The sequence below is a fragment of the Mesoplodon densirostris genome, chromosome 2 (assembly GCF_025265405.1).
Source record: "Mesoplodon densirostris isolate mMesDen1 chromosome 2, mMesDen1 primary haplotype, whole genome shotgun sequence".
NCBI lineage: Eukaryota > Metazoa > Chordata > Mammalia > Artiodactyla > Ziphiidae > Mesoplodon > Mesoplodon densirostris.
This window is the reverse complement of record NC_082662.1, coordinates 16,167,818-16,239,906: the sequence shown is the minus strand read 5'-3', so window position 1 is coordinate 16,239,906 and position 72,089 is coordinate 16,167,818. Positions and strand designations below refer to the sequence as shown.

At 43.6% G+C, this 72,089-nt stretch overlaps 2 protein-coding genes across 3 annotated transcripts; one reads left to right on the top strand and one right to left on the bottom strand.

Annotated features, from left to right (window-relative positions):
• The first annotated feature begins 15,013 nt into the window (after nucleotides 1–15,013).
• LOC132477879 (group IIE secretory phospholipase A2-like) lies at nucleotides 15,014–18,443 on the top strand. The gene is made up of 4 exons (XM_060080364.1): nucleotides 15,014–15,053; nucleotides 15,978–16,116; nucleotides 16,355–16,461; nucleotides 18,301–18,443. The coding sequence occupies exons 1-4, from the start codon at nucleotides 15,014–15,016 to the stop codon at nucleotides 18,441–18,443; spliced, it is 429 nt and encodes a 142-aa protein (XP_059936347.1).
• Nucleotides 18,444–26,865: 8,422 nt separating this feature from the next.
• On the bottom strand, nucleotides 26,866–54,476 carry OTUD3 (OTU deubiquitinase 3). Of its 2 annotated transcripts, none has more exons than XM_060089084.1 (8): nucleotides 54,138–54,476; nucleotides 47,385–47,533; nucleotides 42,302–42,414; nucleotides 38,597–38,719; nucleotides 33,314–33,445; nucleotides 32,666–32,762; nucleotides 31,138–31,322; nucleotides 26,866–30,132 (listed from the first exon to the last, which is right to left on the bottom strand). In XM_060089084.1, exons 1-8 carry the CDS (start codon nucleotides 54,356–54,358, stop codon nucleotides 29,956–29,958), a joined length of 1,197 nt encoding a protein of 398 aa, XP_059945067.1. In that variant the 5' UTR covers nucleotides 54,359–54,476; the 3' UTR covers nucleotides 26,866–29,955. The 2 variants fall into 2 exon arrangements, with proteins under 2 accessions (XP_059945067.1, XP_059945068.1); XM_060089085.1 differs by lacking the exon at nucleotides 54,138–54,476 and adding an exon at nucleotides 53,715–54,048.
• Nucleotides 54,477–72,089: the final 17,613 nt, after the last annotated feature.

The window sequence follows — 72,089 nt, the reverse complement described above, 5'->3', positions numbered from 1 at the left end:
CACAGCTCAAGTGGACCTGTTGATGCAGCCATAGGGGTCAGCCTCCCAGGATGCAGGCAGGGCAGGGAACAGAACTGGAAGGACAAAGTAGTTTGGAGAGAATAACATTTGCTGTGTTTGCATTTTCCTGGCATTTTTAATTCCCTTGTGCCCAATACTTGCAATAGGTGTAAGAGAAAGTATACACTATGACTTAAATGAAAGGAAAGAGACTTTCTTAAATGAAAAATGATGAGGTCATGAGAAATGTTATATGTTTCTATGGGATGAATCTTTCAACCAAATGTTTTTCAAGAACAGAGAGCAAATCAGGCAACAAGAGAAGAGTGCGGTGGCCCTAAACAGAAACAGAGGCCTTCATCCTCTTTCCTCAAACTCTCTCCTCCCTTTTGGACCACATTCTCCTGGTTTTTCCTCATCTCACTGGTCACTCCTCCATCTCTACTGCAGACCTCCTCCTTGACTTGATCAGAGTTCCCCCAGGCTTGGCCCTGGACCCTGTACATGGAACTTGGACACAATGGCTGGCACTCAAGCAACCATGTTTAACCATGAGGTACTACACTTAGAATACCAGAGCAGCAAGACAGAGGATGCTAAACAGTCCTTGATGACTGTGGACTCACTTTTACACTCAAGACTGCCTACTTCTGAACTTCTTTTCTGTGAGAGAGAAGTAAACCTCTATCTTGTTTAAGCCACCATTATTTTGAGTTTTTATCATTCACAGTGAAACCTAATCCTGATACACCACCCCAAAACCAAAGCTGAAAATTCATTTCACATTCTGTTTTCCATTTCATGTTCAGCCTCATTGTCCAGCACAGCCTATTAGAGGTTCTGCAGTGAGCACAAATGACATCAGAAAGATATTGCAATAACAAATTCCAACCGTAAAGTGCCCCTCATTTGAATATGAATCCTCTACCATTATCAAATCCCCAGGAAGAAAGTAAAATCTGAAAACTACCCTAATTCATTTATTCTAAAATGTACACTTGCCCCTCGTTTTAATGCATCCAGATTTAATGCAATTCAGATACATCTTAAAATCAGTATCATTTTACAATTGTCTGACAGGTAGAATTCTTGACCTAGTTATGTAAAAATCTTCCATTGGCCACTTCAGATAAGAAGAACCAACATTAAAGCATATTAGATTAAAAAGGTTATTTTACCTTGCAAGCTAAAATCCAAGGAAATTATGGTGCAAAATTTATCCTCCCCAATTTTTCACTGGCTCAGTCTCAGCTGGAGGACACAAGATTTCATTTTTTCCTTTTATGTCTCTAGGCAGTCTCCTAATATCACAGCCTTTCTCTGAAGGCAGTGGTTCTCCAACTGCAGTGAGCATCAGGATTACCTGGAGGGCTTGTAAAAAAGGGTTCCAGAGCCCTACCCCTAGAGTTTCTGGTTTAGAAGGTCTGCAGTAGGGCCTGAGAATTTGCATTTCTAACAAGTTCCCAGGTGATGCTGATGCTGCTGATAAGAGACCACATTTTGAGAACTACTATTCTAAGGAAATCTCGCCCCTAAATTAACCTGCTTGTCTTCCTTGATTTTGTTTTCCTTCTTTTACTGCTCCTGTTCAGACTAAAAACAAAAAACAAACAAACAAAATCCTTGAGGCATATTTCTCAAATAATTCTGGCTCCTTTTTTAATCTCCTGAGCAATTGGACTCCTAGAGACAGAGTATTACAAATGAAGGCCACTTTAATTGCCTTAACCCTCAAGTTGACAATAAGTTAATTGCATCATTTCTATACCTTAACTACAAGTAGATGCGATGTTATGTTTATAGTAAAAGTATCCATTCCTTTTTAATTTTTTTTCTCTGTTATAAAATCTACCACCTTTCCATGGGTGGGTCTAAAATTTGACCATGGCCTGACTTCTGTCATTGATAAATTCAGAGCTAACTTGAGACTTTGTGTGGGAATGACCACATTGGACAAGCCATCTAAATCCAAGGCTGATCCCTCTACAGCAAGGTTTTCAACCTCAGCACTATTGACGTTTGGGGCTGGGTAGTTCTCTGTTGTGGGGTCTGTCCTGGGCATTGTAGGCTGTTTAACAGCATCCCTGGCCTGCACCAACTGGATCCCAGTAACATCCTCCTAGTTGCAACAACCAAATACCTCTCCAGACTTTGCCACATGTCCCCTGGAGGCCAAATCACCCTTGGTTGAGAATGGTCCTCTACAGTTTAGTGCCTTGGCTCTGAGGCCATGCAAAGCAACATAAAGGGAAAGGAATTTGGGCGATCCATCTATACCGACCACATGAGCCTTTAATGCTAAAAGCTAAAGCCTTCATGCTCTAGAGCAACACTGCTCAAAATGTAACGTGTCTGAAAATCTCCCAGGGAATCTTGTTAAAATGCAGATTCTGGTTTCTGGCCTTACATTTAGGGCCACTCTGGAAAACAGTATGGAGGTTCCTCAAAAAACTAAAAATAGAACTACCATATGATCCAGCAATCCCACTCCTGGGTATAAATCTGAAGAAAACAAAAACACTAATTCAAAAAGATACATACACCCCAATGTTCATAGCAATGTTATTTACAATAGCCAAGATATGGAAGCCACCTAAGTGTCTATCAACAGAGGAATGGATAAAGATGTGAGATATATATACACACAATGGAGACACACACGCACACACACACGCACACACACACACAAGAGTATACTACTCAGCCATAAAAAAGAATGAAAATTTTGCCATTTGCAGCAACATGGATGGACTTAGAGGGCATCATGCTGACTGAAATAAGTCAGACAAAGACAAATACTGTATGATATCACTCATATGTGGAATCTAAAAAATAAAACAAACTAGTGAATATAACAAAAAAGAAACAGACTCATAGATAAAGAAAACAAACTTGTGGTTACTAGTCATGAGAGGTACAAACTACTATGCATAAAATAAATAAGCTACAAGGATATATTGTACAGCACAGGGAATATAGCCAATATTTTATAATAACTTAAATGGAATATAATCTATAAAAATATTGAATCACTATGTTGTACACCTGAAACTCATAAAGTATTGTAAATCAACTATACTTCAATTTCAAAAATAATTTTTTAAAATGCAGATCCTGATTCAGCAGGTCTGGAAGGGGACCTACCTGGGTATTCAAAGTCAAGTCCAACTCAGACTAAGTGAATCAGAATCTGCCTTTTCAGAAAACCCCCAAGGGATTCATATGCACGTTAAGGTTGAGAAGCACTGTCCTGAAAAAACACACTCAAATTTAGCTGAAGCTAAAGTCCTGGCCTGCAAACCTGGCTGAAGAAACACAGGAAATGCAGCAGAAAATCGTTCTGCCCCCAGCGTCTGCAGGACGTGCCTACAGGAAGCCTCGTTCCCCCATCATGAATCCTTGCCTCAGCTGTGCACGCTGCCTAAATCTCCCACAGCCCTCCGGCATCTGCTAAAGACCTCTGCTATCTCATGTACCTGTGCTAAGGCAGGCTCCTAGTTCAAGGTCAAGGTGAAGTTGCTTGGCCCACACTTTTGCTAAGTCCTTCCCCATGAACCTGCCCATATTTGCTTAAGAATATCACCTGAAGCTCCACCTGTATGGAAACAGCAGCTTGCATCAAATGCCACCTGTATTGTGCTTCCCTAGTTCTATTCCCTGTTTATTTCTTACGTTCCTAACAGACATCAGATGTGGGTTTTGGAGGAAGGTCATTAAATAACATTTTTCCCTTCCCATGTAGGTAGCTTTTGTAGTGAACTTTAAAGTCTGTCTCTTATTAACCCAGATCCAGAAGAACATCTTATCTCACCTGACTCAATTTTTTTTTAACATTTTGAAACATTTTAACACAAATACTGTAGAATTTTATCTCTAAGTGTATGGCTCCTACATCACGTATTTCTTTCTACTGGATCAAAGTTATTTCTGCACCTGCTTATCTCCCCTTTGGGACAACAGACCTGCAGGATGGGCTACATATCTGGTTTGTTCTTGGACCAGGACATAACCTTGCACATAAGAGATGCTCAATCAACATTTATGTAATGAATGGTCATGACTATTTTGCCCCTTAAGCCATTGTATTATAAATTAAGTAATTAATTCAACTCCTTCTAGACGTGGCATAGAGCCTAGTTCTGTGGGGTAGCCCTCCCTGATCGGACCCTCTCCCTCATATCGGAACTCTGAAACTGTCTTGCAGATCTTATGCCATGTTGACTAACTCGCTGATAGATTTCTTTTTCCTTGTCTAGTTCTGGGCTTTTGTTAATGTTTGAAGACTCTTATTTGCTTTCATCTGTTCTTGGATCACCTTTGTTCTGTTATCTCAGCAGCTAAGGACTTGATGGACAAATTATTTCAGATCTTGATCTGAAGATGTTCTATGTCTAACATCAAAGTATAACAAGGTGACCCTGGGTGGGAAAAGACTTGAACCTGTTTTAACCCTTGGTGAGGAACAATGAGAAAGGGATGGGGCTAAGCTTGGCTGTTAGTATTTCACACATGGTGTCACTTAACACGGAGCAGCATAGACTTGGGAGATGAGATGATGGGGATGGTGACAGGTGGATGATGATGATGATGATGATAAGGAGGAAGAGGGGGAGTCAACAGTATGATCTCTTCCATGACACTCAAGTACATGAAATGTCACAATTCTTTAACTTTTCAACTCAAATCAATTTAGCTCACCTGACCCAGGTTGGTAGGCAATTTAAGTCATGTTTTGGAGGAATCTCTTCCCCCTCCCTTGAAGTTGTACCATAGTCTTCAGGATTTACCCAGTCCAGGACATTTGGGAAAGGGTCTTGGTACACCATGCTGCACTTCCTGGTGCATTGGCCCATTTGAAAAGCTGAGGCTATTCTCTTTCCAAGCCATGGTTGAGCCCATAGATCTTTGTTGAGGTTTCCAACCTCTGCACCTGGTGTTCAGCCTCACCTCCATGTACCACCCAGATACCCCTCCTGGGGTCTCCTGAGTACAAGTAGAACCAGATTTCTGCTCCCCATAGAAACCTTCTGGGTTAGTCTTGATCCTTCTCAGTTTCAAATGACAGAACCCAAGTCAAACTAGCCTAAGTCACAAAGAGAATCTGTTGGTCTACATAACTTGAAGGTTCGGAGTAGAAACCAAATGATGTTAGATCCAAGAATCTCAACATCTCTCTCTGTCTCTCTGTCTCTGTCTCTCTGTCTACCTCTCTGCCCGCCTCCACCAGCATAGTGGCTTCATTCTATAGGAAGCTTCTCCCATATAGTCAAGAAACATGGTCACTGACAGCTCCAGGCTTGCATAGTCTTTATAGCTCAAGGCCCCAGAGAAAGGGGAGACCCATAAATCAAATCTAAGGAAAGATTCTGATTGGTCCATTTTAAGTGCCAATTCCTGGAAATACCCCTGTAGCCAGGAGAAACAACTTGTGCTTGGACATCTTGGGTCACGAGTCTACCCTAGTGGTGGAAAATGCAGGACACCATAACGAATAATTGTACAGGATCACATAGAATGGAGGGGAGAGATGGTTTTCAAAGTAAAAAGAGGTTATTACCAACAAAATGGAGAGGAGATGTTAAAACAAACCTTCCTCACTACACACACACACACACACACACACACACACACACAAACACACACACTCACATAAACACGTATACACACATAGAATGGCTAGTGGTTGGGCATCCTATCTCCCCACCCCCAGTCCCCACTACACTCCTAGCAAAAAAAAAAAAAAAAAAAAAAATCAAAGGTCTTCTATTTCAAAAAGTTGTCTAACAATAATTAGGGTAACTAATGTGGACTTTCATGCTCAAAATAAAAGAGCACTCCATGCTGCCACAAAGGCGGCTCCCTGCCCATCCATCTGAAAGCGCTGGATGACAGGCCCCACCCACATGCATGGAGATGTTTATTGTCTTGTTTATAAATATCAGCAGAGCATCAAGGACTATCAGAAATGTAAAGAAACATTACAAATGCAGGAGGCCAACATAAACAAGGTGAGGGAGATAACCCAGTAGAAATAGAGATAATTCAGAGAACAGAAGATATATTTTTTAAATCTCTAATTGTTACCCTCAGAAAGATCCAAGAAAATAATGCATTCATAAAGCACCAGGAAGTTATATTAAAACAGTAAGTGGATAATAAGAAAGAAGTTTTAAAAAAAGATACGATTGCTGGAATTTTTTTTTTTTTTTTTTTTTTTTTTTGTGGTATGCGGGCCTCTCACTGTTGTGGCCTCTCCCACTGCAGAGCACAGGCTCCGGACGCGCAGCCTCGGTGGCCATGGCTCACGGGCCCAGCCACTCCGCGGCATGTGGGATCTTCCTGGACCAGGGCACGAACCCGTGTCCCCTGCATCGGCAGGCAGACTCTCAACCACTGCGCTACCAGGGAAGCCCTGATTGCTGGAATTTTTAAAAGCAAAGAAGGGTTGGAAGAAAAAGTCAAAGTAATTCTTAGAAAGTAGAACCAAAAGACTATAAAAGAAAATATATAACAGAAAAGAGACTCAGAGAATCAATCCAAGAAGTCTAACAGTCATCTTATAGGAAATTCAAAAAAGAGAAAACAGAGCAAAAGAAATTCTCAAAGAAACATGAGAATCCCCCAGAGCTGAAGAATAACAGTCCTCAGATTGAACAACCTCACTTGAGTGCTTAGAAAATCAGACGGGGAAAACACTCATGCCTAGCCACATCACTGCAAAATTTTAGAACACTAAAGATGAACAAGGGATCTTATAGCTTCTGAGAAAGAGGGGGAAATAAACAGGTTATCTACAAAGGAATAAGAATTCGGCAAAAGGGCTGGATTTGGTCCATGGGCCATAATTACCAACTGCTGGGATAGAGTTCTACATCCAGAGAAACTGTGAGGTAACCATGATATTTGGGGACATGGAAGGATTTAGAGTTGCTTCTTTTTCCTAGAAAATTATCTGAGGATGCATTCCAACAAAATTAGAATGTAAGTTAAGGTGAAGACGTAAAGTCCAAAAAACAGTGCATCAAACTCACAAAGATAGGGCTTCACTGGTGGCGCAGTGGTTGAGAATCTGCCTGCCAATTCAGGGGACATGGGTTCGAGCCCTGGTCTTGGAAGATCCCACATGCCATGGAGCATCTAGGCCCGTGAGCCACAACTACTGAGCATGCGCGTCTGGAGCTTGTGCTCCGCAACAAGAGAGGCCGCGACAGTGAGAGGCCCACGCACCACAATGAAGAGTGGCCCCCGCTCGCCGCAACTAGAGAAAGCCCTCGCACAGAAACGAAGACCCAACACAGCCAAAAACATTAATTAATTAATTTTAAAAAAACTCACAAAGATAATAATAGGAAGTCCCAGGATGATTGACAGCTGTACCTGATGGAAATCTATGCCAGTCTGAGTCGCCTTCTAATTTAGAAGGGATATCCTGACAGGCTCCTAGACCCTAAGGAACTTCACTGAAGTTGAGATGCTGTATATTCAGTATCCTGTCATTCGGGTGTGTCAATTACTCAAATCAAACCCGATCTCAGTGGGATACCAGCCCATTTCATTTCTGGTGACTCCAAAGTAGATCAGCCCATGCTCTGAGATCTCATCACCTCACCCACCAGCTATTGCCAGGATGACCCTATTCATTCTGCTCCTGATAACTGCCTGCTGCCTCCTAGCTGTGCCACCCTGGGCATCCCTCAACCCCACTGAAATAATTTCACCTGTTTCATTCCTCCCTCTTGTGAAAGGAAAATCAAAATGGAGTTGGTATTGGTAAGAGGACTCTCTAAAATGGAACAGGGAGGGAGGCCATTGAGGAAGGATGACCTAGGTACATCTCAGCCTGGATGGGATCTGACCTTTTGACTGCTTATTATCCTAACAGAGGCATCCAGAACATCTGGCAAAACCTCAAGATACTGATTGGACCTTACCCTAAAACAACCCATGATAGCCACCCCTTAAGGACAAATATGTCCTTTCTTGTATCAGAGTACAGCTTCATGGCTTTTGCCTTTATAAGCCCCTGACTCTTTCTCTTCCCCAGAACACTCTTTCCAGTTTACCAGAATCTGTGTCTCCTGACTTGCAATTCTATTCTTTTTTTTTTTAATTTTCTTTTGGCTGCGTTGGGTCTTTGTTGCTGCGTGCGGGCTTTCTCTAGTTGCAGCAAGTGGGGGCTACTCTTCACTGTGGTGCGCAGGCTTCTCATTGCAGTGGCTTCTCTTGTTGCAGAGCACAGCCTCTAGGCACACGGGCTTCAGTAGTTGTGGCACGAGGGCTCAGTAATTGTGGCTCGCGGGCTCTAGAGCACAGGCTCAGTAGTTGTGGCACACAGCCTTAGTTGCTCTGCGGCATGTGGGATCTTCCCGGACCAGGGCTTGAACCCGTGTCCCCTGCATTGGCAGGAGGATTCTTAACCACTGCTCTACCAGGGAAGCCCCTAAATTGCAGTTCTTAAGATCCCAATACACTCTTTTCTTATTTGCAGCCTTCTGTGGTTTTCTGGTTGATACTCCATGTTAAGACAATGAGTTCTGACTTTCCACATGCTGTGAACCAGCATATGAGTTCGCCAACCCAGGCGACATTAGACTCACAGAGCTGCCCAGATTAGCACAGTGAATTACAGAATCTTGGGCTAGGGCATCCAGAGTAATAAGTTCAACCTGACACAACATTTTACTCTTGGTGGAGGAGCCTCAACATCTTTTCTCACAATTTCTCCCCAGATTTTTTTATCATACGAATTAGCAAGTTCTTTTTATTCTTTCTGGGATAATGCTTCTATTTCTTACTCTAGAAATTCTAAACTAGAGCTTGCTGTTTAGTCACACGTGCATTTGCTCACTTAAGTGCCTACCTTGTGTCAGGCACTGTTCTAGGCACTGGAGGAAGAACAGTGTTCAAGACAAAGTGTCTGCCCTCAAGGAACTCACATTCTATTAGGTGAGAACAGAAGAAATAAACAAATCTGACGTATAATATGTTGCGTGGTTCTGGGTATGATAAATATCTCCCTCTTTAATTAACCAAATGCTGTCAAAACAATCATCCCATCATGAGGTCTTTCTATTCCTCATCCCTCTTAAGTTGTTGTATGTCAGCAAGCACCCAGCACGCCAAGCTTTGCCCTTGTGAGCAGGTGGCTGTTTAATGACTATGGGTACCATGGACCGCTGGCGTTTGAAAATCATGGCCCCGTCTGTGCCCATTAACCTATCCCAGGGCCTATTGCTTACAACCTTCCTTCTGGTGCCAATTTCTATATGAAATAAAAGTTTTTGTTTGCAAGCACATTGAACTGTTACAGAAACCTGCTTGGGTTAACCAAAGCCAAAAAGGAGTTTGGTGAAAGGAAACTGGATGACTCATGAACTAGAAGAGCACAGGGCGGAGTCAAGATGGCATACTAGGAGGACGTGGAATTCGCGCCTCTGCACAGCTAGGGTACCTACCAGGCACCGGTGGGGAACCACGGACACCTAAGGGGTCAGGAGGAACCCCCAGCGACCTGGTAGGATGTGAGCGCTGGGGGGAGGGAGGGGGGAGGAGAAGTGGAGGCAGGAGAGGACGGGCACCCCTCAGGGGTGGCAGGGGGAGGGGAAGGGATCTCAGGCCCGAAGCAGGAAACTGGGAGGGCGGAGGATCAAAAGGGAGCGTGGCCAGGTTTCCCCTGCCCACTTGGGCCCCGGGGAGCCTGCTGAGATCCCGGGCCTGATCCTCTGCCCACCAAGGCCCCCTCCAGCTGCGCGGGTCCTGAGGGAGTGGGAGGGAGGGAAGGGGGAGCACACGTAAAGGCTGGACCTCCAGGATCGGCACCCCTGAGGGGTGGCTGGAGGAGGGGAGGAGTTCCTACATCCAGTTGGACCCACTCATGGCTAGGGGTCCAGCAGGGACGGGGAGACCCTGGGGGGTACCGTGTGGGGCTGGAGGGCGGAGGAACGGAAGGGAAGGTGGTCAGCGCTTTCCCTGTGCACTTAGGCACTGGGGAGCCTGTTGGGCTCCCAGGCCTAATCCTCTGCCCTGGGAGCCTCCCTCTTGCTGTGCAGAGCCCAAGCCCCTCCTCTACACCCCCGCCAGGGCCCACCGCTACACTGGGAGACCCCCTCCAACGCGCTGAGCCTAAACTCCACCCACACCCCCTCACCCAGGGCCTTAGCTCCCAACTCCGGAACTCCGGAGACCCTCCTTTGGAGGTGCGGCCTCTCCCCTTCCACACAGGTGCTAAGCAGGGTCCGGGCCCCACCCCACGCCTGAACGTCACCCCCACCACCGGCTTAGGTCCCGCCCCACCCTAAACCCCACCCCTGCCTAAGTTCCACCCCCCATGGCCAAGGCTTTTTTTTTTTTTTTCTGTTGTGGCTTTATTTTACCTTATTGCAGTTGTTTCAATTATATTTTTATATTTTTTACCTTTCTAATTTTATTTTGTTTTTTATTCTTTGTTATTGTATTGCTCTTTTTTTTTTTTTTTTTTTTTTGCCATGCCACACGGCTTGTGGGATCTTGGTTCCCAGGCCAGAGGTCAGGCCCAAGCTCCTGTGGTGGGAGCTCCAAGTCCAAACCGCTAGACTAACAGAGAACCTCATACCCCAGGGAATATTAATCAGAATGAGGCCTCCCAGACGTCATCACCTCAGCACCAAGACCCAGCTCTATCCAACAACTGCCTACAAACTCCAGTGCTGGATGTCTCAGGCCAAACAACCAGTAAGACAGGAATACAGCTCCACCCATCAAAAAAAAAAAAAAATGTTACAGACAAAGGAGCAAGGTAAAAAGTTACAAGACCAAATAAATGAACATGAAATAGGCAACCTACCTGAAAAAGAATTCCGAGTAATGATAGTAAGGATGATCCAAAATCTCAGAAATAGAATGGAGAAAATAAAAGAAACATCCAACAAGGATCCAGAAGAACTAAAGAGCAAGCAAACAGTGATGAACAACACAATAACTGAAATTAAAAATACTCTAGAAGGAATCAATAGCAGAATAACTGAGGCAGAAAAACAAATAAGTGAGCTGGAAGAGAAAGTGGTAGAAATAACTGCCAGGGAATAGAATAAAGAAAAAAGAATTGAAAAGAATTGAGGACAGTCTCAGAGACCTCTGGGACAACATTAAACACACAACATTCAAATTATAGGGGTCCCAGAAGAAGAAGAGAAAAGAAAGTGTCTGAGAAAATATTTGATGAGATTATAGTCGAAAACTTCCCTAACATGGGAAAGGAAATAGCCACCCAAGTCCAGGAAGTGCAGAGAGTCCCATACAGGATAAACCCTAAGAGAAACACGCCAAGGCACGTATTAATCAAACTATCAAAAAATTAAATACAAAGAAAAAATATTAAAAGCAGCAAGGGAAAAATAACATACAAGGGAATCCCCAGAAGGTTAACAGCTGATCTTTCAGCAGAAACTCTGCAAGCCAGAAGGGAGTGGCAGGACATAGTTAAAGTGATGAAAGGGAAAAACCTACAACCAACATTACTCTACCCAGCAAGGATCTCATTCAGATTCGATGGAGAAATCAAAAGCTTTACAAAGCTACGAGAATTCAGCACCACCAAACCAGCTTTACAACAAATGCTAAAGGAACTTCTCAAAGTGGGAAACACAAGAGAAGAAAAAGACGCACAGAAACAAACCCAAATCGATCAAGAAAATGGTAATAGGAATATACATATCAATAACCACCTTGAATGTAAATGGATTAAATGCTCCAACCAAGAGACACAGACTGGCTGAATGGATACAAAAACAAGACCCTTATATATGCTGTCTACAAGAGACCCACTTCAGACCTAGGGACACATACAGACTGAAAGTGAGGGGATAGAAAAAGATATTCCATGCAAATGGAAATCACAAGAAAGCTGGAGTAGCAGTACTCATATCAGATAAAACAGACTTTAAAATAAAGACTGTTACAAGAGATAAGGAAGGACACTACATAATGATCAAGGGATCAATCCAAGAAGAAAACATAACAATTATAAATATTTATGCACCCAACATAGGAGCACCTCAATACATAAGGCAAATGCTAACAGCCATAAAAGGAGAAATAGACGGTAACACAATAATAGAGAGAGACTTTAACATCCCACTTACACCAATAGACAGATTATCCTGCTTTGGGTAGTATAGTCATTTTCACAATGTTGATTCTTCCAATCCAAGAACATGGTATACCTCTCCATCTGTTTGTATCATCTTTAATTTCCTTCATCAGTGTCTTATAGTTTTCTGCATACAAGTCTTTTGTCTCCTTAGGTAGGTTTATTCCTAGATATTTTATTCTTTCTGTTGCAACGGTAAATGGGAGTGTTTCCTTAATTTCTCTTTCAGATTTTTCATCATTAGTGTATAGGAACGCAAGCAATTTCTGTGCATTAATTTTGTATCCTGCTACTTTACCAAATTCATTGATTAGCTCTAGTAGTTTTCTGGTAGCATCTTTAGGATTCTCTATGTATAGTATCATGTCATCTGCAAACAGTGACAGCTTTACTTCTTCTTTTCTGATTTGGATTCTTTTTATTTCTTTTTCTTCTCTGATTGCTGTGGCTAAAACTTCCAAAACAATGTTGAATAATAGTGATGAGAGTGGACAACCTTGTCTTGTTCCTGATCTTAGTGGAAATGGTTTCAATTTTTCACCATTGAGAACGATGTTGGCTGTGGGTTTGTCATATCTGGCCTTTATTATGTTGAGGTAAGTTCCCTCTATGCATGCTTTCTGGAGGTTTTGTTTGTCTGTTTGTTTGTTTCTGCTTTATAACAAAGTGAATCAGCCATACATATACATCTGCTCCCACATCCCTTCCCTCTTGCATCTCCCTCCCTTCCACCCTCCCCATCCCACCCCTTCAGGCGGTCACAAAGCACCGAGCCGATCCCCCAGTGCCACGTGGCTGCCTCCCACCATCTATCTACCTTACGTTTGGTAGTGTATATATGTCCATGCCTCTCTCTCGCTTTGTCACAGCTTACCCTTCCCCCTCCCCGTATCCTCAAGTCCATTCTCAAGTAGGTCTGTGTCTTTATTCCTGTTTTACCCCTAGGTTCTTCATGACATTTTTTTTTCTTAAATTCCATATATATGTGTTAGCATACAGTATTTGTCTTTCTCTTTCTGACTTACTTCACTCTGTATGACAGACTCTAGGTCTATCCACCTCATTACAAATAGCTCAATTTCATTTCTTTTTATGGCTGAGTAATATTCCATTGTATATACGTGCCACATCTTCTGTATCCATTCATCCGATGATGGACACTTAGGTTGTTTTCATCTCCGGGCTATTGTGAATAGAGCTGCAATGAACATTTTGGTACATGTCTCTTTTTGAATTATGGTTTTCTCAGGGTATATGCCTAGTAGTGGGATTGCTCCTTTTGGACCCACCTCCTAAAGAAATGGAAATAAAAACAAAAATAAACAAATGGGACCTAATGAAACTTAAAAGCTTTTGCACAGCAAAGGAAACCATAAACAAGACCAAAAGACAACCCTCAGAATGGGAGAAAATATTTGCAAATGAAGCAACTGACAAAGGATTCATCTCCAAAATTTATAAGCAGCTCATGCAGCTCAATAGCAAAAAACCAAACAGCCCAATCCAAAAATGGGCAGAAGACCTAAATAGACATTTCTCCAAAGAAGATATACAGACTGCCAACAAACACATGAAAGAATGCTCAACATCATTCATCATTAGAGAAATGCAAATCAAAACTACAATGAGATATCATCTCACACCAGTCAGAATGGCCATCATCAGGAAATCTAGAAACAATAAATGCTGGAGAGGGTGTGGAGAAAAGGGAACACTCTTGCACTGCTGGTGGGAATGTGAATTGGTACAGCCACTGTGGAGAACAGTATGGAGGTTCCTTAAAAAACTACAAATAGAACTACCATATGACCCAGCAATCCCACTACTGGAGGGTTTTTATCATAAATTGGTCTTGCATTTTGTGGGACCTCGACATTTCTGATCACGACAGAGCCAGGTCCTCTCCTCCATCTCACGAACCTCCAGCCAAGCTTTGAAGCCCAGCCTCAATGTTCTGACCCGACGACGGGGACAGCAGCTCTCTCCAGGGGCCAAGTTGGACCAGGAGGTTACTGTCTCCCCGACCCAGGCCCTAAGATGACATCAAAAGGATGGAAGTTTCCAGTTCATGCTGGAATGTGGGCTTTCCAGCTGAGTCAGATGGAGCCTGTTTCTATGGCAGCCATGCTCCACCCCTGCTCAAGGGTTTGGGTAGACAGAATTCTTAACTGAGAGTATTTTCGCTACCTGTCAAACAAGCAGGAGCCTGCCCAGGAAAGAGCAATAAAGAAAAACCCCTAAGCCCAGCTGGCTGAGCGCCCAGCCTTTGGATTCTAGGTTCTTGGACAAATGGCCCCCTGCTATGTAGTCAAGTTGCCATCACCACTCTCCATCTGGGTAACACAGGAGCTGGTTGAGGAGCAGGGAGGGGAGTCGGGGCCATGCTGAAGTAGCTAGCGTCATGGAAACAGGACAGACTTGCCCTTGGTGCTCCCTGGCCAAGGGAGCTGAGAACTTAAGTTTCTCAGCCTCTCTAGGCTGCATCAGTAAAATGGGAATGAGAAAAAGACACCAAGAATGAAGAGCACCTGGCACAGCCAAGACATACAGCTCCTCGGTGGGACCAAGCACAGTGATGTGGGGAAAGGAGGAGGGGAGGGGAAGGGCAGAGAGAAGAAAGCCCACAGATCGACCCCACCTTCCCCAAACTGCCTGGAAGCAGAGCCCACAGGCCCCAGGCTGGCCCCTCCCCTGGAGACTTGGCCAAAGTGTCAGACCAGGAAGTATCATTACGTCACTGGGCATTCAGGGGTTAATGATGGGGAGTGGACAGGACCCCGATATTTAACTAATGCAGAGACGCCTTGAGATCAGAGGCACCCCTGCTGACTTTCTTCTCCTGCAGCCCAGCTCCTCTACTCCCTGCACCCCTCCCCTCCCCCCAGAATGAAGCTTCCCCCTCTTCTGACCTTACTTTGCCTCATGGGTAAGTAACCTTCCTGCCTTTACCCCTCCCCCGCCCCAGCTAGGAATCCCCAACTCCCTGGAGGCCCCTGAGCTGGGCCCTGAGGACGGTGTGATTGGACATCCTGAGGAAGCCTTCCCTGGTGGCGCAGTGGTTGAGAGTCCGCCTGCCGATGCAGGGGACACGGGTTCATGCCCCGGTCCGGGAAGATCCCACATGCCGCGGAGCGGCTGGGCCCGTGAGCCATGGCCGCTGAGCCTGCGCGTCCGGAGCCTGTGCTCCGCAGCGGGAGAGGCCACAACAGTGAGAGGCCCACGTACCGCAAAGCCATCACTAGTCAGTGGAGAGGGGGGAGAGGGGAAGACTGCAGCCTGGATGGCCCGGTGGGGCGGGGGAGAGGGGCTGGCAGGGATCCCAGACAGCACACGAGCTCCTGCCACCCCCGCTCCATCCCTCACTTAAGTTTCCATTTTGGGCTCTAACCTGCCCGGGTCAGCAGCCCCGCATTGCTGCATCATCAGGACCTAGAGGAATTTGGGGAAGTCCAGGTGGTTCGGAAGCTTATCCAGTGACATCTGATGGGACTTGACAGGGACAGAGTTCCTGCGGGGATGGGGCTGACACCTGGGGAGGTGATCAGGAAGGGTTGGGACCCGGGAGGATGAGTGGGCGGTATTCTGGGAGCTGGTGGAAGGAGAGCAGGAGGGGGGTCACGTGTGCTGACACGACGCGGGTGAGGGCTAGGGGATCGAGGTGCGATGATGTCGTGGGGATATTATTACTGCTTAGCATTGTTATTATTGGGAATGAGGTGCTTAGGGAGGTGAGGTTACCTAGACAATCAGAGAGATGTCTGGACTCAGATTTGGGGGCACATCAGGGGCAGCTGGCTGCAGAGGGTGGGGCCCTGGGGGATCTGACCTCCTCCACCCTCCCTCCCAGCAGTGGCCCTGGCTGTCGGGAACCTGGTCCAGTTCGGGGTGATGATTGAGAGAATGAAGGGGCGGCCTGCACTGCAGTACAATGATTATGGCTGCTACTGTGGTTTCGGCGGCTCCCACTGGCCAGTGGACCAGACAGACTGGTGAGCAGGCGGCCCAGCAGGTGGAGCACCCCGCTGGAGGATGCAGAGGCTGGGGGAGCATCCTGGGGGATGGAGGAGCTGGAGGAAGCATCCTGCGAGGAGGGAGGGGCTGGGGGCACCTAGAAAGTTGGGGCCGACCTCCACTTTGGGCCCCTTTGGGCACTGAGCCCCCCAGGCAGCCCCTGGTCCTGCCCAGCCTGGTTCACAGGCCCCTCCAAGCCAACCATGACCCTTACAGGTGCTGCCACGCCCATGACTGCTGCTATGGGAGTCTGGAGAAGCTAGGCTGTGAACCCAAATTGGAAAGGTATCTTCTCTCTGCCAGCAGGCACAGCATCTTCTGTGGTAAGTGAACAGCCCTAGACTCCCCCAGATACAAGGTTGGGGGACAGCTTCAGCTAGGAACCCTCTCCTGATGGAGACCCTTGAGCCTGGTCACCTGGGCTGGGGCGGGGGTGGGATCTTCCATCATCACTGAAGTGGGGAGAGACCTGTCCATCTACCCAGATGCTCCTGTGGCACCCAGGCTAGAGAGCACGTGACCCATCAGCTCCTGCCCTGACCCCAAGCACTTTCCCCAGCCAGAGCCCTCCCAGCTCCAGCCTCTGGGGAGAGGAGCAAAGGGGGTAGAGCTGAGCCAGGCCCCAGAGCAGCTGTACCCACACAGCCCTCCCCAGGGCCTGGGTGGCAGCTAGAGGCAAGGTTCCCAGGACAGAGCCTTGAGGGCAGAGCCCCAGACAGAGAGAGCTGGAGCTTGGATTTGGGACAGCAGACCCTGCTCCCAAAGGCTGACTGCACCGGTGCTCATCTTTGCCAGGCCCAGTGCCCACTTGGACCAAGTAGCTTTCCTCTGGTCCCCGGCCTGGGGAAGCAGCCTGCTCCGAGTCAGAGTGCAGAGGGCTCCACGCAGCCCAGCCCCGTGGAGGGAGCTCAGATCAGAGAACCAAACCTTCTTCCTGCCTCAAAGCCAGGAGCAGCCTGGAAGGAGGGCAGGCCCAGTGTGGGGCACAGCAGGAGCGTCTAGGAGGGTCAAAGAAGACTCAGCTCAGATCTCTAAGGTCTGTCCTGGGGGAGACGCAGAACGAGGACCAGAACCACTGGAGGCAGATTTGGTTCAGAGTTGCCTGTTCCCAGCAAGGCAGCTTTGACAGGTAGTAAGCTCCCCATCCCTGGGGGTTCATGCAAGGCTAGGAAGCCACCTGTTAGGGACGGCACTGAGAGGGGAGGTGTTAGGTGAAGAGGGACACCGGGTCAGGGAGTCACCTACCCATCGTATGTCTTTGGGCAAGTGACGTAACCCCTCAAAAGCCTCTACTTCCTCATCTATAAAATGGAGACAATCACTCACTTCCCTGGCTTAGTCCAGCTTCTGGTAAGAACCCCCCAAAGGAGCTGACATGGCTGTTAAGCCCCCTCCAACTCTGATTTCTGCTGAAAGAGCCGGTGAGAGCAGAACCCGGATGGGGAATGAGGCTGACCTTTGCGAAGGACAGTGAGGAACCTGGACACTTCTGAGCTGGGGGATGTCTTTGTGGGGACAAAAAGGAGCCAGAACCACTCAGGGCAGACAGAGGCAGTGGAGGGAAGAGGAGGCTTTGGGGCCCCTGGTGCCTGCAGAGCTGACGCCAGTTCTGCTCCCCAGGCAGGGTGTGGCCACGTGTGGAGGGGGAGCCCTAAAGTTAACGCTAGGAAAATGGGCTCCGTCCACTCTGAGGGAGATAGGCACGGCCGAGCAGGCCCCAGTTGCAATCCCTCTGGGGCACGCTGAGGCCATCTGGGGTTGAGCTGCTGTAAACTTCCCAGTTTTCCTCTCTGGTTGATGGCCGCCTCACTATAAGTAACGCATTACATGGGAGAAGGAGTTGCCTGGAAATGCCCTCTCCCTGGGCTGAGGCGGACGACAGTTAGTGAACCAGATGGTCATCCCATGGGGGAAAGGGCTAAGGGCAATGGACTGGGCTTGGGAAAGAACAGGAGAACAAACTTCCAGGCTTCCCAGCATCCTGGGCCCCAGCAGGCCCTCCAGTACTCTGCCCTTTCTCTCACCCATCCCTGGAACATCCCCCATGAGAATGGGCTTCCAGCAGAATGGGGCTGAGAACAGGGACCCCAGAACAGTCCCCTGCATGTCTGAGAGTGGCAGGACCGAGGCGCCCAGGCCCTGACTCACCTCGTCCCATCCAGCTGGCAGAACCACCTGCCAACAGCAGACCTGCGAGTGTGACAAGAGGGCTGCTCTCTGCTTTCGTGACAACCTGGGCAGCTACAACTGCAAATATGCCCATTACCCCAACAAGCTGTGCACCGGACCTACCCCGCCCTGCTAAGGCTGTGCTCCACTTCTCCCCTGCGGCCCCCTGCCCTCCAGCTGCTGGAGCCCCAGACCTCCAGAACATTGGCACCAGAGCCCCTTCCTCTGGAAAATTCCTTTGCTGCAAACCCATCCCTTCCTGAGAGCTCCCAGATGAGGAAGAGCCATGCCTGGGGGCCCTTTAGCACCCAGAAGATTCTATAACCCACCCCCTGGGATCTCAGTTCCCTCTTCGGAATATGTGAATGATATTTTCCCATAATTCTAATACTGATCCTCAGATTCTATCATTGTAGGGCTTAATTAGTCTGCAGTTTCATTCATTCATTCATTTTTTGAGCACCCACCATGTGCCAACAATGTGCTAAGTACTGGGACACAGCGTGGGTCTGACATGGGTGGCCCCTGTGCACGGTTCTGACATTCTGTCCTTTTAATTTCCCATTACAGTGAGTTTTTGTGATTCTCTTTTTCTAGCATTCCACCATCTTATCCAAGATAATAATGGCAACCTCTAGAAGGAATGTTTCTGGCCATATGGCATAATGTGAGAAGCACACAAAATACCAACCTAAAAATATTGTCCCCACCATGTCATCAGGCTTCAAATCCCTCCCATTAGAAGACTGGCTCAAAGTGAAAAGAAGCTCTCAAATCACCTTTTTCGAAGCCCTCCTTTGACAGATGGGCATCCGGGGCTCAGAGAGGGAAAGTTCTACCTGAAGGGGTGTCCTCACTCCCATGCCAGTGTGCCTTCGTTTCTTCATGAGTGGGTATCAGTCACTGACACTCTACCCCTCTGGTTGTCATCTTGGACAGCCTAGGGTGCCCAGGGAAGGTCAGCTGTGAGGATGCCCAGGTCAGGTCAGGCTCCTGATACAGGGAGGGGAAGAGGAAAGGTTTCAACCTCCAACACTCTAGGGCCAACTCTGGAGCCAATTTAAAGCACCAAAGGATTCCCATCAAATGGAATGCAGCCTATCTGTGAAGCAATGAACTTCAGCAGATTCTACTCCTAAATATAGATATATCTCCTCTATCTATAATATGCTAATAAAATCTTCCAGGATTGGGATGAGCCTATTCAATGAGATAAAGCATGTAAAAAAGCATTGCACAAGTGGTTGAGAGTCCACCTGCCGATGCAGGGTACACAGGTTCGTGCCCCGGTCTGGGAAGATCCCACGTGCTGTGGGGTGGCTGGGCCCGTGAGCCATGGCCGCTGACCCTGCGCATCCGGAGCCTGTGCTCCGCAACGGGAGAGGCCACAACAGTGAGAGGCCCGCGTACAGCAAAAAAAAAAAAAAAAAGCATTGCACAGGCAACGCTCTCAGCGGCCAGGTAATAAACATCCACTCCCTTTGTCCATTTCATGGCACACGTGCAACTTTCAGGACTTTGAGGGCAGGAAAGAGCCTGAAACCATCAAAACGATGATCATCATACATTTTAAAAGGTGAAGAAGTTCTGTGCTAGCAAAACAAACACAAACAAACAAAACACGAGAGGGGCAGATGTGCGTGCTTTGTTGCTGTGACTTGACTCAAATCCTTGGTGAATAATCACCAGGAGACCAGGTCTTAAAGCACAGGATGTGTGGGTGGGGAAGAGAGCACAGTTTTTGTTGGGAAGAGTGGTCCTGAGGCGCCCTCTGTTGTCCATTTTGTTCAGGCTAATAGGTGGAAACAAATTTGGCTTAAACCTGAATTTCCCTTCATCGTGGGGGCAAAGTACGTTTCTGGGCTAGTGAAACCGGTCCCTTCGCACTTTCAGTAATCATATGCTCAGAAATAATCAATAAGTCCTTACAGACATCTTAGAATGATGGTACGACTGCATACACGAGAAACACAGGAAGAAGGAACTGACCTGGGGGAGATGGAGAGAGGTGGTGCTCTGGGCATTATGGATTCAAGGCAGCGATGGAAGGAGTACCTTGTGATGTTACAGTTGCTTAACCATCTGACAGGGTGAAAATTGGAACTTAAGAACAAGCCCCGGTGCAGCCTGTTTTTCGAAGAATCAATAAATATTTGGCGAATGCAACAATGATTCTGTCTAAATCCTGTTTGTGTGTGTCTACAGTACACACGCTTGATTTCCAGCGCAGACTTGGTGGAAAAGGCTGAAAAAAGGAAAGGAGAGCCCTGAACTTGATGTCGGAGCTTCCAGGTAGAGCCCTCTGCTTTGCCAGTTAGCAGCGGTGCATGTGTTCTAGACCTCGCTGCTCAGGGAGCTTATTAGAAATGCAGAATCTTGGACCTGACCCCAGACCCCCCAGTTAACAAGACCCCCAGGTGACTCGTGTGCACACTGAAATCCAAAAAGCGCTGATATATGGCCACAGACAGCCTCAGTGTCTGCACTTGTAAAATAGAACAATGACATTTCCCTGGTAGGTCGATTGTAGCAAGATTTCAATAAATTAGCATGTGTGAATGTACACAAAATAATGCCTAGCCCATTATAAGCATCCCATAAATGAATGAATGATAGTCATAATAACAAAAAATACCTAACATTTATTAAGCATTTGGCATTCACCAGGCACTGTTTTAAATGCTTTATGTTTATTCATTTATCGAATGAATGAATGAGTGAATGAATTAATGGATGAATGAGGCATGGGGACTAAATCAAGGCTGGGGAGGGGACTTTGTTACCTGAATGTTTCATAGCTTGCGTCTCTAATTTTTTTTTTTTTTTTTTTTTGCTGTATGTGGGCCTCTCACTGTTGTGGCCTCTCCCGTTGCGGAGCACAGGCTCCGGACGCACAGGCCCAGCAGCCATGGCTCACGGGCCCAGCCGCTCCGCGGCATGTGGGATCTTCCCAGACCGGGGCACAAACCCATTTCCCCTGCATCGGCAGGCGGACTCTCGACCACTGCGCCACGACGGAAGCCCTGCGTCTCTAATTTTGATGATAGGATTTGGATGGGTTTTGCTTTTGTTCCCACTTAGCCCCTAACGAAAGCTATGAACCAAGTGTTCGATTAAATAACTTGCTGAGTAAGCGATTAGAAATCAAATCACGTTGGAATTCCAGAGTTAAGTCCAATTATTATTTCATGGACATTCGTCCACTTCTTTAGGGTTCTTCGCAGTGTCACTGCTGGAGCACTGAATACTGTATTAAATTCCATTCTTTCTCTCAATATGCTTTCATTTAAACCATGCTCCTGGCCCCTTGCTGAAACCTGGTGACGGAGCCAAATCTGATGTGGCCAACCTACAGACAGACAACACCAATTACTCTACACTAGTAAGTGTCGTAATAGAGCTAAGATCAGGCTCTCAGGACCTAAGGTTCTTCAGCCCTCCGTTCTCCATCCAGTCTCCATCCTGTCCACAATGCCAGCTTCATTTTCCCAGAGATTGATTTCCATCATATCACTCTCCTGCCCCCGAACCATCAGTGGCTCCCCATTGTCCACCAAGCCCTGGCATTCAAGCTTGGTATCATCTGCTTTTCCAGCCGCATATATTTCTCTATGCTCCTCACCACTGCCAGAACCTGCCCACCTGTTTTCACACCTCTGTGCAATAGCTTCCTTCAACCCGGAAGCCCCCCTCTCACAGGCTCCTTATCACCACATTCACATCCATGTGCTTTGAAGGCACATCTCAAATGCCACCTTTCCCATGATGCTTTTCCACTTGGAGAAGATTTCACCCTCCTCTGAACAGCCAAGCAATGTGTTTATACTTTTCTTAGGGATACTTACCGCAGCTATTTGGGCTCTTGTTTTGGGTTCCTATATGGTGAAGGCAGACTGCCCTGGGTTCAAATCTATGATCTTGGACCCATTATTTATTTCCTCATGTGTAAAACTGGGATGGGACCATCAGCCTCACTGGGTGGTTTTAAGGTTTAAATGAGATAACTTATTCAAAGTGCCTGGAGCATCATAGATGCTCCATCTGTGCTAGGTCACTTTGCTTTTTTTTTGCGGTACGCGGGCCTTCACTGCTGTGGCCTCTCCCGTTGTGGAGCACAGGCTCCGGACGCACAGGCTCAGCGGCCATGGCTCATGGGCCCAGCCGCTCCGCGGCATGTGGGATCTTCCTGGACCAGGGCACGAACCCGTGTCCCCTGCATCGGCAGGCGGACTCTCAACCACTGCGCTACCAGGGAAGCCCCACTTTGCATTTTTGTCTCCCCTATTGAATCCATCACATGGTGGATGCTAAATAAATATCTGCTTAATTGAATCCACAGATACATGATAATTGCGATTATTTTACAGAAGTAGCATCATACACATGATAGATACTAATTTATTTGAATAGCCCCTTGGCCCACTACTCTGAGTGCCATTTTTTATCTTAAATGGACAAGTGTTTGGAAATCATTAACCTTCAGTGCCCTGATCTGTTGTCCCACAGAGGCAATGAGGTAAAATTGGCTGGAGAGACGGTACATAGCACTCTTCCTGGAGGGCTGTTACCTGTGATGTGTTCCAAGGTCAAAATGCACATACAGGCTGACTCGTGACACTGTAAGAAGAGGTCAGGAGGAACCAGGTATTCCTGATCTTGGAAATTCATTCAGTATGCACAGCATTAGTCTTCCAGTAGCAAAAGGCATGCGACAAGTGTTTGAAGAAAGGAGTTCCCAGTCCTTCTCCACACGAATTGTTTACCCTGAATAAACTGTCCCAAACACGTGGGACATCCCACTCTCCCACTGGAGGGGTTTGCTTATGCTGGTCCTTCAGTCCCAAATCTTAGCTTCCTATTTCCACCTCCTATCTTCCCTTTCATACCTCATCTAAATGTCACTTCCTCCACCGAGCCTTCCTTGATTTCCCTTCTGAACACACAGCCCTCCTATCAGTACCTCCTTTTATGGCCTGTGTTCTCTTGGGTCAGAGTTACATATCCGCTTTCACTGCTGGGCTGAAAGGTTTTCGAGGACAAGGCCCATGTCTGATTCAATGCCCAGAAATAAAGACTCCAGCACAGCACAGGTTCAGTAAATGATGGATGGATTCTTGGATGTTTGGATTGGTGAATAAATTGAACAAAAACTGAGCATCTTGAGATATCTAAATCCCTCTATCATAGGGAAATTCAGACAAGCTTCTCCCAGGTGGAGAATTTTTCCTTCTGCCAAGCCAGAATCCATGAATCAGCAGGATTGTTCTTGATCCTATTCAACCCAGAAAGTTCTAAATCGCTGCATGACTATGGTCTGAGGGCCCGCCCTGTCCAGCAGTCCAGTCAAAATCATATTGGAGCAGACATTTTATGACAAATTTTGGTTTTATCTCAAGGCCAACATGCACTTTCTGTGCATGGCAAACAGGTAACTTTAAACCTGGGGGTTTCAACCCTGTTTTCTCCTAGACAACCATAAGCAGTTAACAAGAGGGGACACAGGAGCAGCCACTTTCCCTCATTGTATCTCCATCTTTGGCACCATAAATTGTCACTCACCCAGAGTAAGCAAGGCTATAGCCTGGAGGAAAATGTAAATAATAAACTGTGTTCTCTAATTATCCCCTACGTGGCCTGAGGACACTTCCGCCCTTACAGACTCATCCAATCTCACGGGTCACCGAGACCCAGGCAGGAAGCCCCAGGGCCACCACCCGGCCCAGCAGGCGGCCCCCGGCCACAGCTGAACCACTGTGGGATGGAATTCAGGAGGCCACAGAAGTCTTCCAACTGGGGGAGGGGACACTTACATCGGGACAGCACTCTGGTCCTAGCAGATCTTTCAGAAAGATTCTCAGCTGGGTTAACAGAGTCCAGAGTCTGGGCCTCGTGGGCTCAGGAACTGGATAGCATTGGTGCACCCAGAAGTCTCTCGGTCACGGAATGAGGCAAAAATCACACAGGGAGGACAGTGACCAAGGGGGATCGGCCTTGCCAGAAGCTGGAGAATTCTTCCACCCAGGGTGGTACTGGACACTGTTCAGTGCCAAGATTCTGCAGAAACAATCCAAAGGCTGCTTGATGAGCACAAACAGAGAACAAGAGCGAGCAGGGGCCTCGAGGCCAAAATCATGAGGCCGCAGCGAGGCTGGTGAGATGGCAACAACCTTGACCTGTGACTGGCCCTGGAGCCCTGGAGCCCGGCGCGAGCAGCGCCCTGCTGCACGTGCCCAAGGGTCCCCTCCCTCTGGGTTTCTGTGGCCACCCTTCCCCCTCCTGAGGACATCTTCCAGGTGAATCCGTGCAGTCACCGCTGCCCACGTGCGCCTGGGGGAAGGTGCTCCCTCCTGGAATGGGATCAAACCAAGCCCCCGGGTTCTAGGGAAACCCCAAGGTGGCAGCCAAAAGACAGCTGCTCTGTATTTAGACAACTACGAACTATCAGAGACGTTCTTAGATACCAGGCAGAAATCTGAGGGATGGCCCTGCCAGTGTGTGCGGCGGCCATACTCCCCTGGACGGAAGCTACAATCGGCTGCTTAAGCTCAGTGAGATCCCAGACGACCATACACTGGAAGAACGTGCACATCTTCTGTGCCAAGGTCTCTAAGGAGGACATTTCCCAGCATGCTCTCCGTCTCATGCAAACGGCGGTCAGACAGTGACAAAAACAACTTGAAACTTTCTCTTTAAACTAGAATTTATTGGTATACAAAACTCCATTTCATAGATAAAGTGGCACATCTTTGCAGCTTCTATTGCACCAAGTATTGAAGATTAAAAACACAAAAAAAGAAACATTTGGTTTTGAAAACACTGCAAATAGCCAAGTACAGTACTTTGGTAAATAAAAAACAAAATGGTTCAGAGTAACAGAATCTGAGGAAAGAAACATCCTGGAGGAAATGAACTATGGACATCAGACAATGGTCACATTCCCCCCGTCCAGCTCCACAGATAAGGCAAGACTTGCTAAGTCTATGGATCATGACCCCACAGAGGTCTTAAATATCTCCGGACTGCAGTGAGGACAAGTATAGTGCAATTAGAAAAAGGAGAAGGTGGCTGAGCCTGTGAAGGGCCCTGTGTTCTCCACAGACCCATCTGCCCTCCTTCATAAAGGGGATTAACACCCACCAGCACTGCTGCATCAGCAAGAGGAACACGGAGGTTTGACGTCCGACTCCTGGCCCTTTTCTTCTTCTCACGGAGCTCAGTGCTAGTGGCGGACGCTGGAAGGGTAGCCAGGGAGGCCGAGGGCCCATCTCCCCAAGGAAAATGAACCATGAGAGGAGCCCACCCCCGCATTCCTCAAGTTCTGGTTGAGGGACCTGCCAGGGGATCAAACCACAGGCTGAGGTCTGTGACTGTGCTCGAACAACTGCCACAGACGGCTGGCAACAGTGAGCTGCTGGATGTCGAGATGCAGAGGATGAGGGGCAGACCACCGGGGTTTCGCCCAGCGGTCATCACCTTCCAGGGCTACAGCACAGCGAGCAGGGGTAGTTCCGGGACCAGGGGCACGCCCTGCTTAAACCAAAGTCACCACGCAGAAGTCCGCGCTCTTACAGAAATTATTCTTTACTGGTACCAGCCCCTTCTCAAGTCACTTTGCGAGGATGCTAAACATTTTAATCAAGCTACAAAGTAGTCTGAACTAGGAGAGCGAGGCTCTAGAAGGTAATTCCTCAGAGGAAATGGTTAAGAGCCTGAGGTTTTTACAAGGAACGTTACCTTGGACGGACGCAGCCAAGCAGTCAACGAGGCCCAGCTCCTCCCCGGAGCCGGGCCCTGTGGGCACCTTCTGAGTTCCGTACTGTGCAATGCACTTCGTGACTGGTGCTCAATGTCTCCACTTCAATCCAATTATCCGTTCCCCTTCTTGCATGTGACAGCAGAAGATCTGCTATCATTTACATATACCGTCGAGATCTTCAACTTAACAACATCAATGGAAAAATACAATTTGTTTTAGAGTCAGAAAAACACATCTTGTAGAAAGTGCCATTATTAAATCACCTCAGAACAACCGTCGGAAGGCCCCCAAGTTTGAGCAACGCCTGTTCTGAAAGCTGAGATGAACGAAACAGTGAATAATGAAAATGTCAAAACACAAAAACTGCATCAGACTCTGAGTCTAAAGGTTTGCTCTAGATAGAGCCTTGAGGTAAAAAAAAGGTGAAGAGATACGCATCTACCCAAAATGGGAGTCAGAGAGGGCCACAGATGTGACATTGAAAGTACAAAGCTCCACTGTCACCCCATCCACACAGACCCTTCTGGTCAGGGTGAGAGTTAGTCAGCTCCGACTGGGAACCCAAGTTTCCTTCAACTGACTGCACATTCGAGTTGAACATCTCACAGAGGTAAACTGACAGCATTCTATGTGGACACAATAAAACCCAGGCAGTCCAGAGTTTCTCAGAATGACAGAAACTGCACACTGATGACAGGGACTCACTATGAGCACAGTTCAATGCCAAGTCCATCTGATATCCACCTATTTAACATGGGAGCAGCTCTCCCCCCTCAGCATGGCCCTCCCCCCACCCCAGGACCCTATCATTTCCCACCGTCAAAGCTCCCCAGGGAAGCAGGCAGCACCATGAGAAATGACCTACACAAAGGCCCACTCTAGCTGCCCCACAACGGAGCTCCCACTTCACAAGCCCTCAGAATCACAATAGGTAGGGAAGTGTTTTCAGAGCTTATAAAAGAAACTATAGACAAGCTCAACTAACACTTAAGATTCTTCTTTTCTGCCACAATGCTTCAACCAGACTTCACTCCTGAAAGCATTTGTTCCTATTATTGAAAAATTAAATATACATATACATTCTCTAATATCTCCTGGTGGCAACTATATTAATTCAGAAGTTGTGATTCTATGTTGTTTCAATACATCTACCTCTCTAGTACAAAGCTGATGCTACTAAAATTTTATTTCGTATTTTGACCTTTAAAAAATCTTTTTTTAAAATCCATAAAACCTTTATATACAGTTTATAAGACTAGTAAGCAGCTATGGACCACAGCCTCATCCCCCTTCTCCTGACCAAAGCTACCGAGACAATCCCACATAACAAACCTCTAACAGCCACAGAGGTTAAGACAGAGTCGCCTCCTACTATGCAGTGCACCTGAGTAACTATACCCGGTAACCGTCACTGACCACAGTCATCCCAGGACTAAACATGCTGGGCCTCCATTCTGGCTGCCAATAAAGTAGTTCTCAAGTGCCTACCAAGGCAACCAAGTACGACATGGATTCCATCTACCTCGTACTTTGCTGGGACTGAGGCAGTGAAGGCTAAATTTAAACCCTTAGCTAGAAGTTATCACTAAAGTTGGATACATGTTCCCCATTCCTAATAATTAACATACTAAACACAGACCAATTATAACTGGAAAACTATGAAATGGTAATAAAAGAAAACTACTGAAGCCATTTGATTAGCTTTTAAAACCACTGTTATTTTACCCAAGAAATGCTGAAGCCTATTATCAGAATTAGGTAATTTATAAATAAATGTGTCCAATATTCTTTAGCAACTTTTTAGCAACTTCTAAAACCCAATAGGAAAAAAACAAAAACCCAATAGGGCCCAAGGCCACCTTCATTAACCAAGTAAATAAAGCGCTCCTACTACTTCTGACAATGGGTCTCCCTTAAGCTATTTCTGACTCCTAATTCCGCTGAATTTCTGGTACACAATCAGTCTTTCTGAGAGGATCTGGTCTCTTGTACTCTCACAGTACAAAACAGACAAGAAAGAGTGCTCACTCAGAAATGCTCAGCCAGAGTCAGGAACGTGCCCAGAGGTAAAAGCCAAGAGAACAGATCCTAAAGCACTGGACCTCACTCCCTTGGAGACAGTGAGACAACGGAGACCCCTCACTTGTCTGGACTGAGTACTAGAGGCTCTAACTCAGGACTCCGCAATGTGCAAAGAAAAAATGCTGCGCAGTTTCTAAATCTGCTACATATTACGATGTACTGTACCAGGATGTTCTGGGAGCACTTCCAAGAGACCACTGATGCTCCAACCACAAAAAGTCACCAAAGTCAAACAAACAAAAAATTAAAATACATCACCAAAACCACAGAAAGCAAATCACCTGCTGATAAAGACAATCCAATGAATCCAAGGCCAGCCCACACAATGATATGTCTATATGTGTCAAAACCTTTTTATAGTTTTTCTCTTTGCCTCGGAACTCTGATAATTTTGAAATCTGAGATGGGGGAGGTAACTAATAATTTACCTTTTGATTCAGCATATATTATTTCTCCAAATATTAGGTCCCCCAAAGGCAAAGACAGTCCAAGATTGGCCGCTTCATACATTCCAGTTTTAAAGTTCACATCCACCTAATTCGGTTTGAGGAATGAAATCTCTCCACCGCCCAAATCTATTTCAGCACTGTGGAGTCATCTGAAGGCCTCAGCCAAAGTAAGTTCTATGTCCTGCTAGTCTAATCTAAGTCACTGACAACTTCTGGAGGGTGCTGGAGAGTGTTTTGAACAGCAAAATCCCCAAACAGGGCTTAACTAAAAAGAAGTTAAGTGCAGCATTTTATGGGATTTCATTTTCACAATACTAAGAAAATTCAGCAATGGGTCAAGTTACCTTTTATTTCTCTGAAGGCAACTTTCTAAATCCAGAATAGTAAGGAAGAAAAGACAGTTACTTACTTAAAATGTGAACATGAAAAGCCTTAGAAATTCTTCCAGACACCCCCAACCCCCCACCCCAAATCAATTACCTCTTCAGACTTCTTCCTGAGCAAAAACTCAGGACTCTCTTGACTTCTGCCTTTATAACTATGGCTTCTGCGCTCCACTCTATCAGAATCCCAGAACTGTACCATAAGCACTGATGATACACTGTCTTCTCGTTGTCAAGAAACAAGTACCAACTACTCAGCAACACTACAGATTTTCCAGCAAAGCCCAGGCCTAATTAACAGTCTGGCCTATTTATCATATGGCTTGAGGGCAAACGAACCAACAGCACCTGCATCCCATCTGAGCATCAGAATCAGGAAGAAGAGAAACGTAGCTGTTTAATTTCCACCCTGACTACAGGCCACAACCTTCACATCCTATTACTTTGGGAAAACACTTCCTGAATTATTTTCTGATTAACTTGCATTAGAAGAAAGTTAATTCTAAACATGTACCTGAGTTGGACATCATTTATAAACTATCCTGCATATGAATGTCTGTTTGAAAATGAAAGAGAAACAAAGGAAACTTGTCATTCTGAATTTCTAGCAATTAATCTAAACTACTTCACGAACAATTACAGTGAAACCCCGAGTGTTAAGGAAAGATCCCAGCGTCACCGAACTCTGATTTGCAGGGCAAATAAAACCACGCTTAAAAAGTGTTTTTTGACCTAACTATCCACCCCTAAAAGTTGATATTTTAATTATGGAACATGAATGGCTTCACTGCACTTTCATTAAATAAGACACATGACTGACAAAACTGTGAACAAAAAAGGAGGCAGCTTGAAGGAAACTAACTCAGTGTGTGATTCTGTGGGTTGAGTTTCGTTTTGTAAAAGGATGGCCTCGCTGGAAAGCCTGGCACACGGCCCTCCGCTTTCCATTCCCTTCTCACAACTCCCAGGAGGCCAGAGTCAGATGTTGAGAGCCGCGAAGGTCTTCACCAAGGTGACCTGGGTGCTCGCGTCTGCTTCACTTCTGTTGTTGTCCCTGTGGCTACTCCTGCTCTCCAGGGCTTTGTGACGGTGCCTCTCCTCCTGTCGTTTCTTCTTCTCTAGTCGCTGCTGTTCTCGCCTCTGTTTGTTTGTGACCTGAAAGAGAAGACTGCCGCCTGGGTCGCCTGCACGGGGACACAGGCTGCACCAGTGGACGGGAAATGCAGGGCTGACAGATGCCAAGGGCACAGACTGCCTTTCAACAGGAACAGAGAAAACCCACCTAACAGACCAAAAATGATTTATTTCCCATTACTGCTCAAATTTACATTTAAATTTATACCCTCTTGCTGAGCTAGCAAACAAAATCAATTCCATTCTCCTCATAAACCAATTCAAAATGACCTAAAGGAACATTAACCCTAGTCCAGCAGGAGGTAACACTCAAACATGCCACAGGTTGCCTTCCTGTACATAATTTATTGCCCCAGGGGATCCTAACAAAATCCTCAGAAGCTTATCACATCTTAGCCTCTGCCTGTGACCTTTTACATTAGGTTGCATTTTGAGCTCAGAATTTCCTGGTGAAAGTCTTTACGATAAGTTCCAAATTTAGTAAAATTAATCGTGTCATATTACTACTTGTGGGAGTGGGGTTGGGAAGGGAGCAGTACAACCCTTTGGGGAAGCATTTGACAATTTACCAAAAGACCTTAAAAAGATTCAAATATCCATGCCCTTTAACCTGTTAATTCCTCTTCTGGGATTCTAGCCAAGCAAATAATGCAAAATACTAAGACTTATACACAAAGATGTTCACTGAAAGGTGATGGTATTTACAAAAACTGGGATTCAATCACATGGGTTAGCATGGAAAGCACCCACGCACGCAGTAATGTTAGGCGGGAAATGGAGCTGATCCGCGTGTATGAGTATGAATTCAGGGTATACTTCCTTCTAGCCATCACTGCAAAGTCCAGGCAGGACAAGTGAGGTCTTCCTTCCGCTTCATGATAGACCCTCATGCACTCCCCGTATTTCCTACAATAACCACTTTCATAGATCAAGAGAAAATCACACACTAAATTGAGCTCCAAGTTCCCTCCACGCCACCAAATTACAGCAGCCCACCATTTGCCCTTGCAGCCCCATCTTTCCTACCTTTGGGAGGTGATTTTTATTTGCCTTGTTTTCTTCACTAGGGCTGGCCCGAGACTTATCGTTTTCAGTTCTGCCTTCATTTAAGCCCTGATTTCCAAAGATTCTGGTGCCACTGCCACCTTCCTCCCATAAAGGGTCACACTGCTTCAGCACTCGGCCACTGGGCTCAAGGTTCTCCTCTGCATCTTCCAAAGAAAGATCTTTTGTTATATTGAAAACCTAAGGTAGTTACACAATGCGATTATTATTAAATGACTCCAAAATTACCCGGGTCCCTAAATCACTGGCATTTGGAGAGCAAGTTTCCTTGAGGCAAAATTCTAGTATCAAGTCAATACAGTGGGGAACATAAGGAAAAAATAATCGGTAAAAATCGGAAGATACATTTTAAAATAACCTGTTGACCACCAGTCTTATCATCAGCTTCCTACCAGCTGAGTGCTTTGTTTTGTTAGATTAAACCACTTTTTAACATGAACTTTTAGGGGGAAATCTTTCATTTGTATCCAAAAACCAGAAAGGAAACAAGCTCTAAAGCTGTGCTCTCCAATACAGTAGCTACGAGCCACACGTAGCTATTTAAATTAAAATGAAATAAAGTTAAAAAGAATTTTAAACTTAGCTCCTCAGTCAGCCTCGCTTAGCCACATGTCAAGTACATACCACATGGGACAGCACAGACACTGCAGAGTGTTAGTTTAAAATCACAAAGACCAAGTTACTTACAGCTTCCTAAGAAGGCACAGCAAATGTGTAAGGAGGATAATAAAATACCCAATCAGAAAACTATAATGCCAGGAGCAGTATGTGGCACATAATGTCTGGCAATAAATATTGAAATCATTGTAAATAAATAACTTGAGAAAACAGTTCGATGTTAACATCTTTTTTCCTTCCTCTGAATCACAGAATTAAACTCAGTTCAAGCAAAAAGAAATTCTGAATTATCACCAGTTGACAGATGCCAGTAATTTAAATATTTCCATTAGAAAAATAATTTTTCTCTCCATTCCACTTCAATGATCATTTTGGTATTATAACGGGATCTTACTTCTAAAAGGCTAAAGTCGGGACGGGATATGGGAACAGATGTATATGTATAACTGATTCACTTTGTTATAAAGCAGAAACTAACACACCATTGTGAAGCAATTATACTCCAATAAAGTTGTAAAAAAAATAAAATAAAATAAAAAATAAAAGGCTAAAGTCTTCCCTGACATTTTCCATTCCTCCAAAACTGAGCTAGGTGGCCTTTTCATGCATTCCCCTAGCAGCCTGTACCCACACTTCATTATGTCTTATTAAACCAATTTACTTATCTCTCTCCACCAAGCCCCTCCCCACCCCAGACTATACTCTCCCTGACACAGGGCTGGCACCTAGTAAAAAAACACCTGCATATACAAAGCTGCTGAATGAATAAATAACAATATAATTATTACCTGTCACTTGATTAAAAATAAGTATTTGGAAAATCACCAACATAATCATTTTGAAACCTTATAAATATCAATCATGGACTTACTATTTCTTTTCCCCTGGTTCATCTGGAGCATGGCAATTATTGCAGATTCAATATTATAATTTTCAGCTTCCAGGTTCTGGACTATCAAATTAAAATCCTATGAAAGAAACAAAGGAACACATCAAGACTCTGGGTATACTTTTCTACCTATCTCTACATCAATAATCTGACAAACAATTTTATAAATTTTTAGCATGTAAAAGTGTAAGTGGACTCAAGCAATGTGCAGTCTATTCCTTAGAATGTTAATAAAAACAACCTATTCTAAAAATAAACAAAAGGATGTCATTGAGGCAAGGTTTCAGACCTTCCATTTAGAAAATGTCTTAATTTTCAGTAAGGTTAATCACCTGAAATAACCATTTAATAAAATGCATTCTTATAAAACTGCACTAGTCAGAAAATAATAAACCCACATACTTCCTTAGGATTTTGAACAGTATTGGATAAAGTCTAGCAAACAAAAGAGAAATGAATGAACATCTCTCATTAAACTGTATCACATAAGCTAATTAAACTACAAATATTATGGGCCTATTTTGGCCCATCAGGTGTTAGCATGCTAGAGTGATGCCACAAAACCAGCAGATAAACTAGGCACAGCAATGCCTGTCTATAAACCACTGTTACTGCATGACAAATACTAACTGAACATCCAGTTGCATTGCAAACTTTCTGGACAGCATCTTCTACTTCATCTCTCAGGTCATCTTCAAAGTCAACTCCCTTTGTTTTGATCTTCTCTCTTTTATTCGATTCATCCTGATGAAGCATCTGAAACTAAAGTACACAGAAAGAGTAATAATCATGAACTCTAGCAAACTATGTTCAGAATCTGCAATACAGGAAGACCCTCTAATCTCAAAAACATTTAAATATATGCGAAAAGATTCCAGCGACAGTCTTAAAGGAAGAGCAATCACTAGGCTAAATTTTATCCAGACACTGAGATTCCAGGCCACAACTGAAGTATTAAAAAGAAAGGCCCAAGATATGGGATAAACTGTTCAGTAAAAATGGCATTAGAGTGCCTACAGCTTCTACAGACCAACATTTTGGCAATGACTGCCGACTCAGACAGCACGTATCTGTCTCAGCTGGTTTCCAGAGCTGGGAGCTTAGTAACAGAATCGATCCTCTACACTAGCACCAATGAGCTTTTTCATCAGGACAACTCATCGTGAAGAAACACACATACAACTCTCATCTGGTTCCCTAGGCCCTATTTGATCATCAGCAAGCTGCAATGTGCTGGAGCTCCTGTCCCAACCAGATTATCACAGGTGAGCGTGACTCATTTAACCTCACGTGCTACCACCACACTCAAGGGTACCTGTCAAATTCTAAAAACTTGAAGAGCCACTCACTTGGTATCCACAGGCCTTTACAACCTAAACCCATTTCAGAAAAGCTAAAATCATCCCTCTGTGGCTCCCAATCACTTTCTCCCCCTGCTTGCTATTAATGCAGGGAGATAGGAAATGAGCAAAGATATTTCTACTTTTTGCATGTAAAAGTGTAAGTGGACTCCAGCAATGTCAGTCTATTCCTTAGAATGTTAATAAAAAGCAACCTATTCTAAAAATTTACCCTAACCATTTGGCTATGTGTAGCAAGTCTTTGAAATTCATCCAAAGGAAATAATGTCAACTATAGCAAGGATTTTTGTTAAAGCGCTCCTCACAGTGCCACTAAGAGTGGTGAATAACTGGAAACACCTAAAGGTTTCATAGTGTGAGTATGGTTAAATAACCACGGTAAATCCACAGAATGATGCTTCATTCCCATTCAAGTAAGGTACACAACAAGGATTTTCACCACCACCATGATTATTTAACCGTGTCTTGGAGGTAACAGCAATGCAATTAGCGCCCCCCCCAAAAAAAGAAAAATTAGAAGTATAGAACTGAAAAGGAAGAAGAAAAGTTATCGCTATCTGCAGATAATATAATTCTATACCTTAAAAGAAAAAAGAGAAAGAGAGAGAATCAACAAAAAAACTACTCCAAACAAAAAGAATGCTGGAAAATCCTATGTTTATAAGGAATGTAAATTGATAAAGCCACTATGGTAAACAGTATGGAGGTTCCTTAAAAAACTAAAAATAGAATTACCATATGACCCAGCAATCCCACTACTGGGCAGGTACCCAGAGAAAACCATAATTCAAAAAGACACAGGCACTCCAATGTGCACTGCAGCACTATTTACAATAGCCAGGTCATGGAAGCAACTTAACTGCCCATCAACAGATGAATGGATAAAGAAGACGTGGCACATATATACAATGGAATATTACTCAGCCATAAAAAAGAACGAAATTGGGTCATTTGTAGAGACATGGATGGACCTAAAGACTGTCATACAGAGTGAAGTAAGTCAGAAAAACAAATACAGTATATTAACACATATATGTGGAGTCTAGAAAAATGGTACAGATGAACCAGTTTGCAAGGCAGAAATAGACACAGATGTAGAGAATAAACATATAGACACCAAGGGGGGAAAGCATTGCGGGGGGGCAGGTGGTGGGATGAATTGGGAGATTGGGATTGACATGTATACACTAATCTTTTAAAGTACATGTATCTTTTAAAAAGAAATAAAAATAACAAGTGCTGGTGAGGACGTGGAGAAAGCAGATCCCTCAATACGCTGCTGGTGGGAATGTAAAATGGTGCGGCTACACACTGTGGAAAACAGTGTGGCAGTTTCTCAAAAAGTTAAAGATACAATTACCATATGATCCAGCAATTTCACTCCTAGATATACAGTTGGCGGATTTGGGCTACACGTTCCACTTATACAGATTTTTGTCAGTAGTAAATACTACAGTACTACACAATTCACGATTGGTCGAATCCAAAGATGCAGAACTGCAGATACGGAAGCTCAGATACAGAGAGTCAACTATAAGTTATGCTCGGATTTTCAACTGCACATAATTGGCACCCTGACCCCTGTGTTGTTCACAGGTCAACTGTATATCCAGAGGGTTGAGAACAGGTACTCAAACAAATACTATACACACATATTCACAGCAGCACTATTCACAACAGCCAAAGAGTAGAAACAACCCAAATGCCCGTCAACAGATGAAAGGATAAACAAAATGTGGTATATCATACAATGGAATATTATTCAACCTTGAAAAGAGTGAAGTACTGATAAGTGCTATGACATGGATGAACCTTGAAAACATTATGCTAAGGAAAGCCAGACACAAAAAGTCACATAGTGTGTGACTCCATTTATAAGAAATGTCCAGGATAAGTAAGTCCATAGAGACAGAAAGTAGCCTGGTGGTGGCTGGGATAGAAAAGGAATGGGGAATGACTGCTTAATGGGCACCAAGTTTTCTTTGCGGTGATGAAAATGTTTTGGAACTGGATGGAGGAAGTGGTTACACAGCTTTATAGGTGTTTTCAGTGCCGCTGAATCATATACTTTAAAATGGTGAATTTTCTGTTATGTGAATTTTACCTCAATTAAAAAGTAAGAAAATTCTGTAGCATAGCTGGGTATGTACATAATTAACATTTTGTTAACAAATCTCATACATACAAATATAAAGGGGAAAAAGATCCTTTCCTAACAACAGGAACAGAGAACATAAAACATCTAAGAATAACTCAGTAAAAAATGGGGAAGAGCTATATGAAAAAAGTGCTCCCGCAGATTGCCAGAAAGTCAACGAAACAAATAAAAAGCTTATCAGGTTTCTGGCTAGGAAGATTCAACATCATAAAGATGTCAATTTTTGCTTGTTAATCTATTAGTTTAATGAGATCCAATAAAAGCAAATTATCAACAGGACTTCTTTTTAACTAGACAAACATATTCTAACACTCATATATAAAACAAAAAAAGCAAGAATATACAGGAAATCAAAAAAAAAAAAAAGAAAGTAACAATGAGCAAAGAGTTCTACTAGATTTTAAAATACACTATTTCTTAACTAAAACAATGAACACATTAACATATGGAGAGTAAAACCAGTGGAATAGAACCAATGTCTAGAAATAGACCCAACTACATACGGGAATTTATTATATGAAAAAAGCGGCATTTTAAATCAGTGGACAAAAGGCATGTAATTAATAAACAGTTTGGGTTCAACTAGGTAACCACAAGGAAAAATATAAAGTTGGATCCATACCTCACACCTGTATATCAATATAAATCCCAAATAGAGACAAGATCTAATTTCTTTTAAAAAATGAAAGTACAGAAGGACTAAAGTAAACTATGGGAGAATTCTTTTTAACCTCAGAGTGGGAAGAGCTTCCTAATCATGACCCAAAACCCAGAAGACATTTATATGTTGTCTTGAAAACTTGATAAATTTAGCCACATAAAAATTTAAAATTCCTTCAGAGCAAAGACAATATGGGAAAGAATAAAAAGACAAATGACAGACTGTGAAAAATTTGCAACTCATACCACAAATAGAGGCTAATTTCCCTAATACATAATGATCTCCTAAAGATCATTAAGAAAACTGAACAGGAAAAAAATGGACAAAAAACATGAATACAGTTCACACAAAAAAGTACAAAAGTAGGTTTTAAACACAAGAAAAGATGCATAAGCTCATTAATAAGAAAAATACAAATTAAAACTATGTTAAGAAAACTATTTTTTCCCTAACAGTGACACAGATTTAAAAACTTGATAACACACTGTGCTGGCAAAGGTGCAGAAGAGACACATATTGCAAGTGGGAGTGTAAACTGATTAAGACTTCGACAGAGGGCAACTTGGCAATATCTACCAAAATTATAAATGCACACATCCTCTGATGTAGTAAGAACCTTCTAGGAATTTATTCCACAAATACACTCGCACATGTGTGAAAAGATATACATGTAAGGCACTGCATGTTGTTTGTAAAAGCAAAGTTTGAAAGCCATCTAAAAGTCCATCAAAGGGACTATTCAAGCACATTATAATGCATCCATACACTAGAATGCTATGGAACCATTTGAAAAGATTTAGGAAGTTCCTTATGTACTGCTATGAATTAAACTCCGAGATATGTTCCACTCGAAAAGCATGGTGCAGAACAGTATATAGAGGATGCTACAATTGTGGATAGGAAGAATGTACTCCAGCAAAAGTGAAATACATGCACATACTCACATATTTGCTTGATATGTAAAATATCTCTAGGTAATTTTATGATATGCTAATAACATTGGTTGCATCCAGGGAGGTAAACAAGAGTGAGAGAGTGACTTTTACTTTATTTTTTTAATTACAAAGAAAGTGTCTAATAATGTGAGGAAAGGCTTGTGAAATAATGTTAATGGCAAAAAAGCAGGAAACAAAGCTATACAAATACGAAAACAATAACAAAAATTGTTGATTCTGTGCATTTTGTATTTTCTTCTTTACTTTTTCTATAGTTTCCGAATTTTAGATACAAAGCATGGATTAATTTTAAAACATACAAGTTATTTTAAATGTTTATATAAATTATATTCATGCAATCATAGCCGTCAGCTGTTAGGGAAAGCAAAAGAACAATAATTTTATCTGCTGCTCTCACCTGAACTAACAAAATTAAAAAAAAAAAAATCAAGCCCAGAGATTCTTTTTTTTGGGGGGGACGGGTATGCAAGCCTCTCACTGTTGTGGCCTCTCCCATTGCGGAGCACAGGCTCCGGATGCGCAGGCTCAGCGGCCATGGCTCACGGGCCCAGCCACTCCGCGGCATGTGGGATCCTCCCGGACCAGGGCACGAACCCGTGTCCCCCGCATCGGCAGGCGGACTTTCAACCACTGCGCCACCAGGGAAGCCCCAAGCCCACAGATTCTTAAAGGCAACTTTCTATTAAAACATCACTGGTTTTTAGCTCCAGGGCACACAGCTCTCGACCTGGTTCCTGCAGGGCTGAGAACAGAGAAGAAAACGGAGGCTTCACTCACATCAGTCTGGAGGTGTGCGGGCGCTTCTGAGTTGTCATTGACCCTCCGAACGCTGTCATAGTGCTCTCCGTACCGGTACGCGATGTGTAACTCCTGCACGTTGCTCTTATCCGTACCACGAATCTGCGGGCAAAGGAAGGGGAGATGCCAGCGCGGATCTGCACAGTGTCCACTTCAGAAGAGAAACGCCACCTGCTTGCCCAGGAAGCCCAGTCAACAGGCTCTATATAGAAGGAATTGGGAATACGACTGCGATACGTCCTAAGCAATTTTTGAATTATCTTTCTTCCGCTCATGTATATATGATTCATTGTGCTTTAATATGCAACTATATGGCTGGAAATCCATACAAAAATGCATATTCAAAAACCAGGGGCAGATTTCCCATGAAGTTAAATAAGCTTCAGTTTCAGGAGTGTTAGTACCTCTCAGCCCCTCAAATGCACGGGTCCCTTCCAAGAGGGAAGGCCCAGGGGCAGATGCAGCTTTGTTGGGCTTGAAACTCCAACGATGTGGGACCCTCTTTGAGAAAAAGAATATAAAAGTACATGTATAAAATTGCTAGGACTCCTCCCAAGGCCTTGAAGGGGGGCCCATAAAAAGGAAGGACCTGACACTTATGCTTCACTAGCTTCACAGTAAATCCACACTGTTCTTAAAACAAAAATAGCATTTTTCATCAAACACATACTGAGAAACATTAACAACAAACTCAAAACATCCCACTTGTATCAATTTCAAAATAAAATTGTACACAGTCAGGCAGTACTACTGCACTGCACAACCTGGAAGCACTACTCGCAAGGTGTTTTGTGTGACTGGTGCCCCGGCAGCACAATCCAACCAGAATGGTGCTCCCTGGAGTCATGCAATACAGACGCCCCGAAGTGGAGCCTGGGCATCCCCCCCAAACCACCAACTCCACAGAAACTCTACAGTAATTCTGAATCTGTCCTTTAGAAAGCCCAGTAACTGTCTACTTGTTACCCAAAATATCAGCACCTCCTTCTTGTTTTTGCTGCAAGTCACAGGCAGTAAGATACTATTATTAATTTAAACAATATCTGTGGTCTAAAAACACAGCAAAACCATGGAACAAACAGGAACTACACAGGTCTAGAAGTCAGAATCAAGCCAAGTTTTCTCCAGGTAGAATATCTAGGTCTCAAAGGGCAGAGGGTCTGGTTTTGACACATGCAAAATAGAGAGAGCACCATTCATCTCCCAGGAAGACTACTGGAAAGGAAATTAGTTGATCAGAATCTCTGAATGACATAATCCCTAAAGCACTTATATATTTAAATAATAATAACACTATATATGCATTATGAATAAGAAAAAATAACTTGAGGAACAGTCACCAAATTGTGATGCTCATGGAGAGGGAGATCACAGAGGACTTTCATTTTCTAAGTCACACGTGTCTGTATTGTTTACAGAAGCATATATTTCATTTGTAGCCAGAAAAAAAAATGTACGTTGTGAGTATAAACCTCCTCATTATTAATGTAAGAGCTCTTACCCATGACAGTAGCAATCAATTCAGTTTCGATTCTCAAATTTTATAAGGTGCTTCACTGGGGTGGGGAGAGATGGGGAAAACCTAGTAGACAATTCCAGTATACAGGAAATGTATTTATTTTAAAAACATATCCTCTGAATGTTTAGCAAGAGGACCCTACAGAAATAAACGTATTTGAAAAAAAAATCTAGTTATGCAGAATTATCTTCCACAACTACTTAGATAATTAAGAAACTTTAAAAACGGTTATCAAAGGAGGAAGAGGCAAGCTACAGTTACTGAGTTGGCCCTGGGTATATTCCTTCAAGAAGAGGATCATTATGCTGTATATTCCAATGATTTTGATGACTTCTGCTAAGCAGTAAAGATTTCAAGACAAAAAATTGGGACAACGAGAGAGGTAACCAGTCTTCTTGGCTCAAAGACATCCTTAGAAAGAGAGAGGCTCACGAAAAACACGATAGCTCTCCCCGGTGTCAGTACACGTGACAACACTACCCCAGAGAACAGCACGTACAGATATTGTTTCCCATCCTGCTCACTGTATCCCTGTAACGTAAAGTCCTTACCAACCCATGGAGTATCTGATTTATTTTGCTGTAATGTAATTTTTGTTAAAAGGACATTATGCCAGACACAAAAAGCTATATACTGCCATCTATATGACATTCTGCAAAGGCAAAAACTGTAAGAGACAAATCAGATTAGTGGTTACAAGAATCTGGGAGTCGGGGGAGGGGACCAGTGACTGCAAAGGGGCAGGAGGTAACTTTTTGGGGTGGTGGAAATATACTGTATATTGATAGTGGTGGTATTTACATGACTATGTTTGTCAAAACACATAGAACTATACACCAGAGAATGGTGAATTTTGCTACATGTAAATTATATCTCTATAAATGACTTTATTTTTAATGAGCAAAGGCTAAGCAAAGGAATAAGCAACTTACAAAGAAATATATATGCAGGTGGTACAGGAAACCAAGGAGGAAAAAAGGCCATTGTTGCCTTGATAATAATATAATATATAGGGATACACAGTGTGTGTATACATACACGTATGGATGTGTCTATGTGTGAGTAGACTTGCTTAAAATGTGTGACATTGTGACAGTCTTCCCAGTCATACATGAATGATTTTATAGTTAAGAGTGTGTGTGAATAACAGGGATACACACTAAAATGTTAATAGTCATTATCTCTGGGAGAGTATGATGACTCCTAGTGATTTTTATTTGCCTTTTTTTATTTGCCTTCAATGGGCTTTTCTGAATTTTGAAACTGTTCTATAATCATTATGTTTTACTTTCTAATTAAAAAAACAAAGTTAGAAATGGGGGAGTAGTGGAGCAGGGGAGAGAGGAAGACTGATAGGAATCACCTGACCAGCCTCCAGGAGCTGAGCCACAAAGTGAAAAGGGCTCTGAGTGCAAGGAGGACGAGTAAGGGGTGGTAGCCTGTGTACAGTTTCACCCCGACCTCTGACCTTCCGTACTCCAGAATGTTTGGTTTGATGGACTGTTTGGGAGACTAGGGTACTTTAGAATAGAATACCAAAGGTAAAGGAGGGGAAGGAAGGCCTAAGCGACTCAGCAGCAGCGTGCTCTGCCATCCCACAGCACAAACGCAACATTTGTTGTAAAATCTTACTTGCTGTAGAAAAACCATTGGAACCGCTATGTATAGCCGGGCAGGGCACAGAAATAGAGCTTGACACCCTAGGCCATGAAATAAATTTTGTTGTTCAGAAATTCTTTTTAGCAACAGCTATTATAGTGAATTTGGTCTTTGTTTTCCTCCATCTAAAAAACAAAAACATATACATGGAACAGGTATATTTCAAACTAGAATATGTATGCAAATCCTTTAAATTCTCATTGAGATATTTTTACAAAATTATCTAAGTTATTTCCACAGGAGGCTCTCCACCCCAAACTACCCAATTAACTGACTGCTGAGTAACATTTCTGGCATTTTAAAGGTTTTTGAATTATACTTCAGACTCCATTTGTAATGCAGGGTTTAATTCCAAGCCACCACAAGCTTCCCATCTTGGGTTAGGCTCACAGTCCAAGTTACCCTGCATAGTTCAATATCATAAGTCAAGTCCCATCATCTGAGGACATCCCCAAAGCTAATTTATAAACAAGAGCTTAACATAAATTCCTGAATAGGTGACCCACCTGCCACAAAGGGGCATTAAGTTGATGAATCACCACATTCAACTGATGATTTCTTGCGAAGGCTACAATTGCATCATTGCCAGCGAATGTTCCAGGCTTTGCCAAACTGGCCACTGCATGGAAAGAGAGAAAGAAAAATGAAGTCTTTATCACAGAAAAATCCAAATGCAAACATGCTTTGGTATAATTTAGTTCTAAATAATGAGAAACGGTGAACATACCTGAAAAAGTCCATTAGCTTTGTCAGTCTACGAATTGAAGCTGGTTAAACAGTACATAGACTGCTACTCAGAAGGGTACCAATCACTCATAAAGAAAGGATTCATTTATTCACTCCTTCAATAGATATTTTCTGAATGCTTCCTAAATGCCTAACTCTATGAGAGACATTGGAAATGTGACAATAACCATAACAGTTTGCATTAATGATGCTTATTATGTGTCAAGCACCGCTTACTCACGTCTCATATTCTTTCAGATTTTATTAATTTCTTCTCACAAATCACTTTTTTTCACATTTTTATTGGAGTATAACTGCTTTACAATGGTGTGTTAGTTTCAGTTATACATATACATATGTTCCCACATCTCTTCCCTCTTGCGTCTCCCTCCCTCCCACCCTCCCTAGGTAGTCACAAAGCACAGAGCTGATCTCCCTGTGCTATGCGACTGCTTCCCACTAGCTATCTATTTTACATTTGGTAGTGTATATATGTTCCTTTATACACTACCACTCTCTCACTTTTTCCCAGCTTACCCTTCCCACTCCCCATGTCCTCAAGTCCATTCTCTAGTAGGTCTGTGTCTTTATTCCCATCTTGCCCCTAGGTTCTTCATGACATTTTTTTTTTAGATTCCATACATATGTGTTAGCATACGGCTTTTGTTTTTCTCTTTCCAACTTACTTCACTCTGTATGACAGACTCTAGGTCCATCCACCTCACTACAAATAACTCAATTTCGTTTCTTTTTATGGCTGAGTAATATTCCATTGTATATATGTGCCACATCTTCTTTATCCATTCATCTGTCGATGGACACTTATGTGGCTTCCATGTCCTGGCTATTGTAAATACAGCTGCAATGAACACTGTGGTACATGACTCTTTTTGAATTATGGTTTCCTCAGGGTATATGCCCAGTAGTGGGATTGTTGGGTCGTATGGTAGTTCTATTTTTAGTTTTTTGTTTTTTGGTTTTTTTGCGGTACGCGGGCCTCTCACTGCTGTGGCCTCTCCCATTGTGGAGCACAGGCTCCGGACGCGCAGGCTCAGTGGCCATGGCTCACGGGCCCAGCCGCTCCGCGGCATGTGGGATCTTCCCAGACCGGGGCACAAACCCGTGTCCCCTGCACCAGCAGACGGATTCTCAACCACTGCGCCACAAGGGAAGCCCTATTTTTAGTTTTTTAAGGAACCTCCATACTGTTCTCCATAGTGGCTGTAACAATTTACATTCCCACCAACTCACAAATCACTTTTAATCCTCAAAACAATCTCCTGAAAAAGGTATTATCATGTACACTATCTTATAGATGAGGAAACCAAGGCACAGAGTAGTTTGCAACTGTGTCCAAGGTCACGAGCCGAGCTGAGCTTCACCCCAGGCATCCTGACTCCAAGACCTTGGCTCCTGGCCACTCCATTATACAGCCTGTCAGTTTGCCCTCAAGGAGTTTATAACCAGTGGGGAACAAACAACAAGAAAATGGACACTGCTGATGTGTAGGTGCTTTAAGAAAGAAACATGTAGTAAAGAACGTGGCCTTACCCAAAGAGAGGTCTGGCCTTTATCCCCTGCTCCTGGGAGAGAACCCCTAAACCCCTGGGATTTCCCAAGCGATAGGGGTGTCTTTGTTATTCACAGTAGGCCCCTCAGCCTCAGCTGACAGCTGATGCTAAGTTTATGCACGAGGTGACTCATGGTGGACCTCTCTGGCCGTGTGATATTAGAAAGACCTGGGGGACTGGGGAGCTGGAGACTGAGTTGAACCACTTAGGCAATCAATCAATAACATCTACATAATGAAGCCCTAATAAAAATTCTGGACACTGAAGTTTGGGTGAGGGTCCCTGGTTGCCAATATTCTTCGTATAATGTGTAACCTTCCCAGATTCTACCATTTGGCTAATTTTGATCTGTATTCTTTCCTGGTAACACACTACAACTGTGAGTGTAACAGCCTTCAGTGAGTTCTCTGAGTCTTTCTAGCAAATTATCAAACCTGAGAGTGGTTCTGGGAAACCACAAACTTGCAGCTGGTGTCAGAAGTCAGGGAAGTCTTGTGTAAGACTGTGTCCTTAAACCTTGCAGGTTGGCTAACTCCAGGTGGGGAACATAAGCTAGTCTGACCAGTGGGGAGGGGAGGTAAGGTGTACCAGATAAGCTTCTCAGCTGAGACAACTACGCTGCTTCCCAAAGGGCAGGTAAAAGACAGACAGACAGAAGAGGAATGGATGAGGTTCCAAGCAGAAGTGAGAAAGAGAGCATGATGAGCGTGTGGAGTACACAGTATTGGCAGGGACTCAGAATGCTGAGATGGAAGGGTGGGGAAGCAAGAAAATATACTGGGAAATGACAAGAGAAGAGGGTAGGGAAAGAAGAAAATCACAGATCATAAAGGGCTAAAGAGTTGGTCCTTTCCTGAGGTCAACGGGGAGCTGCCAACAGGTGTTAGACAGGGGAAGACCTATTCAATGTCCATTTAGATCACCACTCTGGCTGCAATGTGGAAAACAAACTGAAGGGGTCAGGAGGCAAAGAGTATTGAAGAAATCTAGGCAAATGGCCAAAGAGGCCTGATTCTATGAGACAGTAGAATGAGAAAAAAAACACTGAGGTAAAAGTGACAAGACTTAATGAATGACTGGGTATGAGGAGGGAGGGAGAGAAGCCATTTAGAACATTCAGGTTTCTGATCTGGGTATCTGTTTAGCTAGGGAAAAGATGATGCCGATTCTCCAAAGCCACGGTCTAAAGGAAAGAAAGAATCCTAAAGACACAGCCAGATGCAAGGGTAACCAGGTCCTGAAGAGTTAAGTGAGCCATTCAATGATTCAGTCAACAAATATGAGTGCCTACCACGTGCCAGCCATTGCCACAGTGGGGAAAAGACACGGTCCCTGCCCTCAAGAATCTCACAGTATAACAAGGTAGACATTAAAAACATAACTATAAGAGTGATAAATGTAACAAGTCTAGTCTTCAACTGACACACAAGTAGAAATGTGCAGACTTCTAGGTTTCTTTTCCCTTCTGCTATGGCAGTCAGAGTCACTTCCCACTTCTATGATACTCAAACTCTTATAAAGCACCAACCAACCATCAGGCATGCACAGCAACATTTCATGAAAACACCTTCCCACCATACGCCTAGGGTCCTGCCATACCCCAAATCTACCACATGAACACCACTGAAGATGTTCAAAGTGGAATTTCAAGTCACAAACTAAAAACTCTCTTCACCTAAAATATTTAATTGGATCAATGACACAACTCATTTTATATGGCATTAAACGCCCAAACTTGCTCCATATACCCACATTTAATTTGTAAACTGCTGACCATCTGATGAACTGGTGTCTGCTAGACAAAAAGTGATCCAGGAAGAGGACCATCAGAACTCTGTGACTATGACCAGAATAAACTAATCGCTAGGAGTTTTGCTACTGTTTCTCTTTTGCTGCTTGTGCCTAATGAATGAGTTCTTTCCCAGTAAGGAAAGAGAAAGGCTTTGGGATCACAGATAGCTTCCCTCCCAAATGTCTTCCTCCTGCTGCCCTCTAGCTTATTCACAGTACAGCAACTTGGTCTTTCCCCAGGCAGAAACTTCAGAATCTCCTTTGTCTCCCCCACCCCTCCCCTCCCCCCATCACCTCCCCAGTCCTGTCAATTATACTGCCAAACTGTGTCCCGGTCTGGAGGCCACTCATCATCCCCAGTAGCTGCCTTGGTGGAGACACTCTTATGCTTTCATCTGGCCAACGTGCAGAGCTCTCTAACTCATCTCCCTTCTCAGTCTCTCTCCCCATCCTCTCCTGACATGGTTCCCAGAGTTAGCGCTCTAAAACGCAGAATGATTCTCTTTCCTGGTAAGAGACAGACAAGACTGTGAGACCTGTAATGAAAATGTTATTTGTAAAACATAAATATATCAGCACCCAGCACAGCAGATTCTCACTAAATATCTGTCAAAAATCAAAGCTTAAAAGCTAGTATTTTCTTACTAGCTTTGAGCCTATTAAGGAACTAATTTAAGTCACTAACTGACTTGCCTCAAAGAAACCAGGTTGTGTTTGGGTTTGGGGGGAAAAATTTAAATGACTTTATTGATTTTTCTGATTATAAAAGTAATGCATGATGATTTAAAAATCAGAAAAATCTACAGAAGATAATTTAAATACTCATAGTCCCATCATCCCCAGATGGCTGACACTTATTAAGAACTTATTTTAATTGTATTAACTAATTTAACCTTTACCAAAAACCCCTATAAATTAGGTCCTATTATTATCTCTCCTTAACAAAAGTTGTTGAAAGAGTGAGTGGTTTCTGAAAAATAAACGGAGCCAGGAATTAACCATAAAATGTTAGTATCTTTCCAGACTTCTGTGTGCATACACCTTTTAAAAATAGGATCAATCTATACACACTAGTTTATAACCTGCTTCCCCCCTCCCTCCCCACCACTAAATAAGAAGTCACGAATAGCTTTTCAGGTTAATTAACATCAACATTTTCTTTTTCAGACTTTACTTATTTATTTATTTGTTATTGGGGCCACACCACACAGCTTGGGGGATCTTAGTTCCCCAACCAGGGATCGAACCCGCACCCTCGGCAGTGAAAGCATGGAGCCCTAACCGTTGGACCACCAGGGAATTCCCAACATCAACATTTTTATTAATGGCATCTACATCTAAACCTAATGATTCCCAACTGCCTAGCATGCTGCCTATTATGGAGCAGACAAATAAATACTTGTTGAATAAATGAATGCCATAATTTATGTAATCAATGCTGATGGATTTAATTACCCAATGCATTACTCCTGGAGGATCCAGTGTCCCACGGTGAACCTACCATGTTTCTCAAAAGGAATGTCATCTTCTACAAAGGGTTCAAAATCTTCTCGCTGCTTTATCATGTAGTCCACTGTCTCTTGTCGGTGCTTGAGGTGATTTCGTGAGTGTCCCTCCAACTGATCACCAAGAGCTCTGAATAGGCAATTGCTATCAAAACAAAACGCTGGTCAAGACCTTTCAAAAATGAACTTAGTTCATCTACAACAATGATGCTTCATGCTAGGCCATCCATGGAAATCTTTCACACAGAAAAGAGATAAAGCCTCAACTCTGACTGTCCAGGTTCCTCCCAGATACCAGACGGGAGAGCACTAGGGAAGATATTCAATCACATTACCTTTTTGAGAGGCATCAAATAAGAATCCTATTCCCCACTTACCAGCTGGCTGACTCAGGAGAGATACTGAACTTCTCTGTACCTTCGCTGCTTCAACAAGTGAAGTTTGGGGATACACTAAGCACCTGAAGACAGGGTCCAGACACTACAGGCCATTCCACACCTAAGGGCCATGACTCCCAGATCCTCTTCCAAAAGAATAAATCACATCTACTGCCTCTTTTCTGAAACCCTTTCACTATGGCTGCCCAGCTATTCACCTAACAAGTACCAAAAAGATAGCAATTTGTCAAGCTCCCAGTAGGAACAACTGAACTGAACATCCTGTTTGAGTCCTAAGGACACAGTGGGGAAAGCTGTGGGAAGAAGAGCACCTGGACAACACACAGGCATAGTTCAAGGACACTCTCCCTCCTGGGCTCATCACCTCTCACCCAAGGAGCCACGATGCTGTTCTTATTCCTGCCAAATGAAAACTCTCCAAGTTTTCTTTCTGTTTTGTTTCTAAAATTAAAATGCTGGTAATAAATTGTAAGAGTTATCTTTACTTTCAAACTCCTTAAAGGCTTCTAAAATTCCAAACTATACCACAAACACAGAGCCCAGATACACAGAGACTGAAACAAGACAAACACAATCTGGTATCTTCAAAACTAAGGAAATAGCCATGCCGAAGCCAAACAGTTGTCCACTTTCACACCAAACTGTTTACTCTTCCAAATGAAAACCTACGATATTCTAATTCCAAAATATAAACTCATCACACTTCTGGAAGGACTTCAAACCTAAATGTATAGGTGACGGAGGTTTTCTGTTTTTCAACTCAGGAAAGTGAGTTTTCAACAGCAAGATATAGAGAGGTAGGAATCTCTTCAAACATATAAGGAGATATATATTTTTGTTTGTTTGTTTGTTTTGGTGGGGTGAAGGGGAGGATTTAGAGAACAGATTCTACAAACCAGAATCCAAGAAACCCTGCATCAATCTGGGGCAACATTCTAGAAGGGACTGGAACATAACAGTTCTATACACTAGAATGAGGGGTCTGTTGCTAAAATCTAACAATGGCGGTCTTTTTCCAACCACAGGAATAAAGTAAGCTAATGGATAAGATGTTCTCAATTTTAAGCTTCTCTCTCAAACTTTTCTTAAAACTTTAACATCTGCCACCACTAGTTTATTCTTGAATCCAGTTTAAAAGAAGGCATGATTTGGTGCGAAATTACATATTTAGTTGCTTTACATTTGATATCTCAAAATTCATGGTGTTCTACGGAAAATAACATGCGTTCCATGAACTTTCAGCAACAGAGGCAAATGTTCTCCACATAAGCCAAAAAAGTAGGTATCAAACTGTATATACTGCATGAGTGCAAGCATGTTCATCTGTATACTATATACACAGATGTAGAAACACATACAAATGTATGCAAAGAAAAAGCACTGAAACCATCACTTAAACAGCTCTTACAATGTGCCAGGGACTGTTCCAAACACTTTATATGTATTAAATGTGTTTAGTCCTTACAACTCTATGAGATGGGCACTATTACTATCCCCCTAAGGTAACTTGCCCAAGGTCACAAAATCAGTAGGTGGTGGACCCAGGATTCAATCCCAGGCACCAAAATGTTAGTAACAGTTATCCCTGGGGAGTGGAATTAGGATTATTTGTTAAACTTAGTTTGATATACTTTTCTATATTTACCAAACTTTCCTTGAGCTCACTAAAAACAAGTAGTCAAAATGAAAAATCAAGATAGACAAATCACTTCCTTTTCTGACAGAGTTACAGGATAGTAGCACATGAAATGTGAACAAACTCTACAAAACAACCTAGGTTCCCTTAGGGAGCCCAGCAAGAGCACTCACGATCCTCATGAGAACAGTGCAGCCAGTGCCCAAAGGGCCTCTAGGAGATCCCAGCTGTCTCCTGAGTCCACACCCTCACCCAATACACTACAGCAGGGCTTCTCACCGCCCCCACACACTGCTGACATTCTGGAATAATCCTTTGTCCTGTGCACTGGAAGATGTTTAGGAGCATCCCTGGCCTCTACCCACTAGATGCCAGTAACACCACTACCACCACGTTCCCGCCAGTTGTAACAGCCAAAAATATCTCCAGCCATTGTCAAATGTTCCCTTGGGGGAAAAATCATGCCCACTTCAGAACCACTGCACTATAGGGATATATGTAAAGTCTTGCATTTGAGTTCACAAAAATAACCAATTACATTAATTAAGGGTTTTGGGTGGTCAGTAATTTAGCATGAGACAATACTGCAATGTTAGACATTTAAAAAAAATGAATGGGCTCTTAGGCTGCAGTAATGGCAGTAAGTATGCAGAAAAGTCAGGGGAGAGGGGGTCAGATTTTCTTCTGTTCTTTGAGGTGAGACCCCAGCTAAAGTACTGTATATGATGCTAGTTACTACATTTTAAGATAGGTTCAGATGAGTTGATGTGGCTTTAAACTAAATAATATGAGGAACATAAACAACGAGTGACTTCTAGCCTAAAGAAAGCTCAGGGGGACATGATAGCTGCCTCCAACTATTCGTCATGGTGAAAGGGATGTTATCCTTGTACAATAAAACTAAACTAAAACAAGGAAGCTACAGACACATAGATTTTGACAAATAAAAGGTAATTTTATTTTAGGTCTATAGAGACAGACTGCACAGACTAAGGATTTTGTACATTTCTATTGACAAGCCTCAGGAATTGCCTACAATATGGTTACCACTAACCACAGGTGATTACTAAGCACTTGAAATGTGGTTAATACAAATTGAGGTGTGCTGTAATTGTAAAAGACTTACACTTTTGAACATTATTTTTAAAACTTGTTTCATTTGACCTTTTTAATGTGGCTAACAGAAAAATGTTTAATTATTGTACATATGTGGTTCCCATTTTATTTCTATCAGGAAGTGCTGGTCTCAATCACTGATTCTCAAAGTGTGACCCCTGACTAGCAACATCAGCATCACCTGAGAACTTGTTCAAAATGAAAATTCTGAGCCCCCTAGCCCAACCCCAGCCCTACTGAGTCAGACACTCTGGGGTTGGGAACCCAGCAATCTCTTCCCTCTGAGGGTTTAATTAGCCCTCCAGGTGATTCTGTTGTATGTTAAAGTTTTAGAAACACTAGTCTAGGATCTAGACTCTAAATCAAAAGTTCTCAATTATACTGCACATTAGAATCACATGTGGACATTTTAAAAACTTATCCCTAACCAGGCCCCACTGCCTGAGATTCTGGTGTGGCTGATCTAAGGGAGTGCCCAGGCGCCATATTTCTTCCAAAGTTCCCCAAGTGATTCTATTGTGCCACCAAGGTTGAAAACCACTGAGCCAGACACAAAAGATGAGGCTGCTGTACAGGTGATGCAGGTACTAATGGATAATCAGACAAGATGACAAAGTGTGAACGCCCTTCTAGCACTAAGATCCTACGATTATAAAAATAAGGTAAAACTTTCAAAATAAAACAACCTGAGACAGAGACAAATGGCTAAAATTAGTGATTCTTTAATGCTTTAATATTGGAACACTACTAATTAGCAATGTACTTTGAGGCTACATTTAGGAAGATACGACTGGATATAGTTCAGAGACATGTTAATATTGTACTGCCTAATCCAATTAGCGATTCTTTTCATGCTACATCCAATCATGTTTTTAAGGACAACACCAAGGTTAAAATATTTCTTGTTTTGAAACTGAATCCAATTTATGTCCACCCTCCAGATAACACAACAAATATGAAGGCGGGCCATGATGCATTACAAAAATCCATAAGTAGCTCCCTGATTAATCTATGCTACATTGATTCGTTTCACATAAAGGCTACCTTAGAGAACACCAGCTACTGTCTTCCCAAGTACCCGAAGGTTCCAGAATGCTACAAGTACCATACTGCCAACAATGAATACACCTATATAGTGTGAGATGCTATCTCAGGCTACTCAATATTGTAATCAGACCAGAATGGAAAGACAGAAGAGTGGAGATTGTCAACTATTTTTTTATTACCATAACTTTATGTTTCACCAAGAGTACTCAATAATGTTAACAAATAAAAGAATCTGTTGATGCCCACTAACCTGTAACATACACAGGAAGCACCATCCACTGCACAGTGATAAAGCCTGTCATCACCATATCCAAAAGTACCACAATACTAAAGAGGGCTGAACAGTCCATGGCACCCATGGGAAGAATTTGTGAACAGAAAGGGGTTAGCTTCATGGAGCCCCCAAAGGAGAAATTATCATTATCATTTTATCTATCTAACATTGTCCAAAGAATAGGGACGTCAGAAGTGAGAGACATGAGCGTTGCAGTCAAGCTGGCCTCTGCCTAGCCTCACTGCCACTGACTTCTACCCTTGTACCCTATACTCCTGTCATCCTAAACAACTTGTAGATGTCTCAAAAATAATGTGCTCCTGTGCCTTTACATGTATTACTCCTCAGCCTGGAATGGTCTCTTGGCATATTTTTATTGGATTTTTATTGGTCCTTCATGACCCAGTCTGAGTACGACCTCCTCTGAAAGGCATCTAGCACACGGTAGGTTTTGATGAACATTTGATGAATGAACAAGGTTTCCCTGACCACTTCTGGGAGTGTTGGCAACTTCCTTCTCAATAGTACCACTATAATCGGTCACTGTTAAGAATATATCAACTTGCATTTTAATTATTTATATCATCGATTCTTAAAGTGTGGCCCAGTTTGGGAAGGGAGGGTATCTCTGAGAACCTTTCAGGGTATCCATGAGTCCAAAACTAAGATGTTATTTATCTTTTTCACTCTCATTCTCTCACAAGTGTACCGTGGAGTTTTCCAGAGGCTACCTGATATATGATATTCGATGTTATCACTCTGAAAGTTAATATAATGTGTGTTTGTGTATTATGTTTTTAATTTTTATTTTACTTTCTAATATAGTAAATATTGATACCTATAACCCACATAAACAAAAGCTCTTTGGAGTTCTCAGTAATTTTTAAGAGTGTAAAGGGATCCTAAGACCAAAATGTTTGAGACCTGCTGTTATGTCTCTCTCTTTCTAAGCTTGGACATTATCTTAGTCATCAATGTGTTCCCAGCATCTCTGTGCTGCCATTCCTGCTCATAAGCAATCTTCTGTTGAGTATTTCAGTTTCCTGGATACACTGCCAGTGGGAAGCCCATGCCCAGTACAGCAGACACAAGCAAACCAGTCATTTGCAAGGAAGAAGCAGACCCCAGCCCAATCCCACTGTAAAGTACTCAACTGGTATTTCGGTTTATAGAGCAACGTCTTGTGCTTGTGAGTTTGCTTAGGATAAATAAGGCCCTGAATATTTATTAACTATATTTGACAAAAATCAAGGTACTAGGCTAAAGGCAAGACCCAGCAAAGCAAGCTTTAAACTGTAGCGACTCCACTAAGAAAATGCCTCTTTGAGGGGCCCTGCTGAGGGTCTAGTTGGCCTCCCTCTATATTTTTATCATTCATTCATTCATTCAACAAAAATGCCCAAATGAAGGAACAAAAACAACCAGGCTGTTATTAATACTATCTCTTCAAGAGTGCCACACTCTGGCATCCAGACTCGCTTTTACCTACCCCTGCAATGGGGATGCTAACTGATCTCCTGCCCTCTCCCCTACCCTTTTTCTTCTTCCCTCCATGCTCCTGGATCCATATGCCCCTTCCTGAGGCCATTTTTCCTTCCCTTCGCCCATTCCCTCCCTCCCACCCCGTTTATTTATCCCGTGTTCCCTAAAAAAGCTGTACACAGACTCCAGTCTAAACCCCAAGCAAACTTGGGTAAGCGCCATTGCTTACAGAGAAACTGAAGCCCATATAAGTAAGAATTAGAGAAGCTGCCTTCAGCTCAGTAAACAACAGGCCCTCACAGACCTAATTTCCCAAGCGTAAAAGGAGGGCAATATCCGACAGTAAGGACTCAAAGGAGGCCAAGCGTTATACCAAGTGGGGCTTACGCCTCTTTCTATTCGTCTGATGGTCATTACGACCGCTCTCCGTGCGGTCCTGCTCTTCGGCTGACTGGCTCCATCTCATTCGTTCAGGTCTCAGCTTAAATGTCACCTTCCAGGGGGGCCTTCCTGAGCACCGATCTAAAGGAGACCTGCTCCAGTATTCTCTCTCAGGACCCCTTTACAGTTTGCTTGGAGCCTTTGCCACGATTAGGGCAACTGGGGGATTACTCGAGCGTCTCGAGGGGAGGGGCCTGGCCGCCTCGCTCGCCGCCGTACCCCCTGCATTAGGAAACGGCTGGCTCGCAGCTGGCGCTCGGGGCCGCCCGATGAATGGATGGGCGAGAACCGGCGACGGTCGCCAAGCCCGGCGGGTCCCCCGGCGCCGCCCCCCGCGCTCCCGGGCCCGCCTCACCCGTCCCCCGGCACCTCCCGCAGCTTCAGCCCCAGGGCCTGCAGCTGATTGGCGAAGCTGACGAACTCCTCCTCGCAGCCGCCGCCGCCGCCGGGCTCCGGCCGGTTCCGCCGCTCCTTGGCCAGGGCCCGACGCGCCGCCCGCTCGTCCCGCTTGCGCTCAGCCTCGGCTTTCCGGCTGCCGCTGCCCGGCCGGCTCTTCGCCGCCTGCTTCCGGGACATGGCCTTGGCCCCGCGGCCCGCAGCGGCAGGAGGGAGAGCCGCAGGACCGCCGGGCGGCCGCCTCAAGTGCCCAGGAGGCGAAGCGGCGCAGGCTACGGAGCCCGGCAACGGTTACACTGCCACCCCGCCTGCGCCGGCGCAGGGGACCCAGGTCATGTGATGGAACCCCGCCTCTCCGCCCGGCTAGGCTGACAGGCGCCATAGAGAGCTCGCCTGGGAGAGCTAGAGGGGAACCCATCTTTGTTTATTTCGCTCCTCCCCCTATCGGTGGGTGGTACTCCAAGTGAGCAGCCGGTGGGACCAGAGAGAAAAAAGCAGGAAAAGGTCAAGGAGAGCCGGTGTACTAAAGCGCATACATTTTATTTAATCCTGGCTTTCTGTGCTTCTCTACCTTCCCTCATAACTCAGGGAGAGGTAGCCCTTGTCCAAAACTGGCTCCTCTTGTAATCTTGATTCCGCCGTAAGGTGACCAGCCCAGGTTTACCTGGACTAAGGGTTTTCCAAGGGTGCAGGACTTTCAGTTTTTAAACGGGGACAGCCCCAGGTAAACCAGGGTAGTTGGTAACCCTAATCCACGTCCACGTACCCTGGAAGCTAACTCCATCAATAATCCCCTCTCTCCTGCTGTAATCCCCTCTTCTCCCTCATCCTGGACCCTCTTTCTTAACTCTCTCTTCCCACAGTGATGCCACTGTCTCCTCCACATCTTGACCCTCTAACCAGTCTCTTTCACCATTTCTGGGAATGTTCCTAATGTTTCTGCCCTTAATGATGTTATTTTCTCTACCTACAAGTTCCCCTTTTGGAATAGCCTCCCTTTCCTCAGTTTCAACTAATGTCTGTACTTATCTTCAGTGTGTAAGTAACTCTCACTTCAGCCCCTGTGGTAGATGCCAGATGTAACACTGAATCAAAGAGACATGGCGATTGCCCTCAGGGAGCCCAGATTCCAATGAGACATAGAGGCAAGGGCACAGCAGTTTCCATACTGCATGACAAATTCTATCAGGGGTGCAGTGGGGCAAAAAGTGGAGTGAAAAATGCAAAAAGGCTTCCCAGAAGAGCTGGGTTCTAGGCTGAAGCTTAAAGGATGAGTAGGACTTGGCCAGACTAAGACAGTTAAGAGAGAGGGGATTGTGTGTGCAATACCAGAGCTCCATTTTGAGGAACTGAAGAAAGTTCAATCTGACAGGAGCCCAGGACTTGAACTATGAGACAGGAAATGAAAGGAAGGCCCAGATCTAGACCAGTCTTGTAGGCCCTATGAAAAGGTTTAGTCCCAGTCCTTAGAGCCATGGGGAGCCACTGAAACATTTTAATCAGGAACTAACCTGAGCAGGCTTATGTTTAAAAAATGTCTTCGGCTCTAGTTAGGAGAATGGGTTGAAGGAGGGATGACAGGTAGGAAGTCCCTGTAGCTATCCAAGGACAGGTGATGGGGATGGGGATGGGGATTGGGATGGGATGCTGAGTCTGGGATGGAAGGAAAGAGAAGTAGATCGGAAAGATAAATTCACATGCTAGTAAAAGTTCATGAAATGGAACTGGACTGAATTGTTGTAGAATGTTTCACATGCTTCTCAGAAGTTGCTGAAATTCCTCCTCTACAGATCCCTCTTTTAGTCTCAGAAAGAAAGAATGTGAGTCATGCCTGGCCCCGCCTTTTCTTACACAGACATCCCAAGGCCAGCAACAACCCCTCTGCTTGTATTTAGTTAAGGTGGGAGGCAGTGCTAGGAGTGGAAAAAACACTGGACAGGACGGCAGAGCCCCAGGTTCCGGTTCAGGTCTATCGCTAACTCATTCCATGATCGTGGGTGAGTTGCTTAACATCCGTTTCCTCATCTGTAAAACAGGAATAACAGTGAAGACCACATACAATCATAATGATAATAATGACAAACTTTTATGGTATTGACCGTGTTCAAGCCACTATTCTAATTGCTTTACAAATACTACCTTATTTAATCATTACAACAACCTAGTGAAATGTGTGGGGTTTTTTTGAAAGTGGACTTTAAAAAAATTTTTATTGGAATATAGCTGATTTACAATGTTGTTTTAGTTTCAGGTGTACAGCAAAGTGAATTTGTTATACATATATCATATATCCACTCTTTTTTAGATTCTTTTCCTGTATAGGTCATTACAAAGTACTGAGCAGAGTTCCCTGTGCTATATGGTAGGTCCTTATTAGTTCTATTTTATATATAGTAGTGTGTATATGTCAATCCCAGTCTTCCAATTTATTCCTCCCCCCGCTCTTACCCTCTGGTAACCATAAGTTTTTTTTCTACATCTGTAACTCTATTTCTATTTTGTAGATAAGTTCATTTGTACCCTTTTATAAGATTCCACATATAAGCAATACCATATTATATTTGTCTTTCTCTGTCTGACTTACTGAAATCAGTGTTATTTTTAATTCCCACCATCTAGGTGAGAAAACTGAGGCACAGAGAGGTTAAGTAGCTTGTCCAAAGTCACAGCTAGTAAGTGGCAGAGCCAGGATTTGAAGCCAGGCCACCTGGCTCCAGAGCATATGCTCTTAACCACCGTGTTATAGGACGCATATAACTTTTTCATAAACTACTCTATGAAAAGTCCTCTACAAAATACCTGAATTTATTTCATTATTAACTCCCTTACACTGCCCGTAATTGTTGCCAATAGAGTCTTTCTACTGTATCTGTTGTCAGATATCACTATTGTCTGATTTTCTAGTTAACTTTCTCTGCATTAAGGCAGATCACAAAGATTTAGAGCCTGATAGGCCTGGGTTTCTATCCTGGTTTCATTTTAGATGAGTTATTTGACTTCTGAACATCATTTTTCTATTCTATACAATGACTAAGATAACATAAGAATGGGAAGGAGGGTTGTAAAGATTACATAAAAATGTAAAGCTCTAGGCCAACAGTAAGTACCAGCTCAGTGAAGTTGTTTGAATCATTCTTCTGACTGTGGAAAACTCCTGGGCTCAGGGCAAAGAGTGACATTGCGAACTTCAGACACCAGGGAAGAAGGTTTTGTCACCACAAAACATGTGGGAAGGTGGGTGGAACATGTGGAAATATTGACAGAAATGCAAAGACTTGCCCTGTTACCGAACGCAAGTTCATGTGCCCGACGCACAGTGGAGCCAAACAAACCGAAATGTTGGAGTTCGGAGCAGAAAGGTTTATTGCAGGGCCATGTGAGGAGACGGGTGACTCATGCCCAGAAAACTGAACTCCCCAAGGTTTCAGCAAAGCAGTTTTAAAGGCAAGCTGAGGGAGAGGCATGGTTGGTTTTCGCAAACTTCTTGGTGTAAGAACCCTTTGTTCTTGCAGCTGTCCATGTAGGTCAGGTCATGTTGTAAACCTCCAACAAGATAAATATTATTCTCTGTTCTACAACTTTTTATCACTGTATGAATGGAAAAGTGTTATACCCTTAAAAGTCAGAGCCTTGAGAATGGGCTATCCTGTATATTTCAGGCTATAGGCAACATTCTTAACTGGAAGCAAAAGCAATAGAACACAAAGGTTAAAGTAAAAGAAACAGATCTAATATGGAGTCAGGTTTGTTCTTCCCTATTACAGTCCTTCTTGTAAAATCTTTTCTTACATAAGCCCTTGACCTGTCAGGCCATGCCTAGAATTTTGAATGAGCTCATTTCTCTTCTGTCATCAGAGGCCTGTATTAAACAATGTCTCCCTTTGAGGGCAAATCAATACTGCCTATAAATTATATCTAAAGGCCAAAGGGAGGGAGGACTTGTGAATTAAACGAATTAATTAAAAGAATCATCAGGGCTTCCCTGGTGGCGCAGTGGTTGAGAGTCCGCCTGCCGATGCAGGGGACACGGGTTCGTGCCCCGATCCCGGAAGATCCCACATGCCGCGGAGCGGCTGGGCCCGCGAGCCATGGCCGCGGAGCCTGTGTGTCCGGAGCCTGTGCTCCGCAACGGGAGAGGCCACAGCAGTGAGAAGCCCGCGTACAGCAAAAAAAAAAAAAAAAAAAAAAAAAATCATCAAACCTCATTGAGTGGCATTTAGTTCAAATTAGTTTTTTTTTTTTTTAAGTGTGACTAGTAGAATTTTAGTGAAGAAATGCAGCTTTAAGGCTTGCAAGAACATAGTATCAAGGGTATGGGGAAATGAGAAATCTCACACACTGCTGTTGGGAGCTAAACTAGTCTGGCCACTGGGAGGGCTGTTTGGGCAGTCTCTGGTAACATTTTAAATGCCCAGTGACCCAGAAATACCACATCTCATTAACTGTCCTAAAACAAATCTTGCACACATGCATTAGGAAGTCTGTCCAAGGATATTTAAGGCATAATGGTGAGTAAAAGTAAATCATTATAGTGTAAATATCCACCAATAGGAAAATGGCTTCTTCAGTTATGAAACAGCCATTTATGAAATACTCTGCAATCATTTTAAAAAATGGTGAAGGGAAAAAGAGGTAGGTCTAGATGAGTTCAAATGGATAGCTCTCCTGGATGTGTGTTGGAATGAAATAGCACCTGGTAAAGTGATCCACTCCATGTAGCCTTTATGTAAGACAGAACAACAAAACAGAAGAACTCTATGTTTTCTACAGGTACACATGTGTACGGTCACCCCTCAGTATCTGTGGAAGATGGCTCCAGGACTCCTGCAGTACCAAACCCACGGGTGCTTAAGTCCCTATATAAAATGGCTGTAGTACAGTTGGTCCTCCGTAACCATGGGTTCCCCATCTGTGGATTCAACCAACCTTGGATCCACCATTAGCTGAATCCATGGGTGTGGAACCCCCAGATACAGAGGGCTGACTCTTCTAAATATGTAGAAAATGGTCTAGAAAGATAAATACCAAATTGATAAAAAAGAGTGAAAGTGAACTTATATGTATTTTTTTAATGAGTGCAATATGATCGTGTATTACGTATATAACAAAAGTAATAAAATTATTTTTACTAGACTAATAAAATCTATTCTTTCCTTCAAACTGAAGCCCAATAGACTTCTTTGGGGGACCTCTTTATCAGCTAAGCCAAATTTGTAATAAGCATATTGCTTTTCCCAAGAAGTGGGTATTTCTTAAGTCTTTAAGTGTTCTCAGGGGCTTCCCTGGTGGTGCAGTGGTTAAGAATCCGCCTGCCAATGCAGGGGACACAGGTTCAAGCCCCGGTCCGGGAAGATCCCACATGCTGTGGAGCAACGAAGCCCGTGCACCACAACTACTGAGCCTGAGCTCTAGAGCCCCAGAGCCACAACTACTGAAGCCCGCGTGCCTAGACCCCGTGCTCCGCAACAAGAGAAGCCACTGCAATGAGAAGCCCGTGCACCGCAACGAAGAGTAACCCCCGCTAGCTGCAACTAGAGAAACCCCACGCAGCAACGAAGACCCAACACAGCCAAAAATAATAAATAAATAAAAATAAATAATAATAATAAAAGAGTTCTCGGCATCTTGCCTTTCTCACCATGTCACCTTTGGATCAATCTCGTTTTGCTGTTAATTTGCTTTTCCTGTAAGGACAGGGCTTCCTAAGCAAAATTAAATATCAAGTTAGCCATGTCCAAACTGTCACAGACTGTGTAGTACTAAATTTGAATTAATGATACATCGTTCTATTTGATGGACATAAAGCACATATGTATACATCAAATACTCAGGACAAGGATCCTCCCCCCACCCCACCACCCAGAACCCCTCTGCATGTTCACTTGGGCATATGTGCACATATACACATGAAGCTTTGTCACCCCTTCACCTCTTTTTCCATTTGTGGCTCCTGTTCTTGGTGGTGGTTGGCCCCAATGGATGCCTCTGTCCCTCTTACTACCCCACTTGTCCTCTTTCTCTGGATTTCCAGCGCCCCCTTTGTCTCACCCACTCAGGATATGGCGGAGCGAAAAGAAAAGACTTTTGGAGTGGTCAGACTGAATTAAGTCGAAATCCCATTTCTGCAGCCTGTGTGACCAACACTATTTTCCATAATCTTTCCAAGCTGCAGTTTCCTCATCTGGGAAATGAGAGCAGTGGTGGTTCCTTCTGCAAGTTGTTCTGAGGTATTAATATCACGACCCTAACAAAGTACCTGATCCATTAAATATTAGTTTCCTTCCTCCTCTCTCCCTTACTTCTCTTTTTTTTCTACCTCAGCACTGCCCATTCTCTCCACTTTCCCTTAAGTGGTTATAAAACTGAAATATATTACATATACCAAATTATTTATATATGTAAAGTGAATAGATTAATATCCTCCATTACTAATTTTTCTGGCAACTAAATAGAATATTTTACCCTGCTCTTGAGGGGATTAAAAGACATCAGTTTCTGTTTTCATGTGATCCTCGCTTGATTTGTGTTTCATCAATGACCCTTGAAGAGAGAAGAAGGTGATCGGTGTGGGAAAGGGAGTTCCCATCCCTGAACTAGATGCCCGTACTCATTCAGAATGACTTTGCTAGTCCTTGAGCTGCAGGATTTATCTTTACGGCTCCATAATAATTGCTCTGTCTGGTATCTCTGTGCCAAAGATCCTAATTGCCCGCAGAGTCTGTTGTTATCATGATCCTGCATAAACCACCTGCAACTGTTCCATCAGCACCTGTGCCAGGACCCCACCCTGTGGCGCAGATTAACTAACCTGGCAGGTGAAAGGAAAGGGAGTCCTGTGCTATAGGGCACACAAGGGGGCAGCAGAAAGACAGCTTTCTCTCTTTCTTCTCAAACGATCCACATAGAAATTTTTCTGGTATGGAGAATATAACCTGTTCATGGGAGAAAATCTGAAACGACATTAAAGAATTTTTTTTAAAAATCGTCCATAAATCTACTCTCAGAGATAGTGATTGTTGCCATTTCAGTGTATCAGTTTTACCCATATGAGATTGCTGATAATCAACCATTTTTTAACCTACAAAAATGACAATTTCATGTGGTTTAACCTAATATTTCCTGCTATCGTTTCTCTATGAGAACATAAATGAACTTTTAAATATAAAATTGAGATGGCACTATATGGTATATGTGTGTATATTTTTAAAACCTGCCTTTTTAAATGAAATATTAACAGCTACAAATATGGATAGGGAATTCCCTGGCCATCCAGTGGTTAGGACACGGTGCTTTCACTGCTGTGGGCCTGGGCTCCATCCCTGGTCAGGGAACTAAGATCCTGCAAGCCACGCTGTGTGGGGAAAAAAATAGATAAAGAATAATGCAATGTACAGTAACACGTCTAACAAAATGTCACGTACAACTGAAGCCCCACATACACTGCTCCCCAACAGCTGCCCCCTCCCTAGCTCCTTGGAGCAACCATGCTCATAAATCTGGTGTTTATCATACATAGGTCTGTATCACTACACAATACACAGGATGGTTTAGCATTTTTAACTTTACATAAATGATACCAAAGTGAATGTATCATTCTATGACTTGTTTACTGAACATTGTATTTTTAATGTATTATTTTTTATTGAAGTATAGTTGATTTATAACATTGTGTTAGTTTCTGGTGTACATCAAAGTGATTCAGTTATACATATATATTCCTTTTCATATTCTTTTCCATTATGGTTCATTACAGTATATTGAATATAGTTCCCTGTGCTATACAAGTAGGACCTTGTTGTTTATCTATTTTATATATAGCAGTTTTTATTTGCTAATCCCAAACTCCCAATTTATCCATCCCCACCCCCTTTCCCCTTTGGTAACCATAAATTTGTTTTCTATGTCTGTGAATCTGTTTCTCTTTCATAAATAAGTTCACTTGTGTCATATTTTAGATTCCACATATAAGTGATATCATACGGTATTTGTCTTTCTCTTTCTGACTTACTTCACTTAGTATGATCATCTCTAGGTCGATCCATGTTGCTGCAAATGGCATTATTTCATTCTTTTTTATGATTGAATGGTATTCCATCGTATATATATACCACATCTTCTTTATATATTCATCTGTCGATGGACATTAGGTTGTTACCATGTCTTGACTATTGTAAATAGTGCTGTTATGAACATTGGGGTGCATGTATCTTTTCAAACTATAGTTTTCTCCAGATATATCCCAAGAGTGGGATTGTTGGATCATATGGCAATTCTATTTTTAGTTTTTTAAGGAACCTCCATACTGTTCTCCATATTGGCTATACCAGTTTACATTCCCACCAACAGTGTAGGAGAGTTCCCTTTTCTCCATACTCTCTCCAGATTTGTAATCTGTAGACTTTTTAATGATGGCCATTCTGACCGGTGTGAGGTGGTACCTCATTGTAGTATTGATTTCTCTAATAATTAGTGATGTTGAGCGTCTTTTCATGTGCCTATTTGCCATCTGTATGAACATTAAATTTTTTTAAGTTATCCATGTTTATACATGGAGCTTTTGTTGTTTCATTCTCAAGTTTTTGCTATTAAATATTCAGAGTTGCTATCTGCCTCTCTCCACTAGACTAGGCTCCTCCGTGCTAGAACTCTGTCTTAGTTATCTATGGCCTAAGAGGCCCCATTAATGGGAGTGGACTGGAAAAATGCAGAAAGTGAAAGAGTGAGGACCATTGTGCTAGAAAATCAAGTCTAGACTCCTTTGTTGGGTACCCAAGGCAGAGAACACTGGTGACAAGAAGGCTCTCATGTCTGGGAGAGGCAGACATCAAAGATGAACATTTCATTGTGATGTCACCTCTCTAGTGCCAGACTTAGGGTGCTAGAGCATCCCATCCAGAACTGAAGGGGCAAAGCAAGAGCATCTGGGAAAGCTTCCAGAGAAGGTCCTGCGCCCATTCCTGAAAGATGGTGGGTCCCTTTCACCATGGCAACCAAAAGCCCACATTTTTAGATAAAGGCACTGACATGTTCTCAGGATTCTCTGAGTATTTATCTCCAGTTGTTTTTGACAATTAAAATGTATGATTGGTAGAAAATGGCATGCTGGAGTCTTAAAACATAGACAACCAAAAACCCAATTCTTTTAGTAGCCAAAATCTTCCTAACCCTGATGGGTTTAAAGTTTACCTGTAAAACACAAGGATAACAATAAATCAGTGAAGAAATGAGGTATAGCAGCAAGAATTTAGGGGCTCTGGAATCACTGAGAGTAGAGTTAGAATCCTGACTCTTTTACCTCCTGAACATGTGATGCTGGGTAAATTAGCTAACCATTCAATTTTTGTCTCCTCATCTGCAAAATAGAGATACTAATGCCCACCTTGCAAGTTGAGGATGTTAACTGCCTGGTCTATACTGAGCATCCCATAAATGGGAGCAGCTTTTATTGGCAGGCTGGGTTGGCAGGGAACTGTCTTTGACACTTGAAGCTGGACCTGGTCATTGAGAGAGAAAGAAAACTCCTCACAGATACTAAACCCCAGAATCGCACGGTGACAGCTGCTGACAGCTGCTGGTCCTGGAAATCACTGTCCACAACCTTCCTCAAGAACATGTCTGTCCCTTGAAGAAGATACATCTCTGACATCCCAGGAAGCTGCCTTTGGTTCTGTGTCCACTTCTCTTCTTGGAGAAGATGGAGGGAATAAAAAGGTGTGTATCAGCAAATCTCAAAAAAAAAAAGTGAATGTTCCCAAGCTCACCTAAGAATCCTCTGTGAAACCTCCAGGTGCAAAAGCACAAACCCAAAAACATTCGGAAAGTGAGACCGGCTGGGACCTGGAACCCTTTGCTGCAATGCTTGCACCTGGACAAACATCTCCTCCTCGAGTTCCAAAATACAAAGAAACTTAGGGGGCAAATTCTGGACAGCAAGATACAAAGAGACCAAAAAGTCCAACCGCCATTCCTGAAGAGCCGGGAGCAAAGCAGCCTTCTGCGCATGCCCCCTGCACACAACACCACCAAAGGGGTGGGCAAACCACTTAAGCTACCCCTCCAGCCCGACACCTGGACACACCCCTACCCTCACCCCATATAAGGAACCAGCTTGACCTCCCTCCAAGAGCAAGCCAGTAAGGGAACTTGTTACTTGTTCTCTCTCCCCACTGCTGCAGCAGGGGCCCCAATAAAGCCTTGCCTGAATTTCTTGTCTGGTCTCTGATCAATTTCTGTTGACTAAGGAGGCCAAGAACACTGGTTGGTAACAAAAGGAAGTAAAATCTGGTGGTTCCATAATACCTACTACTCCCTGGCAAACATCATTTTTTTTTTTTTTTTTTTTTTTTTTGGTTAGATGAAAAAGGAATTGGGGCCAAAATGACCCCGGTGGAGTAGATCTATTTAAAGAAATGAACATTTAATTTTTGTATTTACAGTTAATCTCTCTCCCTCTGTCACACACACACACACTTTATTTAAATTAGCCTTTATTTTTATTTGTTCAGCTAGAGCAGCTAGAGGCTCTGTACTTTGCTGGTAAAGAGCTAGTCATGCTTTTAAAATGTGCACACCATCTGACTCGATGCCTAACTTTAAAGACAATCATTACAGCATTTGTTATCATGGGAAAAAAATGGTAAACAACCTAACTATCCACCAAGAGTGGATTTTTCAAATAAACTAGGATGTCACTATACCATAGAATATCTCTCGCCATTCCAAATAGTCTCGTAGAAGATGATCGATCAAATGAAATGGAATGGAATAATGTATACAATGTGTTATTAGGTGATAAAAGCAGTTTGCAAAGAGGTAAGGATTTTATTTCTGTTTAAAAAAAAAGGAAGACACACATACACACAGAAAGAATGGAAGAGTAGATATCAAAATGTTACGCTGATTACCTCTGGGCTCTTGAAAATGGAGGTGATTTTTATTTTCTTTTGTTTGTATTGCTGCATGTTTGTATTTTTCTGGATTTCAGACATTGAAACCTTATTACAGTGGTAATAAGAAAAACATCCCCCAAAAGATGTGAACAGTCCTTGGAACACCTGGTTCTTTGCTCTTATCCTGTTCCCTAAAGCTTCCCACTGGCATCAGAACTCACAATGCCAAGGCTGGAGCAGCCTCTTATGGGGAAAGGTCAAATACTTCATTCTCCAGCAGCTGACCCTAACTTTGATCCGTGCCAGACATGTCACTTGTGACATTATCTAAGCATAGTCATTGTATCAGGAATGGAGTAGCTACCATACCCATTGGCTTGACCTACCCAAAAAGAAAATTGGAGAGTAGGCACTCAGATTTCTAAGAAAAACATTGAGTACCTCTCCTCAGGGACACTCATGCTTACAGCTGTGACATCAGGACTTTGAGATGGGCAGACCATCATATGGATGGCTGGGTCATTTTTATTTATAGGCTAAAGAAAGGTGCCAGCCCTTTGCTATGAACCTAGAATCTGCCCTTGGCCCCCTCTAAGAAAGACAGAAAGGGCAAGCCCACCTCGTCCCATTGTGAGTCCATTCTCTACTCTTCTTTGCGGTACGCGGGCCTCTCACCGCCGTGGCCTCCCCCGCTGCGGAGCACAGGCTCCGGACGCGCAGGCCCAGCGACCACAGCCCACGGGCCCAGCTGCCCCACGGCACGTGGGATCCTCCCGGACCGGGGCACGAACCCGTGTCCCCTGCATCGGCAGGCGGACTCTCAACCACTGCACCACCAGGGAAGCCCCATTCTCTACTCTTTATATTGTGTATAGTAGCGGTCCCCAACGTTTTTGGCACCAGGGACCAGTTTCATGAAAGACAATTTTTCCACAGACGGGGCAGGGGGGTGGGCAGAATTGTTCAGGGGGTAATGCGAGCGATGGAGAGCGATGGGGAGCGATGGGGAGCGATTGGGAGCAGCAGGTGAAGGTTTGCTTGCTCGCCGGCTGCTCACCTCCTGCCGAGCGGCCCCGTTCCTAATAGGTACCGGTCCGCAGCCCGGGGGCTGGGGACCCCTGGTGTACAGGGTTCAGGAGCTTTGCCATCATAAAGTGGTAGCCGGGCTGGTCTCCTTGCTGAACAATGATAGTTTACAAAGCCCAGGGGAGCAATGTATTTGGTTACACACCAAGTGAAGGTGTAAAAGCATCAAGAGAAGTAATACGACACTCTCTTCTCTGAGGCACAGTTAAATACTCCCGCCAGCTCTAATATTACCCCCTACAGGAAGCCTTCCAGGGTTTCACAAGTTACCCTTAGACCAAGGACTATCATCTCTCTATCCTTAGATTAGGCCCTGGCATTTTAGAAAGAGTCTATGAATGAAGGAAGGAAGGAAGGAAGGACTAATACATGAGTGAATGAATGTGAGAATGAATGAATGAATGCATCTGCACTTTGTGGATACGCCTGCTCATTCTTTTCACAACAATTTATTGAGGATTTACTGTGTGCCAGACTCTGTGATGGTCACTGGGATACAAAGTGAGCAAGACAGACAAGCTCCTTGCTTCCAGGGAGCTTATATTATAGTCAAGGACACAGTCAATCCACAGGAAAAAAATATGTGCCTGATTTCAGAGAGTGACAGTGCTACAGAGAGAATACACAAGGTTACATGAAATAGAGTATCTGGAGGAGCAGGGTGGTTGGAAGAAAAGGGGAGCAGGGAAGGCCTCTCTGAGAAGGTGGCATTTGAGCTCTGAACGACTGTGAGAACACTTGTTTTCAAGTGCTTATTTAGCTTATTTCAAGGGCTTTTTTTTTTGGCCACACCACACAGCATATGGGATCTTAGTTCCCCAACCAGGGACCAAACCCGCACTCCCTGCCGTGGAAGTGCAGAGTCTTAACCACTGGACCGCCAGCGAAGTCCCAAGAGCTTTAATCTTGAAAATAAAATGTCAAGGGTGTATCTGACTTTGTCTTTTTCTTGACAGTGGAGACTACATCTTATTCATCACTGTGAACTAGCAGGATACAATGGCAAGCACATGGGATTTGAAAATGGACTACCTGGGTTCAAATCCAGCCTCTACCACTTATCAGCTTTGGACCTTGGGTAAGTTATTTAAGTACTGGAGCCTCAGTTTCCCCATCCAAAAATGGGGATGATGATGATGATACTTTTACAAAAGAGATAACTAGCTGTGCACCAAAAACCTATGCTTCCTCTTCCATAGTGTGAAGTTGAAGTTGTTTTATCAACAACTTCAACTGCCCAACCATGGTTTCCATTTTCCAGCCCCTTTTGCACCCAGATGCAGCCAAAGACAAATTTTTGCCACTGAGATGTGAATACAAGTGATGTGTGTCATTTCCAGGCCTGCGTCCCTGAGTCACCATAAAGAGGAAAACCACCCATTGACCAGGAACACCCTCTTTGGACTGTTAAGTGAGGGGAAAAGCAAACTTTGATTGTGTTAAACCTCTGAAATTTTAGGTTATATTTGTTAGAGCATCCAGTATTATAACACTAACTAATACAACCTTAAAGCATTACGAATATTGAATGAGTATGTCATACAGTGCCTACTCAAAGTGCTTTCTGGATGAACATAACTAAATACAGGGCTTTGAATCCTTTCAAATCAGCCTCATGAGATTTTTGACCCCCTGCCCCCTCACCTTTCCAGAAAGAGATGGTTTTTACTATAATATTTATTTCTGAAAAGGTTAGTGACTATAGGATGAGGAATATTGGGACCCTGGGACCTTGCTGACTTGTGCTGTCAAAAATTTTTTTAATTGTCTGGGGATACAGGAGGAGAGAATCTTGCTCAACAAAGTAATCTCTCTCTTCCTTGAGATCAGACTTTGCAGTGGAACTTGAAGATCAAGGGCTACTTCGGACTTCCCTGGTGGTCCAGTGGTTAAAACTCCCATGCTTCCAATGCAGGGGACTTGGGGTTGATTCCTGGTCAGGGAGCTAAGATCCCACATGCCCCAAGGTACGGCCAAAAATTTTTTTAAAAACAATTTTTTTAATTTAAAAAAAAAAAGAGCTTCTCCCAAAATCTAAAACATCTTTTCTCTCTTCCTCTTCCTCCTCCTCCAGGACACTTCTGTGATGAGATCCCTGCAAGGTTTTTAGTTCTCAGGCATCTAAGAGAGAAGAAGAGAACTATATGTCTCATGTTTTCATCCACCTTAAAATAAGACAATGAATATAACGCTCCTAGCACAGCAAATGGCACATGGTAGGAATTCAACAAATGGGCCTGGCCTCCCTTTAGCTCATTTAACTCCCATTAGCTCACTGTCAACTGTGACGTGATGGATAGCCTGTCTCAGCCTATACTAAAAACAACCCAACTGGAATTATTTTCCTCACTGGACAAATATGAAAACAGAGTCTTAAGGTGTTCAAATATATAGCATTATTGTATCAATAGAGATCTGGTACATGTTTTATCTAAACTTAATTCTTACAACCATATACAGAATGCATGATATTGGTATTATTGTACCCATTTTCCAGATAAGAAAACTGAGGCTCAAAGAGCTTAGATGACTATCATTCTTGGACACACGTTTTTTTAGTGCTTTTCTGTGTACCAGGCTCTGTGCTGGGGTGCTGGGGTCAACAATGAGCACTACACACACATTCTCGCTCTCATAGACCTCACAATCTAGTGTAAGAGGCAGCCAGATAAAGAGGCAATTTCAGGTATGATAAGTAAAAAAGTCTGAGTAAGCCCAGGATGCTGTGGGAGCAAAGAAGATGGACCACCTAACAAGAAGTGGAGCGAGAAGGAGGGACATGAAGTATTTTAATTTACATTAGATGTAAAATAAGATGTGACTTGTGGATAGGATTTAGCTAGAATGGGCATTGTGGACGACTGTTCCAGGAATAGGGAATCACTGGGGCAGTTTTACCATTAGGTGTTCCCACGTGAATTTCTTTCTGTTTACCCTGCTTGGGAAATGTTTGGGCTTCTTGTGTCTTTGGAAAGATGTGTCCTCATCTCTGGAAATTTTTCTGTCATTTTTTTCAAATATAACCTGTGCTCTGTTCTGTTTTTCCTTCTGGGAAAAATAGTTTTCTGGAAAAGCCAAATTCAATTAATCCTAAATTAGACATTCTGTGTCACTTACTTCTCTTCTGTAGTTCATGCCTTTTTGACTCCCCATGCTTTTTTCTGGAGATACTCTTTTTACCTGTCTTACAGTTCGTGCTGTTAATTCTTTCTTTAGCTGTGTCTAATCTGATGTTAAAACCATCCATTGCATTCTTAGTTTTGGTTCTTATATTTTTCAGTTCTAGAATTTCTATTTGGTTCTTTTTCAAATCTGCTATGTCACTTTTTATCACTTCCTGTTTCCTGGCAGAATTTTCCAGCTTTATGTGTATCTTTTTGAACATAGTGAGTGTAGTTGTTTTCTTGTTGTTTTCTGATCATTCTAACAACACTAGTCCCTATCTATCTGTTTCATTGTCTCGTTTCTCTTAACTCTTGTTCATGGTGACTTGTCTTTTAGTGTGCCTAGTTATCTTTAATTAACTGTAGAATATTGTAGTTTAAAACATATTTGTAAAACAATTTGTGGCCAGGATGATGTTATATTCTCTCAAAAGAGGATTTTCTTCAGCTTCTGTCAAACACCTGAGGGCACTAACTGCCTAAGATGATTTAACCAACCAAATTCAAAAGACTGGCGGTTTTTCTGGACCACCCTGATGACTCAAAGACTGGCTACAGTCTGAGATACAGCTTGTTTATTTCCATCTCACCCCTTCTCCTAGGGTATAGCCCTTTTGAGTCTCAGCTAAAAGTGGAAATGGTTTACCAGGATTCTTACCCTTCATGGGATTCAATATTTTACTTTAGTTCCACTGTGTCGGAGAGCTGCCTGCTTGATATCAGCAAATGTATGGAACAATACAAGTGGCCCTGAGTGTAATGCTCACCTCTCTGGGATCCTGTCTTTTCCCAGATCTCAAGCAGTACCCCTCACTGGCTTGTTAGCTATTTGATACTTTTAAGATGTTTTTGTATTTTATACAGCTCACTTAAGTATCTCTAGCTTCCAGCCATTACTGAATACAAAAACTTAAGAACAGTTGTACCCAGAGATCACAGAACTTTTGAGTAGTACAGGCAGGATTGGAATAAAAGGTGTATATGCTTCAAATCCTAGATTCTTTCTTCTACATTGCACTGTTCAGTCCAGATGATAATGATATTGATACACAGATGATAGATAGATAGGTAGAAACTAACACTTATCAAGCCCCCTACTCTCTCAAGAACTCTGTTCTAAAAGCTTTAAATTTTTTAACTCATTCAATTTTCACAACAATCCTATGAGTTAGGTACTATCATTATTCTTGTTTTACAGATGAAGAAACTGAGGCATGGAGAGATTAATTAAATCAGCCCAAAGCCACACAGCTAGAAAGAACTGAGCTGTAATTCAAACCTGAGACTCCAGCTCCAGAGTCTGTGCTCCTAACCACGAAGTTTTAAACAAAATTTTCCTGTTGCCAAGGGTCTGAGAATCACTTTCCTACCACATGGATTCAGACACAAACATCAACTCTAAGACTATTGGTTCTTCAACATTGAGCTCCATGCTGTTTCCACCTACACCTGCCTGAGTCTGTATAGAACAAAGTCTTCAGTTTCAGGTATCAGGAAGTGTTGCTCTGAAAACAAATCTTCATTTCTGTAAACTGCAACCATCCTCATCGCTTCTTTTTTTTTTTTCTAACATCTTTATTGGAGTTTAATTGCTTTACAAGGGTGTGTTAGTTTCTGCTTTATAACAAAGTGAATCAGTTATACATATACATATGTTTCCATATCTCTTCCCTCTTGCGTCTCCCTCCCTCCCACCCCTCTAGGTGGTCACAAACCACCGAGCTGATCTCCCTGTGCACATCGCTTCTGTTAGCTATTTTTCTCCAAGGGAAACCACAACAGTTTACAGGCTAATCAGTGCTCCTGCCAGCCTCATAAATTGGGAGAGAAGGGTGGGGCAGTGAAGGGGAAAATGTTTTATTGTCCCCATTTTGCAGAAGCAGGTTTCAAGCAAAAGCAGGTGAGTCATCCACAGAGATCAGATTCCAATGCCCACTCCATTCCACCCCCCTGAATTCCCTCCAGCAGTGGGGGACATTACCCCATAGAGAAAGCTACTTGTCTTCTTAAGAACTATGCAAAGTAGACTCTGGACCGCCAGGGAGAGGGTGATAGGAGACAGATGCATGCCGGGTCCATGAGTCTCCCTAAGGATTGGATCCCATATCTTGAATTTTCAGGACATTAATAACTATCCAAGTTACTATTTTTTTAAATATAAATTTATTTATTTATTTTTGGCTGCATTGGGTCTTTGTTGCTGCATGTGAGCTTTCCCTAGTTGCTGCCATAGGGGGCTATTCTTCGTTGCAGTGCGCGGGCTTCTCACTGCGGTGGCTTCTCTTGTTGCAGAGCACAGGCTCTAGGTGCTCGGGCTTCAGTAGTTGTGGCACAAGGGCTCAGTAGTTGTGGCTCACGAGCTCTAGAGTGCAGCCTCAGTAGTTGTGGCACACAGGCTTAGTTGGCTCTGCAGCATGTGGGATCTTCCCAGACCAGGGCTCAAACTTGTGTCCCCTGCATTGGCAGGTGGATTCTTAACCACTGTGGCACCAGGGAAGTCCCCAAGTTACTATTAACTGAGCATTCACCACTGTGTTAAAGCACCTCGTGCATTATTTATTTAGTTCTCACATAACCCTGTAATGAAGACTCTATCATGATCCTCACTTTCAGATTAGAAAACTGAGGCCCGGGGAGGTTAAGGCACTCGCCATAGCCATCTAGTTAGTAAGCAGCAGACCTTTGGTTCAACACTCCGAAGTCAGTGATCTTCCATTGTCTTTCCTTCCCCACCTACAGCTGAGTTTCTGGATATTGAGAGACAGAGTAGGG

Coding starts and splice junctions, on each gene's coding strand:
- LOC132477879 (XM_060080364.1), top strand. CDS start 15,014: ATGAAGCTTCCCCCTCTTCTGACCTTACTTTGCCTCATGG. Junction 16,117..16,354: donor CCAGTGGACCAGACAGACTG/GTGAGCAGGCGG, acceptor TGACCCTTACAG/GTGCTGCCACGCCCATGACT. Junction 16,462..18,300: donor CAGGCACAGCATCTTCTGTG/GTAAGTGAACAG, acceptor CGTCCCATCCAG/CTGGCAGAACCACCTGCCAA.
- OTUD3 (XM_060089084.1), bottom strand. CDS start 54,358: ATGTCCCGGAAGCAGGCGGCGAAGAGCCGGCCGGGCAGCGGCAGCCGG. Junction 33,446..38,596: donor CCGCACACCTCCAGACTGAT/GTGAGTGAAGCC, acceptor TGTGTACTTTAG/TTTCAGATGCTTCATCAGGA. Junction 32,763..33,313: donor GCAATGCAACTGGATGTTCA/GTTAGTATTTGT, acceptor TTTCTTTCATAG/GATTTTAATTTGATAGTCCA.